General features: G+C 54.0%; 1 protein-coding gene across 1 annotated transcript; it reads left to right on the top strand.

Annotated features, from left to right (window-relative positions):
* The first annotated feature begins 5984 nt into the window (after positions 1-5984).
* Positions 5985-63581, top strand: FAM207A (family with sequence similarity 207 member A). The gene is made up of 6 exons (XM_036767686.1): positions 5985-6241; positions 9906-10014; positions 47243-47311; positions 55252-55405; positions 62101-62169; positions 63261-63581. The coding sequence occupies exons 1-6, from the start codon at positions 6071-6073 to the stop codon at positions 63385-63387; spliced, it is 699 nt and encodes a 232-aa protein (XP_036623581.1). The 5' UTR covers positions 5985-6070; the 3' UTR covers positions 63388-63581.
* Positions 63582-65065: the final 1484 nt, after the last annotated feature.

Below are 65065 nucleotides of genomic sequence, written 5' to 3'. Positions count from 1 at the left end.
GTACAGTACTTAGGGCCCACCCATCAAACCCCCAAAAGATGACCTTTTAGAACTAGAAATGGGACAAAACTGGGTATCTGGTGGAATAAAAGGGCAGAAGAATGTACAGTCATGAAAAACACAGTGGGGAGGAAGGGGGTCAAAACAAGGTGGGCCTGGGGAAGGAACCAAGCAAAGGAACATGGGGACCAGCGTTTGATAAACCAGCTCTCAGAGAAGAGCTCACGACTGAACAGAAACTTTGAAACTACAGAGCAGCCTGGCAGAAACCAGGCAAAGACCAACATCTCACACCACACAAAGCCAAGGCTGAAGTGGTTCAGACATAAATAGGTATATCACAGACAAATCAGAGGCTCATGGAAGAAAATATCTGATGCCTCCGTGGATGGGGAAGAGTTCATGACCAAATCAGAGACAGAAAGGGTCGCAGGAGGTAAAATGGACAGTTTTGATCACCTAGAATTAAAAATGTTTTGCACAAACAAACCCAACGCAGCACAGACATCTTAAACTCAATAGGTCCCAAACATTCTCTTCCCCCTAAATCCTTACCCCACCTTCCCTATTACTATAGAGGGCACCCCAATCCTCCCAGTCCCTCAGGCCCCCAGCCTTGGAGTCATCCAGGACTCCTCACTCTCTCTCACCCCCCAGAATCAACATGGTGCCAAGGCCATCCATTTCACCTCTTCAACGGCTCCCTTCTCTACTCTGACGCTGCCCTCTCCCTGGTCCAGACCCTCATCACCTCGCACCAGGAGCTGCTGGGAGGGGGGGGTCTGCCTGCCTCAAGGTTCTCCCCCTTCCAGTCCAAACTCCACTCAGCCCCCAGAGACTTTCTTTGAGTGCAGCTAGGCCCATGTCACCCCCTACTCAACAAATTTCAGGGCTCCCTATGGTCTCCAGGATTTTTATCCTGAGACTCTTAGTGCTCCGTGATCCGCCGACGGGTCCTTTTTGCTGGTCCTCACATCTAACACTTGTCTCCCTATTCCAGGCATTTTCTCCAGCTGCCTGCCACCCATAGCTGGGATGCTCTGCCTCCTGAGGCAGCTTGGTGGCACAGTGCGTAGAGCCCTGGGTCCAGGAAGACCTGAGTTCAAATTCAGCTTTAGATCCTTATTAGCTGTGTGACCCTGGGCACGTCACTTAGCCTTTGACTTTGTATCTCCATTGGGGGCCATCTCCAGTCATCCTGATCTATGTCTGGCCACTGGACCCAGATGGTGACTTTGCTCAACCCTGCCTCACCTCAAGCCAATTCACTTGCAAGTCCAGACATCAGCTTGCTGACATCTTCAAGTGTTCTGAGAATGAGGAGCAAACACAAGGACAATTGTATTTCCAGCCCTAGGACAAAAGCCAGGCTGCACAGGGAGTGCCTAATCAAGGTTCCTTGAATGACTGGGAGATTGGGACCCTGAGGGCAGGGAAGAGACAACTCTCTGGGAGGCTGGAGGGAGTGAAGAGATTGCCCAGCTAGGAAGGCCCAGCTGATGGGAGGACAGGGTCTGGGTCAGTGCCCCGGGGAGGTGGGGGGCTGCTCCTCAGGATTGCTGGCTGCTTTGGAGGCCTCTGAACCAGCTAGATGAGTCAGATAATTTACATGTAAAAGGAGTCTGGGGGGAGGGGAAACTCTGAGGCTTTAGTCAGGTTTCCTTCCCCCTCCTCAGCCTCCAGTGGTTTTGAGTGAAAACCCCACATTTCCTCCCCTAATGCCTAAGAGGCCTCTTCCTCTGCCCACCCTCTGTGCCTGAAGTCTCTCCCAGAACCCTTGGGGGCCACCCACGGGGGCCCTGCCCCCTTCTGACCCACAGTCAGCTCTCCTCCATCAAGGCTTCCTCTTAGCCGGGGAGTCTGTAATTCTGAGCCAGAAGGCACCTCAGGAGTCCCCCTTGGGGTCCAAGGTGATCTCTGTGGCCTGGCCCACCCCTACTCACATGGTTCTCTGGACCCGGCACCCTGGCTACTTGCCCCACTCTGGATCCTCTGCCCACCTGTTTTATGGAGGAGTTACCACCTCTGGGCTCTGGGCATTTTCTCTGGCCATTCCCCATGCCTGGAAGCTTGTCCCTTCTCTGCTCCTCCAGACCTCTCAGGCTTCCTGTAAATCTATCTTGGAAGCCTTCTCTAAGCCCTCTTAATTCTGAGCCTCCCCTACCCTAGGTTAATTATTTCCTATTCATCCTGTTCAGAGCTGGCCTTGTATAGATTTGCCTGTCTTTTGTTGTTTTGTTTAAGAGGCTGTTCTCTGCCCTGTTTCTTACCTAGCCTCAATCACTGAATGGGTGTTGCCTCGGTCAAACTGAGACCTGGGATGGATCTTAGCTTGAAAAGGCTCCCACTGCATCCTGGTCCATACCGGGCCACTGGACCCACGTGGCTCCGGAGAAAGTAAGGCTGGTGACTGCACAGCCCTGCCTCACTTCAATCCATTTTGCTGGATACCTGGGTCCTCTTCTAGAAGGATCAAGGCTCCCATAGATTGTAAACTCCTGGAGGGCAGGGGCTGTCTTTGGCCTTAAGGAATGTTTACGGATTAATTGATTGAATTCCCAGGCTCGATCCCTAAGTGGGAGGGTGTGGGAGTCAGTGAGGCCTCAAGCTCTAATTAAGCTGCATTTACTACCTGGGTGCCACCAATCAACCATCAAGCACTGAAGACGTCCCAGCCTTGGCTCAGCCCCCAATGGAGGGGGACACTCCCTTCCCGAGAGCTCTGGAAGAGGGGCGCTGACTCCCACCCAGTAAACGCTCCCCAAAGTTTATCAATAGAATGACTGGCCCCCAAATGTCTAGAAAGGCCCGAGGGGGTGGAGCGTTTGGGTCCTGCATCCCACCCCTCCCTTTAACAGCAGGGGGGTCCCTGGGCAAGGCCTGGATCTCAGCATCCTGCCTATAACAGCCTCCCCTCCCCCCCCCATGCAGGGGGAGGTCCCTGACCCCTGGCCTCAGCCTGCCTGACACTCTCTGAAGAAACTTCAGCCCAAGCTCCTTTTGCCCTCTGAGGCTCCCCTGACCCCTCACTCCACATCCGAGAACCACAGACTTCTTCAGAGGGAAGACACCTTCTCGACCACCAGAATCCAATGGGGAAACCGAGGTCCACGGAGCTTAATTGACTTCTCCAAGGCAGGGCGGCCAGTTGGTTAAAGGCAGGTGCCTTGATGGCCGGCCCACGGCCTCCTACCTGGGGTCACTCCATTGATCCTAACCTCAGTTTCATCATCTGTGGAGTGGGGATGGCAAGACGAGAGGCCCCGCTCCTTTGTGTCACCCACAGAAGCAGTTCCAGGCTCCCAGGAAACTGATGCCGTTAGATGGGATGGCTTATGCGCCAACCCAACCTGGAGGGGCTGGCTGGGCACCCGGGCTGGGGAAAAGGGGGGCAGCCGGGTGCGGGGGCAGAAGAGGGGGGATGGGCAGAAGAGGGGGGAGGCTGCCAGGTGGGGGGCAGAGAGGGGGGAGGCAGCCAGGTGGGGAGGCAGAGAAGGGGGGACACTTCCAGGTAGCAGAACCTCGTTTCCCCGTTTTTAAATCCCCCCCAGGGGATGCACGGGTCTGCGGTCCTGCACCGGCTGGGCAAAAGTTACTAGCGGAGAGACCAACCTGGAGGGAAGCCGAGGCCCAGAGAGGGGGGAGGGACCCGTCCAGAGTCACACAGGCAGGCGGGATCAGAGGCAGAACTCGCACCCAAGACCTCTTTCCCAGGGCAAGATAAAGACGATAGATACCACTGACCGGAAACCGAGACGAGTGCTTTCGGCAGCGCAGCCCGAGTGGATGGAAGCCCGGGGAGGGGCAGGGTCACTTTCTCCAGCCCCTGGAAGGGGAGGAAGGGGGCGGTGACCTGCCTGGGGGCGGGGGTGGGGGCCTAGGTCTCCTTCACTCCTGGTCAGTCACTGGCACCCCCCCCACTATGATGCTTCCTCGGGAGCCCCCTCCTCACTCCCGGGGTCAGACCCTCCCCTCTGCCTCAGCCCGTGTCAAACCCACCTCGGCCCAGGCCCTGTCTGACCCTATGACTCCATTAAGGGGAATACAAACGGCTGAAGGGCCGGGCCCAGAGTCAGGGAGATGCGAGTTCAAATACAGCCTCAGATCCCCCTGGCTGTGGTCTGAGCCCGGCGCTTGCCTCCTCGGGATGCGGGGAGGGCCCAACGAGCTCCTATTTGTGAATCACTGAGCCCAGGGCCTGGCACATCTCTGCAGGCGAGGACGCCCCGCCCTGCCCCGGGCTCCCGCACCTAGGGATGTAGTGGGAGGGGGGAAAGGGGAAGGGCCCTGGAGGGAGGAAGTGAGCCGCCGGTCCTTCCAAGGGGCTTTCCGCCCTGAACAGCGTGGGGCTGGGGCCGTGCGGGGAAGCGAGGGTGGGGGGCTGGGCTGGCGGCGTCCCCCTCGGTCTGTTTCCTGGCCCGGGAGCCAGCACCTGGGGGCAGCTGGGGGAGGTGCGCCCCCTGGTGGCCGTGGCTCTGAACGGCCCGGGGTTGCTCCTGGAGGCCTCAGGCTGAGCCTGGGGCACCCTGCTGGGAGCGCCCCACCCCCACCCCCGGCCTCCCCTCTTCTTGGGCTGCTGGGCCTGGGGGGCGGGGCGGGGGGGCTCTGAGCCGGAGGAGAGCGCCGGAGAGCCTGCCCCCATTTGACAGGAGAGGAGACTGAGGCCCAAGGTCACCCAGGAAGTCAGTCAGGAGGCTGGGATTCGAATCCTGGCGCCGAGATTCTAGACCCACACAGCAAGCACTGGTGCTGGAGTCCAAGGCCCGACTGGCTGTGTGACCCTGGGCAGGTCATTTGCTGGGTCAGACTCAGTTTCACTCTGCGTATGTCACGGGCCCTCGCCACTCTTACCCAGAGGTCTGTAAAAACCTTCCTTCGGTTCCTGCGGTTTATCCTCAGAACCTGGGGGGGCAGGTGCCACCCTCGCCCCCCACTTTACAGCTGGGGAAACTGAGGCCCAGGGAGGGGGAGCCACTCTATCACGGTGACACCTAGGAAGTGGCTGAGGACTATTTGAACTCAGGTCTTCCAGCCCACGGTGGCGCCCCCCACCTCCTCCCGAGAGGCAGTCAGTGCTTCCTTTTCCCAGTGGGGATCAATGTGTTCTCCCAGGCCAGGAGGGGACTGGCGAAGATCCCTGGAGAGGCCCCCAGGCTGGGGCTGGGTCCAGGGACTTCAGGAACAGCCCCAACCTAACGAAATGCCTTCCCTTCTCTCTTCGGTGCTCCCCTTTTAACAGATGGGTAAACTGAGGCTCGCATGCAGCATTTATTAAGCACCTACTGTGTGCCAGGGACATAGCTAGGTGGCACTGCAGTGACTGGAGGGCCTGGTCCCGGAGGTACCAGCAGCACCCGAATGCAAATCCAGCCTCCGACATTTCCTAGCTGGGCGACCCTGGGCAAGTCGCTTCACCCTGCTTGCCTCAGTCTCCTCGTCTGTAAAATGAACCAGAGAAGGAGAAAGTGTCTCTACTGAGAAAACCCCACGCGGGGTCGGGAAGCCTCGGACAGGACCGGGAACCTGGTGCTGGGCCAGCCCTCAGGGAGCCTGCAGTCTGCTGGACGTGGGGCCCCAGACACGCCAGACGGACTGGTGGGCGGGGCCCCGCCTAGAACCGCCTCCCGCAGGAAGCTGGCCCCGCCCCTCCCCGAAGCACGTGGCCCAGTGGGCGGAGTGGGGCACGCCCTTCCTTCCCTCTCCCGGCCCCCCGGGGTGGTCCTCGCGCCTTCCCCAGATCCTTGCTCCTTTAGGGAAGAGGGCGACGGGTTGTAATACTGTTCAGAGTGACCTGGGGCCTCAGTTTCCTCAGCTGTAAAAACAAGGCCTTCAGCCCGCCCCCCGCCCTTCGTTGGGCAGGCTCCGTCCCCGGACAAAGCCCACAGCCCAGAAGCTAAAAGCTAGGCGGAGAGCAGCCTCGGAGGGAATGCGCATGCGCTTCCTTCTCGGCCCCGCCCCTTCCTACTTCCCCAAAAGGAGCCTGGCGGCGCTGCGGAACCCACGTGCACAGGGCCTTGTTTCCGGCGGTGGGTGTGAGCTTGTGACCGGCCGGGCTGTTAGGAGGCTCAGCATGGTGGGCAAAGTGAGGCGGCCCCGAGCCCGGCTGCACGCGGCCGCGGTGAAGGCGGCGCGACCGGCTCCGAGCGCCAAAGAGACGGAGGCGTCGGTGGCGGCAGCGGCCACGACCACGACCACTTCGCGCCCCACAGAGGTGACAGCGTGGAGCGGAGCTGGGGGTCAGGTATGGCCGGCGCACCGCGGGCGAGACCACGGGGGGGGGGGAGTGCGAGCAGGGGGGAGAGGCACTTGGTACAATCCAACGCTGGGCCCTGGTTGGGTATGCTCTCGCGAGAGCGGCAGGGGGCGCGCCGCAGCCCGAAGAGGGGAGAAAGCCAGGGAACAGGCCACGCCAAGTCACAGACTGGCCGGGGTGAGGCAAGGTAGACGGGGAGATAGGGTCTTTCTCCAGCGGCTGGCGTGCTCCGGAGAGAGCGGCAGAGGGCGCGCGAGAGTCGGGGCCGAAGTGGTGAGGCGCGCGGGGGAGGGGGGGGAGCTGGGGGGGAAGGAAGGAGGGGGGAAGTGGGCTGTACCAACTCCTGAGTTCTAGGGGAGAGTTGGGGAGCGTGGAGGCAGCTTCCTCAGGCTGCCCTTCAGATCGCTCGGTGCCTGTCAGGGCGGGCCACATTTCTGCCTCGATGCCTAAGTTGTGCTGCTTGGTTGGCCTGGTGCCAGCCCTGGGCCATTGCCCTCTGCCCAAAGTCAGAGGTACCCCTGCCTCAGGAAGGTGCCGGCAGCTTTCTCCTGAAAACCCGTTCTGTGAACCTAATCCCTCTTCCCCTCGGCTATCATTGTAGAGGGTACCGCCATCCTCCTAATCCTTGGGGCTGGGAGTCATCCCTCAGCCTGCGGGATGCCAAGGTCTGTCCGTTTAACCTCCCCAGCATTTCGTGTCCTTTGAGCCTCCAGTCTCTCGTCTATTTCACCTCCCGGTCTGTTGTCGGTTTCACTTCCCCGGTGTCTCTTGTCCATTTCACCTCAGCATTTTCGTGTCCATTTCACTCTCCCAGTTTCTTGTCGCTTTCACACCTCCCTTGTCCAGTTCACCTCCGCAAGTTTCTTGTGCGTTTTGCTTCCCAGTCAGTCTCGCCTCTCCTCAGTTTTGCTTCACTCTTCACCGTCTCCCAAACTTGCTCTCTTCTCTCAGTCTAGCCCTGCCCCATCCCTGGTGCAAGTTTTAGCCATATCACCTCTGGACTACCCACAGCTGCTGAGGGTCTGCCTGCCTCCAGTCTCTCCCCACTCCAGTCTGTCTTCCATTCAGCCACCAAAGTGATCTCCCTGAAACACTCTGGCCCTCATTAAGCTCCAAGGGCTCCCTGTGGCCTCCAGGATCGACTACAAAGTCCTCTGTTTGGCCTTCAAGGCCCTTTATAACCCAGGCTTCCTATATCTCTCTCCCCTCCATGTACTCTTGGATTCTGTGCCCTGGATGTTCCAAGAACAAGACCTTCTGTCTCTGGCTGTCCCCCACTCCTGGAATACTCTCCCTCTTCTGACTGCTGAGCTCTCTGGATTCCTTTACATCCCAACTGAAATCCCATCTTCTCCAGGAAGCCTTCCCCAAGCCCTCTGAATTCCAGGGTCTTCCCTGTTCCGTTTCCCCCTTATACTGTCTCTAGGCTTGCTTTGTCTAGATTTGTTCGTGTAAGCTCTCCTCCAAGGCACATTTTTATTTTTGCATCTGGCACATAGTAGGCACTTAATCAGTGTTGGTGGACTGATTGAGTTCCTGCAGATTGGCAGCCTTAGCAGGCATGCCAGGACTTCTCCAGAGGTGAGCCCTAGGAGGAGTCAGGATGTCTGCATGGTTTCTAGCTCATCTCATTTCAAGTCTTATTTTAGCCATCCTCTTGCCAACCCCCCAGTGGCTGATGGGACTGTTTAGTGGCTTAATTAAAATAAGTCTAATTAAAACCCAGAGATCCTGGCTACAGGAAGCCTCCCAGGAGATACACCTGAGCTGGGATGGAAATGTGCCCAGCTTGCCCATGGGAGTCTGAGCTACCCCCTCCCCAGATGCCAGGGGTTAGCAGCTTCCCTGTTTCCAGGGTGTTTGGGGTCTTGAGGCTTTAGAGAGGAGAGAGATGAGCGTTGAAGGCAGAGATCTGGGAATCTGCTGAACTGGAGGAGAGGGTGGTCAGCCCTGTTGTACCCAGCTGAGGTGAGAAGGTTGGGGGCCAAGAACTGCAGAGAACCTTCAGATGTGGTCAGTGAGAAAGGGGCCGCAGGGCCATGGCGATGGTGTTTGGAGCCTATTCTCAGCAGATGAGAAGAGCAAGTCAGGGAGGGAGGGACCACCTAAGATGAGGTGACCCAGGGTGGACCCTGGGACTGGGCCAGCTGGGGTAGAAAAATGAGGTCAGGGGAGGGATCAGATGGTCTGGGAAGCGGGGGTGGGGGCCAGCCAGGAGGAGATGGATGGGCTAGAAGTCTTGGGTCACTAGTGGTGGCTGAGGTGGGACAGGGTTGGATGGGCATCAGGCTGAGGTCCTGGTCAGTGAGGCCAGAGGGCTTGCATGGATGCCTGCATTCAGTCAGTCTGTGGAGATACTGTAGGCCTGTTCTTGTGATGGACCCTGCCCCCACTGAGGGTCCGTTCTAGTGAGGAGATAGCATGTGTCCCAAGAAATGAACATAGATATATGTACAGATGCACACACTCACCCACACATGTACCCTCATATAAGCGACATAAATAGAAGGCAATTTCAGATTGGGGTTTTTAACCTGGGGCCCGCAGACCCCCCCAGGGGTCCAAGGAGATTTTAGGGGGCCCTTAAGCTTAGGTGGGAAAAAGTCACAGTAAAATTAGTTTCCTTTGATCTCCTGTGCATTTAATTGCCTGCAGGGGCCCCTGGGCTTTGCCAGGTGGCCTAAGGGGTCCCTGACTTGAGCATGGTTATAGCTCCCTATCTTGGAGGGAAGGGACTGGGCAGAAGGTGGGACTTAGGTGGACATGAGCAGGGAGAGGCCAGAGAAAGTGCCCAGAGCCTAGAGTGGAGGGGGTCACCCAGGAGGCCAGGGTGGTCAGGAGTGAAGCTGAGTAGGGCCTGTGTTTTAGGGAAACCTCATCCTTTCCAGGAGGTGCCCCCAAGTGCTGCTACTTTGCCCCAGCTCATAGCCCAAGGACACCTGCTACCAAGGTCAGGTCTTCTAGTTTGGGTGGAGGTATGGGCTGCCTTGGCAGGTTGTAAGCTCCCCATCCCTGGAGGATCCAAGCAGAGGATGTGTGACCTTGTCTGGTCTGTTTCAGAGGGGATCCTTGTTCTGGGGTTGGTTGGACTAGAGGCTGCCCTGATAGTCTCGAATTCTGCGAAATCACACATTTGCAGCCCTCTGGGCAGCCAGAGGGAAATGGCATATATGTTGTGGAGGAAGGCATTAGAACACCAGTGCCTTCCCACCTGGGAGAAGGGACAGGCCTTGTGGAAGCTTGAGGAGCTTGGGGTGGGCAGAGTCCAAGGGGAGGGACAAGGGCAGAGGCACCTAGAGCTCCTCCACCCCCATGCCTGGCTTTTCACTGGCATGGGGCCTTCACGCTGTGGTCAGGTGGGTGAGGACCCTTTGGGAGAGACAGGAGAGCTGGGCAGGCATGGAGGAACTGGATCATGGCACTTCTGGGCAGGCCTGGAGGATGCCAGGTGTGGAGGGGGGAGCTGGGCGGGGCCTGGAGAATACTAGGTATGGAGGGGAGTACAGCGCCCAGGCTGCGGGCAGAGCTTTGGGGGGCCCATTTCTGTTCCTCCAACCATCCCCTGGGGAGCTGGCCTCTTGTCCCTTGGTTAGTGTGAGTTCTGCTGCCAGGGGGCTTTGAAAGGCATCTCATCCTCCCTTTCTGTCATCAGGACTGGGGATTGGTGACCTCGGATATCTTTGCTGGGACCACCATCGACCCGAAGGCTTTGGTTCAGAAATTGGACTCGGACACAAGAAGCGTCATCTCAGCCGGTGCAGGTGAGAGCGCTGGAGGGAAGGCCTTGGCGGCCGGGCTCATCTGGAGGCCCCTACAGGCTATGCCTACCTCGTAGACTCACAGCTGACTTCCCCCAGGGGATCTCCACCGTCGGAGCTCTTGGCGGGGGCTCTCTCCCATTTAATGGGGAGGGGTAGTAAGTGTTGACGTTGCCCTGCTCTGGGGTCTACACCGTGTCAGCTCTCAGCGCCCTGGACGAGGTCTTGGCTAAGGTTTTTAATCAACCCAACAATAAACACAATCAGAATTCCCTTCCATGGGCCCTCACTCCTGCGTCTGCTGTGCCTCACGGTGGCTTGGTTGTTTCTGTCTCACTGCCTTTGGTGGGTTCCTGGTGCCCGTTGATGGTCGGGTGGTGTGAGGCCAGTGGCCAGGCGGTCAGGGACCTCTTGAGTCCTGAGGGGTAGATGTTTGCCCTTTGGCACCCTTTGTTTGTGCGGGGAGCAGGCAGACATGGGAATGGTGGGAGGGGGAAGGTGGGAGTGCCGAGTTCTCACAGAAGACCCCAGAGGCAGAGAGATGTGGCCAGCTGCTGGGTCCTGTGCTCCCTGAAGTCCTGGCCGGGCTCTCCCAGTGTGAGGGAGGGGCTTGCAAGGGGAGCTGGTGGATGCCAGCCCTTCTCTGGGGCATAGGCACCTCCCCCCACCACCCATTTTTTTTTTGTTTTTTGGAGTGGGGAAGGCAGCGCAGTTGGGGTTAAGTGACTTGCCTAAGGTCACACAGCTGGTGAGTGTGTTAAGTGTCTGAGGCTGGATTTGAACTCAGGTCCTCCTGACTCCAGGGCCGGTGCGCCTGCGGACTCACTGCGCCACCTAGCTGCCCTAGATCAGCATCTTTTGGGAGGCCCGTGGGGGGCTGTTAGAGGTGAGAGGTCACATGCCTGGTGGGTATCAGAGCTGGGATTTGGATCCAGAGTTTCCAGACCACAATACCTGCTCTGTGCCTCTTCCATCACTCAGATCACAGGCGCTCTGGATGTCTTGCTGGTGTCGCCAGGCCGGGGCCCCTCTTCAGCCTGGCACATGGCTGCCATGGCCAGAGCTTTCATCCCACCGCGGCCACTGTGGCAATGGGCCTTCTGAGGAGACAGACCCCCTTGCCCTGGCCTGCTCTTGGCCGGCCCTGCCTCCCAGGGAGCACAGCTTTATAGGGGACTTCAGTGCAGCCCTGTCCTCAGGGCAAGGTCCCTCCCTAGTGCAGGTTGCAGCCCCTCCCTGTGACTACTGCCTCTCATCTGGTGGCTCTGTCCTGGTCACATACTTTGGCCTGCCTGCATGGGTTGGGGATGCCAGGAAAGGTGGTGTGGGGCTGTCAGTTTTCTTCTTTCTGAGACTAACAGACATCTAAAACACAGAATGTTTTTCTGTACTGAGAGCAGGGAACCTTCAGATTCGAGAAGGAAATGCTGAGGTTGGCTGCTGGCCGGCCCTTCTGTCCCTGTTGCTGCTCTGCTGGCTCCGGGGGCTTGAGGCACTCTGAGCCCCTCCCTCCCTCAGGAAAGCTGTCCTGGGCAGGGCCTCCACCATGGGTGTCTGCCCTCTTCACTTTGCCTCTGATCATCCATCATTGGAGTCTTCAGGCTCCTCCGATAACCTTCCCCTTCATCATCCTCACCCTCAGTCTCTAGGTCTTGGATCCTGCCCACCTCCCAACCCCCTTTGTGGCTTGGGGGATGGCCCGTGAATGGATGCATGGGTGACCTGATTTTTCACAGCATAGATCATAGTATGGAGGGAGATGTTGGGGGTGTTTGTGGTCCCGTCTGCTTTCCCAAGAGTAACCGACCCCCGCCTCCCCATTCTGGGGTTCCTGGCCCAGCTTGTTGCCCAGTACTGAGGTGACTGGGGATTGGGGTCGGTGGGGACGAGACTGGGGGAGGCCTGGGGCTGTGTGGGTGAGCTGGCTCCCTTACTGCTCTCCCCCCAAATTGTGATCTTTTGCTTGGAGCCAATTCCTGTCAGTGGAAAGAAGGGTCTGATGTCCATAAAAAGACCTTGGGGCTTCCTGGGCCTGGACGTTTGATTGGTTGTCTGATCTTCGGTTGTCTCCAAACATTCTCTGGCCTTGGTGATGCTGCATGTTTGAAGTGATCTGCCCTGCTTGCGTTCATGTAAACCGGGATTTTCACACAGGGACATTTCTGGGAAAGGTCAGTGGGGCCACAGCAAGGTCAGAATCTGGCAAATGTTAAAAATCCTTCTCCAGAGAACCGGAGCCAAGATGAGATCTTACCCTTTGGCTTGTCCCTGAGCCCCCTTCCTCTAGAAGCTCCTATGACCTGGACGGTGACTCCCTCCACCCTGCCCCTGCTTTCACCCATTGGAGGCTGCTCATGGGGACAGTGCTTGGAAGTTGGAGGTGATGGGGAGGTGGTCTGAGCTGCCCCATGTTTCCAGAGGTTCCCCCAGAAGCCCTGAGTGGGCTTTGAGGTGGGAGTTGGAGCAGGATCTGGGCCAAGCCTCATGTCAGAGGGTGTCTACAGAACTCCTGCTTTTGGGGTCATTGTCAGTATTTTAAGTCTTCACGGTACCAGGTTCTTCCTCCACCAGCTGCCTTTGGAGGGGGCCCCATGATGGGTGTGGGAAGGCTGGCTTCCTGCGCTCACCAGCTTCTAGACACCAGGGGACCAGGGATGGAGAGGGAGGGGAAGAAGGTGCCTGGGCAGCTGTCTGCAGTGGGCCCCAGCCACCCAAGCCAGGGCATGCCCCAGACTCCAGGGCCTTGGGTGTGCTTGGGAGACTGGGCAGATACCACAACTGACACGTCCTCCATGTTCAGGCTGCTGGATGCATCTTACGTTCTTCCTCTGAGAGCCCCGTGGGGCATGGACAGGTGTTTTTCCCACAGGATGGGGCATGTCATGGAGGGCGTAGGACCCAAGTTCTTGTGCTGGGAAGGACCTTCGAGGCCATTTGGGCCAGTCCCTAGTGTTAAAGAGAAGGAATGGTGGTTCCTAGAGATGGCATTAACAAAGTTTTCTGCCCCACGTCCAAAGCTTTTCATCTGCACCATCTCCTTCCTGCTCCACCTGTTCCCAGAATGATGGGGTGGCGTGGGGAGGCAGATGTCCAGAAGAGGCTTTGGCCCATTCAGCTCCTACATGGGAGTCTCCCTGTGGGGTAGCTCTGTGTGTGTGTCTGTGTGCGCGCGCGCTGTCCCCACGAAGTGCAGGGGTACATTCTGCCCCCAGGCACCTTCTCAGTCATTGCTGCTGACCCACAGACGCCTTTCATCAGGTTCTTGTGACTGGTCAGCCTGTTTAATGGGGTGATGCTTGACCTTAACTCATTCAGGGACTTCACAAACAAGCCTTTGGCTGGGGGGTGGGGGCTTCTGAAAGAGGTGGGGGAATGTAGAGAGAGCTGGGCCTGCCTGGCTGCTTGTCATCGCTCAGGGGAAGGGAGCTTGCTTCCTGGGAATCAGCCAGATAAAGGAAGGCTCCAGGGATTGATTACTGCTGGTTATCAGCATGCTCCTCCATTGCTCGAGGCTCCATCAAGACTGTTTATCCTGGGGCCTGCCTGCCCCTTCTCAGGAAAAGCAGTGACATTTCTGAGCATTGTCTGGGAGCCCTCGTTTGGAACCCAGCTTGGCACAAGCAGAGAGTGGATCCTTCAGCAGCACTGCTTCTCAGCTTGTGACATGCGGGACTCCAGGCTAATCACGGACGTCATAGGTCGGAGATTCAGGCGAAGAGCTTAGGGAAAGCCCAGAGAGTTTCCCAGCAGTGGCAGCCATGCTCTTTGGTCTCTCCAAAAGTGGCGCTGGAAGTGACTCTCAATGCTTAGGTCCTTTTCAAAGGTAATTCGGTGATAAGGATAGAAACTCTGCGTTCCTCGTGTTGCCGTTATCTTGCCTTAATGTCGTTTGTTCCGGCTACAGTTCAGCCTCTCCACAATGCCTTTAGTAGTTTTCTTCTTGTAGAAAATATTCCATATGGGGGAGGGAAAGGAGGAAGCAAAGGAAAAGCTGTGAGAGGAGGGGGAAGGTGGAGAGTGGGGGAGGGGGAAGAAGAAGAAGAAGAGATGATTCAGTAGAGGTGATGCCGACTTAGGAGTCAGGAGGACCTTTCTGATCCGGCCTGAAGCCTTATCGACCCTGGACAGGTCACTTAACCTCTGCCTCGGTTTTCTTAAATGGAGAATGGGGGCAATAAATGAACCTACTTTCCAGGGTGGTCGTGAGGATAAAATGTCATGATGTTTATAAAGAACTTCACAAATTGTAAAACGACATACACACGTGCGCTGTTACATCAGCTACATCGGATGGTGTGGAGTTCCCCACATCTCCAACAAAAGAAAGGGGCCATATTTTTTCATCTCTTTTTCAAGGTCCAAGATTAGTCATTCAGTTTACACAATTCACCTTCTTTTTTGATTTTTCTTTAATTACATCGTCATCCTCACGGATTTCGTTTTCCTAATTCTGTTGACTTCATTCAGCAGATAGCATTACAGTGCGATGCATTCTCATTAAGTTCTTCTGTCATAAAATGTTTCACCGTTTCCCTAATCGATTTTCATAAAGGTTTTTTAGAGAGAAGGGGAAAAAAAAGAAATATTCCAAAAGAAGAAATTTCTGTTATTGGTCAGCATTTCTAAGCATCCAGTTAGTTGTCTGCTATGGCTGATGGAGAGGGGGCGTCACTGGAGAGTGATCAGAAGCGCCCTGGGGGGCAGGCGCTGCTTTTATTTGTCTGTCTTTGTATCCCCAGGTGGGGGATGGGTTCTAGGCCCATAAGAGTCACTTAATAAAAGCTTGTCAGATGAAATCGAATTACCCAGTGGATTTATGTGAACTTGAATGCTCTGCCTTGTCATCTGCCCAGAAACTCCTAGGGAACAGGTTTGAAGTGCCTGCCGTCCTGAAACCAAGAAAAAAACTGTGTGGGTTTGTAAGCTCTTCCCTTGGTGACCAGCATCACCCATGGGAGAAGGGGATGTGGTGTAAACCTCTGCCTTCTCCACTCCAGCTGCAGGTGGCTGGATTAGCTCCTGAGGTCAGGCAGGGCAGAGGAGAGAGGGAGGGAGGAGGGCAGCATTTCTCTTTGCTTGTACCCCTCACTCCCTCATCCCCTGTGTGGAGTGGTTGCTTGGATTTCAAAACAAGGACAAACCTTGGCCCGTGATCGCCTTTCCACTTTCCTTCCAGCGTCTTTAGTGGCCCAGGCTCCTCCAGGAATTGGACTCGGGAGGGGCTTGTGGCGTTGTGGCTGCCAGAAATCTGGTGGAAAATCTTTGTAGGCCTCAGCTCTGCTGACAACTTTTCTCTTAACAATTCCCAGCAGCTGGATTCATCAGGGCCCTCAATGAGCTGCTTTGTGTTTGCTTTTTGTGCACTCCCAAATCCTCTCCAGACAAGTGGATTCCAGATAGGGCTGGTGTTGGAATCTCCCCATGGGATCCCATCCCTGATGCTTAGATCTCCCTCCAGAGAAGAAAAAAGGAATCAAAGCAGGATGAGCTTCCAGCCCCCATCCACTGGGGTCTTGTGACTTTTTTTTTTTTAAATCAGGAGTCAACAGTGGTTTCCTTGGGTGAGGATGCTGCCTCTCATCCTTTTCTGGACTGGTGGGTCCCCAGAGGGTCTGTCCTGGTTTTCTAGCCACTTCCCTGCTGGGATGCTTGGGGTAATAAATAGGAGATGGGAAATCTTTGCTGAACATGTGTGTGGTTCATTCCAGATCTAGCCCCTATGACTGCCTTCCTGGGAAGTTCTCAGGATGCCTTTGGTTTGTTTATGAAGGCCTGGCGGATGATGCCCTGACACATTTGACCACTGATAACTAGTGTTGGCCAGGAATGTTTTTGAGTCCATGGGGAGCTACAGAGGTTCATATGGAAGACTGGAGCATGAATGGGGGAGGAAGCTCCAGTGCCTGGCTGTGGAGCTCTTGGGGGGTGGGAGAACAGGGTTCTGTTACATTGTAGCCACTGAGAAGGTGTGGATTGTCTTGTTAAAATGTACTCAGAGAAGGACTACTTGGGCATGTAAGCAGGAGGTTTTTCTTTTTTTTTTACAACCTGTGGAATAGGAGAATTAATAAAATCTTGAGGTGCTTGGTATGAGAATTAACAGGGTGAAAGCAGAGAGTGCTTTGATTGTCCCAGGTGGGCTTCTCACTAATGAATTGTTGCTTGGGCATCTCCTCCTGGGGTTTGAGCCCGGAGCTTGTGAAGAGGACAGTTAGTCGGGCTCTGAAGTGACCTTGCTGGCCCAGAGTCACCAGTGCACATTGGAAACAAGCCTGTGGATGGGTAATGAAGTAGTAACAAAGTTACGCTTTTAGTTTGTGTCCCTTTCTGGATTTTTTTCTTCTCTGTATTTAAAAAACAAGTTTGTGTTTGTTAATGATGACTCAGTAGAAAAAGGAGGGTGGGGAATCACGGATGTGAGGAGAGCCAAAGTTTTGGCCTGCCCCCGGCTCTTCCTCCCAGCTGGATTGTTGGTGCTGCACACACTTGAACTGTAGTTTCCCCAGTGTAAGCTGTGTGCTTCATCTGTATACAGTGAGTATGGCTGGGCTGATGGCACCCTGATTGACGTGGTCCAGGGGCCTAGCTGCGGAGGGCATCATATCCATGTGTGTGAGGTAGTGAGAGAATAAAGTGTGAAGGCTTCACAGGGTATATGTATATTTTTGTATTATATCTAAAATGTTTGAGAATCAATATTTAGAGAAAAGGGAAATGGGATAAATTTGAGTCTGTGGGAATCTGATTATTTAGCCTTTAGGAATGTCTTTCTCCCCTTCCTTCTTTGGATTTATAGATGTCACCTCAGCTGCCAGTGGAATACAAGATTGTGAAAGCTTCCCTATGAATAACTCAGGCAAGGCAATATTCAAATAGAGATAGCACAAATTTAGTCAGGATGTGAACCTCACCAGGCCTAAGTTTCGTTTTCCTGTAAATCGTATGATTTCAGGGAAACCAGATGATAATCCCCTCTCCCCCTCCCCTAGCCTACTTACAAACAGCCATCTTAGCATTAAAGTTTCCCTATAAGGTAATTCTGTAGTTTCTATATTGGGTAAAACTTATTCCTGGTTAGATTGTGAGGCCACTTGTCTCGGCAAATGGGGACGGGGGTCCAGCCTCTGGGGTGGGATTTCTTAGAATTGTTTGTACAAGGGTATATATCTTCCTGCTTGCCTTCACCTCTTTGCCTCTCTTCACTGCTATCTCCGCCCTGGTAATGAGTGATGTCCAATTCTCGAGACTTGATCAAATAAAACTTCTGTTTCTTTTCTGCCTTGAGAAACTGAGATACCTCTGTTTTTTTTTTTTTTACTTGAGTCAGTGGTCTTTTGACCCACACACATGCCTTGTGTTTGTATGTCAGTCATTTCTGGGGGATCCCTCTTCCTTCCATTAGGACAAAGAGAAATGGTTCAGTACAGATATGTGATGTGGATAACTGGCGATGTATGTCTCCTTTTGTCCTGGTGACCTCTCACCTCCCTCCCCGAGGAATAAAGGGATATAGCTTTATCTGCTTTCTGGGACCTTTGGTAACATTCGGCTCCTCTTGTGTTCTCTTCATTTATGGTGTTGTCATCTTTAGGAATACTCTGCTTTCTGTGAGGACCCCATTTTAGGCTTTTCCCAGAGTGCTGGCGTAGTGGGCTGGGGTGTTGGCTCAGTGGAGATTGGATGGCTTATGGGGATTCCTTTCCTGTGGGTTGGACCAGATGCTGCAGAGGTACCTTCTAGCTCTAAGATTCTGCATCGGTTCAAGTAAATTTTCCTGGGTTTCTCTGATGTCTTCACATTCAGCATTCTTATTATAATTTTCTCTTGTTTTGCCACACTGGCTCTTGAGGCCCATCTGCCCAGTACATGCTTGGGAACTCGGAAATCATGAGAAGAACCTTTGGGCCAATCTGACAGTTGCCCAGTGGGAACGGCTGCGCCGCCCTCAACTTCATGGCTCTTGCCTGGTTACATAGTGATGTCATTGCCCCCAGGTCAGTGTTCTAAGAATGTCCTGAGCCAGGGCACTGAGGAGAGGGCAGGGAACTAGCTGCAGGGCCCCTCCCTGCCTTTTACACTTCCACCTTATGCCTGTGGCACCTTCTTAATTTTATAGGTGGCATTGGTTGTGTAGGTGAAGCAATGTCCCATTTCTTCTCTGGCCCTCCATTTCCTTATAGTTGAGCTGTGAGAGTTGGACTGAGTGATCTGTCAGACCCAGATGGGAGGCACCAGCCATTTTTCCTACTGGGCTTCGATCTGTGGAAAACAAGGGAGGCCGTGCTTGGAGTTGGTTGTGCTCCTCTAAGGTGAGAACTGGGGCATACCCAACTTGGCGGCTTTCCCAGGCAAGCCCAGGACAGGCTTGGGACTGAATTTGGAGGCACGGAAGCACTCAAAGTACTTCTGTTCTATGACAGCGCATTCTCCCCCTTCTCCTTCCCCTCTTCCTTCTCTTCCCCCTTCTCCCCTTTTCCCCCTTTTCTGCCCTCCATCCCCCACCCACCGTCTGTCTCCCTGAGTTGTAACCCACTTTCTTAACTTGCTGGTGGCTCTCTGTCCTTGAAGACAGCATTCCCCGCCCAGGCTGGAGCTCTTGCACAGGCTTTGTCCCAGACCCCCAAGTCACTCCCTCTCTAACCCACTACATGTTGATGTCCCAGGGTTTGAGCTGGGCTCTCTGGCCTCCATTATTCCTCTAGGCCTCTCTTGTTCTGACCTAGCCTTTCTTCTAGGCCCTGGGATGAGAACTCCTCAGTGACCATGGAGGACCTGTCAGAGGGCGAGGACGGCAGTTGGGAAAGAACCTAGACAGAAGAGAGTTTCGAGGTGGAGAGAGTGCTGCCCAGTGTCCAAGGCTGCACAGGGGTCAGGGAGAATGAGGACTGAGTAAAGGCCACTGCATTTGACCACTAAGATTATTGGTCACTATGGAGAGGGCAGCGTGGGTGGAATGATGAGGGAGTGAATTGATTAGGGAGGTGTAGCAGGATTGCCTGGCAGCAGTGAGAGCCCAGTTGAGGTTGTGTAACAAATTTGTGGTGGACTCAGTGTGGCATGATTTTCTCTACCTTTGTTCAGGAACACTTGTAGGAGTGAAGGCAACAGAGTGGGCATGAGCTGAGGCTTGGCAGGGCGAGAGATCAGTGATAGAATAAACTTAGGGCAAAGGCTTAAGGCAGGAGGCAGTGAAGAGCTAAACTGGTTCACTTAGGCCAGGGCACGTGAGATAGTCTGAGAAAGGACGGAGGCCCTGCTGGTCCTCACAGTCTCTCCCCTCCCTGGACCTCTGTGATAGCTTTCTACGGGCATCACCGCCTTGCTTTTCTCCCCATGCTAGGCTACCTTCTTGCAGCTGCCAAAGGGATATTCCTGCAGCTCAGGTCTGCCTTTGCCTAGAAGCTTGAATGGATCCCTATCGCCTGTCCTTTAACGTCAAACTCACCTGTCTGGCCTAAAGCCCTTCACCATCTGGCTCCAGCCTCTCTGCTCAGATTGATGGCTTGTTCCTCAGACATGGCATTTGATCTCCCATCTCCGTGCTTTTCTCTAGTCTGTCCTTGTGGTTGGAAGGCGTTCCTTTTTCACCTCAGCCTCAGAGAAGACTCAGAACGAGTCCTCTTAACCCTAATCCCACCTCCCAATTTCTAGTGTCCCCTTTACTTTGTATTTGGGGCAGCTAGGTGGCTCAGTGGCTAGAGTACCAGGCCTAGAGTCAGGAAGAGCCGAGTTCAAATCTGCCCTTAGATACTTAATAGCTGTGTGACCCTGGGCAAGTCACTTGTGTAAAATGAGGATCATAACAATGTCTATGTCTCAGGTTATTTGAGGATAAAAGAAGATAACCCATAGGGCCTTTTGCACCAGTGCACACACTCTGAATGCTGGTGCTCCAGCTGCTGCTAGATAGGCACTTCCTCAGACCTGCTCAGGGCCAAGCACCCATGGTGTTTCGGGGGCTGCAGAGCTGTTCCTCCACAGTCCTGGGAGAAAGGACACAACCAGGGCCTGCTGCTTGTCCCCATCACTCCCATTTCTGGGGTCCTTGTAACAGTCACAAGGGGAGGCTTTCTCCCCTCCCAGGGAGATCTGCCAAGCTGGGAGCTGCAGGCAAGGCTGGACTCTGTCTCTTCACCTACAAGAAGGGTTGTGTCTGAGTCTTTGTTTTTGAGAGGGGCTGTGGAAGTGGGTTTGCTAACTCGGCATCCTTCAGTGAGAAAAGGAAAAGAAACCGTTATGAATGATGCCATGTCCTGGGGTGGGGAGGTGGTGTGTGTGCGCTGGCTGGCTTTGCTAAGGTTTGGCTGTCCTCTAACGATGGAGCCCAGATCAAGCTGGAGAAATGGACGCTCCTTGTCCTGCCCACAAGCTCGGTGCCCAGCTTGGATGCCTCCTGTCTTGTTCTGTTCTGCTTCCTTTGAGAGCAAGACCAAGGAGGATTCCTCCCACTGAGAGGATCAGCCCTCAGCCTGTGTGTATGCAAGGCTGGGCCCTGGGGCCTGGGCAGCTTCTTCACTGCCCCTATGCTCCAAGCACTCACACCCTCTCCCCTTATGGACTGAACAAGAGCTCAGGGCCAGCATCTAGCAGTGGTGTCTGCCCCAGCAGGTGACCAGGTGTCCATGGCTACCCAGAGCAGCCTTGGGCCTTCTTTTCAGTGGCAGTATGGAGAAATAACAGTCCTGGGGGATGTCCACTGTTGGTGAGGAGGTGAGCAGAGGACAAGAGGTGGGAGGGCCCGCGTCAGCCTCTCAGGTGGAGCACTGTCCAGGAGTGTTGCTAGCACTTGTGGAAGAGTTACAAGTTCTTCAAATTAGAACTCCAGCAGGCCTTTGTCGGTGGGGTCACACCAGCTTGTCCCTTGAGGTGTGACTAATCGCTTCTCCAAAGGACTAATAGTTGGGAGAAACTTTGTGTAAGAAAAGCAAAGTTGGGGCAGGGTTCCCTATGGAGCTTGGAGCCCTTGTGGAGCCAGTGGATTTCAGGGGGCATGGGGTCCCCTTCAACCTCCTCATGTTGAGAGAGTCCAAGGAGAGGATACCCAGGACCACCGAGGTGTGGCAGGTGCATTCCCTCGAGGTGTGGCTCTTAGCTGTCCCCCTGCTCCCTTCCCAGGGGAGGTAGTGTCAGCTGGCTGCCATCTTGGTAGATGACCCCTGCACCATCAGATATTATCATTTGGAGGGTGGAGATGCTAAGTAGATGAGAGTAAACCTATAGACTTCTCCAGGCAGTCCCATGCCCAGTATCATGCCCAACAGAAGGGGAGCTGCTGACCTGTACTGTGGGCCCCAGCCGGCATCCCAGAAACCTGCCAGCACACACATGGGCAGCAGCCCCTGCCAGGCGACCCCACCTTCAGTAACATCCGTGTGTTTAAAATAAGTGAATGAATGAGTGGGAGGAGGCGAGAACCATGCACCGTGCCCCTGGCTTACTCTGTCGTTTGAAATCAAATTATCCGTGACTGGTTACTGCTTTTTCCTTGCTTAATTGACTTATATGCCATTTAGAAAGCATCACTGTTACAGGCGGGGATGTCATTCCCAGTGGCTCCAGTGTGGTTTTTCAGGGTCCTAACAGTGAGACGCTGGACAGCAGCTCCTGGGTGGCCAGGCACCTGCCTAGCCATGCCTCTGGGGAAGGCTACCCCGGTTGCCCTCCTTTGCCAGGAGGGTGTGAGGTCAGTTACCATGCACAGGGTTCACACCTAGCCTAGTAGCTGTTGAGGCTCCCAGACCACAGCCCCTTTGTGTGTGGGGAGCTGACGCTATACCTTTGTATTCTTTTTTTCTTTTTGAGGGGGGAAGGCAGGGCAGTTGGGGTTAAGTGACTTGCCCAAAGTCACACAGCTAGTAAATGTGTTGAAGTGTCTGAGGCCAGATTTGAACTCAGATCCTCCTGACTCCAGGGCTGGTGCTGTACTCACTGCGCCACCTAGCTGCCCCAACTACACCTTTCTTTGTCCTCTTGAGACCCAGTGGTTCTTGTTCCCTGACCCTAAAGTTATGCAAAAATGAAACTAGGACACATGGACTAGAGTCTTAGGGCCTGAGTTTGAGTCCTGTTTGACTCTCCATATAGCTGGGTGACCTTGGGTAAGTCATTAAAACTCTCTAACCCTGTTTCCTCATTTATGAAACTGGGTCTCCGAGAATTTTGCTCCCTATTTAACTCAAAGGGAAAGTAATCCAGGCTTTCCGATTTTCATCAGTCAGTGGAATGTCCATTCTCGTGTTCTCAGCCAGCACTGCCAGACTCTGCGGTGGTCTGGCCCTAGGCCAACAGAGCATGGCATCAGTAAGTCACAGATCAGGCGAGGGTACAATCAGGGAGGTCAGATCAAAGAGTGAAGTGGCCACAACTCATGGGAACTGGAGCGAATGTCACACTCTTTTTGGGGTCTGCATTGCTGCCCACAAACTACCTTTGTGTGGCTGCTCCCAGACTGAGGAGGGAGGAGAGAGCAGGCTTGGGTTTATTTGTTTTAAGTTGGAAGATTCTCTTTTTTAAACAGTGACCTTCAGTGGCTGTCAAACTATGCATGCCCTTTGATCCAGCAATACACTGCTAGGTCTGTATCCCAAAGAGATCAAAGAAAAAGGAAAAAGACCTCTGTACAAAAATATTTATAATGGCTCTTTTTTTGTGATGGCCAAGAATTGGAGATTGTAGGGATGGCCTTCAACTGGGGAGTGGCTGAACAAGTCATAGTATGTGAAGGTGCTGAAATGCTACCGTGCTATAAAAAATGATGAGCAGGCCGACTTCAGAAAAACCTGGAAAGACTTCTATGAACTGATGCTGCGTGAAATGAGCAGAACCAGGAGAACATTGTACACAGAAAACAGCAACATTGTAACAGTGATCAACTGTGAATGACTTAACTCTTCTCAGGAATACAGTGATCCAAGACAATCCCAAAGACCCACTATGCAAAATGCTCTGCCTCCAGAGAAAGAACTGATGGAGTCTGAATGCAGGTCAAAGCAGATTATTTTCACTTTATTTCTTTGTTTTGTTCGAGTTTTTCCCCCCACAAAATGGCAAAATGGAAATTTTTCACACGGTTGCTCATGTATAACTTATATCAAATTGCTTACTGTCTCAGGGAGGGAGGGTTGGAATTGGGGACTCAAAACTTAACAACAGATGTTTAAAATGTTCTTACGTGTAATTGAGGGAAAAACAAAATATTTTTAAAAAATAAGGACCTTTAGTAATAAAAGGCTTTTGTGGCTCCATTTGGTTTTCCCCAGACTGGCTGTTAAGAAATGTGGATCCCACTCTCCCTCTCTGACAGGTTGACATGGGGCCTGTGCTCCAGTCTCTGAGGTATCAGAGAGCGTACTAGCCATCAGGCAGCCCAGCCCCGTGCTGGGCAGCTGAGCTCTCTTAGAGCTGGAGTCCATCCTGCCTGTCTGGTGCATCAGTCACTCACACAGCAGCCTTTCCACCTTCTGACCCCGGGAGGTCTCCCCTTCAGGCTAGCTGTGCCCCAGCTCTTGATGTGGCCGAGTGCTCAGCCTCCCACATCCCCAGGATGGCTCCCAGTGGGTCAGTGCATCAGACCCTTAGTTTCTCCTCTGTCTGGAGGCTTGTACCACTTATCCCTCCTGCTCCTGAGGGGGTGGGGCTTTGGAGGCCCCTGCCGATGGTCATTCTTGGAGTTACTGACCCGGGTCTGTGGTGTGTCCCTCACTAGAACGGAAGCTCACTGAGAGTAGAACCTGCACACACAGGGACGCAGCAGAAATGGTGCTAGATCAAGCTGAATTGAAGTGAGCCAATGAACCAGCCAGGGTTCAGCCTTCAGCAGCCCTAGCACAAGGTGCTTAAGAAACTACTCTGGCCTCTAGGATGAGATTGTGCCTCCTCTTTGGGGCATTCTGAGTCCTCCAGGGCCCAGCCCCCACCAGCCTTTTCCAGCTTATACAGACCACCCGAACTGGCTGCCGTGCTATTCTCGCACATGACAGCCCATCTCCCACCTCCGTGCCTTTGCCGTGGATGTTCCTCGCCCTCCCTCCTCGCCTCAGCCTCTTAGAATGCTCAGATGCCACCTCCTACCAAAGTCTTTGCTGATCCCTCCCACCGTGCTGCTGCCTTTTATTGTCTGTATTCTATATGCACCAAGCTATTTCCCAAGAGATTGGAAACTTCTTCCTCCTGTGTTTGCATCCACAGCTATCTAGTGCTGTGCTTGGCATGCAGTGGGCATTTAATAAATGCTCATTAACAGAGGGGCAGGGTATAAGGATGATGATGACTGCCCGTCGATAAGGCAGGTCTGCGTCATCTGTGTCAGCCACCGAGGCCACGCATTTTCCTGCTTGGGCACAGAGGCTGTCCTCGCCCTATCTCATCAGCTGGTCTAGACAGGGTGTTGGTGGGGGAGGTGCTTCTTCCCAGGGCAGGAAGCCTTCCTCAGCAAACACTGCTAGGGCCAGGCCATAGTGTCCTCTCGTCCCCCTGACTATCTGATGATGTCCGTGTTCCTTACACGGTGACGACTTAAACCCGGGTCTGTAACAATTCACCTTGCAATAATTGGTTTTGTGTTGGCACATAAAGTCTGCAAACTCTAAATGACCCACTTTCTCTTCCTGGATCACTTTGGTGGGACATGAGGAAGCCCGCAGTCTCTGGGCCTTCTGGGCTCCCCCAAGCCTTCACTTTTTGAGGGGACAGATGCTCCCATTCTCTCTCCAGGCTTCTGGAGCGCGGCTTCTGCGTGCTTGCCTGCAGGATGGAGGGGAGGGCAGACTCGCCGAGCTCAGAGATAGTGCCATTTCTCATCTGGGTGCCCTCCTCCCCCTTGTGGTACCCAGCCCATCCTGGGCATGTCATAAATCGAGACTGTGTATGTATATGTGCTCCCTCATGCTCACCCTTTCTCTCCCCCCTCCTCCTCCTCCTCTCTCTGACTTTGTTTCTCTCCCTTCTTTTTCTCCCTCTCTCCGTCTCTGTCTCTCTAACTTTGTCTCTCTCCTTCCTTCTCTTTGTCCTTTTCTCTGTCTGTGTCTCTATGTCTCTGTCTCTCTCTGACTTTGTCTCTCCCTCTTTCTGTCTCTCACTCAGAGACCTTCGAGTCAGCCCCTTCCTCCCTTTTACAGAGAATAGAACTGAAGCATAGAAAGGACTTGACCAGGGTCACTCAGGCAGTGTCTGAGGTGGGATTCACACTCAGGTCTGCCTGTGTGCCTGGGGCCTCCTCGCCACTAACAACAATGATGGCCCCTTTGCGGGCATTCAGGTGACATTGTCAGGGGCCCACCACTCTTTTTCCCTGTCTTTGTGTTTTCAGGCCTGGCCATGTTCCTGGCACACAGTGCCTAATAAATGCTGCTACCCTGCTGCCTGTCCTGCCTTCAAGAGCTCTAGGGCCTCATTCCTTCCTCAGGAAGGGTAAGGGGCTGGACTTGACCCCCAGGCAGCTTCCCAGCCCTGGGTCTGGGGTCCTCAGAGGTTTCCCTGTGGGCATCCTGGCTCTAGCTCAGAGCAGCTGCGGTGGTAGTGGTCTAGGGCGTGTGTGCGTGGGGTGGGGGGAAGGATGGCCAGAGGGGGAAGGGCCCTGGCTCTGGCCTCCATCAGCTTCCTCTGGCCATAAAGATGGGGAAATGGGCTGTGGAAACCTCAGTGGGGGGCCTTTTTGGCTCCCCTGGAGTGGCCCCATCCCCGACGCGTTTCCTGTGCTCTTGGGTCTCCTGAAAGCTTGGACTTGGAGAGTGGGAGACTCACCCCAAAGTCTCATGGGGCAGGGGTGCCAGGCCCCCCATCCTGCATGTGTGGGTGTCTGGAGAGCTGTTGGCCTATATGAAACATCCCAGCAGGCTGAACTGGGTGGCCAGCCACATTGGCAGCTTACATCCTGCTCCCAGTCAGTGCCAGGGCTGAGCCGGACCAGTCATGGCCCTACCCGAGTCATTTGCAAGATTTCAGGGTTCAGGCTGCTCTATACCAGGCCCTGAATTCCCAGGCACAGTTGAGAGGTCACTGGACCGCTCACCTCTCCTGGAGCAATTGTTGGCTGGGGTCTGGGTGGGGCCAGGAACCTGCTGTGACTCAGCTGATGGTCCTTGGGGGCTGTCAACCGTCACCTGGTGGCCATGCTGATCCTGAGCCCCACCCCATGGCTTAGGGAACATGGGCCTCCTGAAGCAGGCTTCTCAAGTTCCGTTTCTAACTCCATTAACAACATTAAATGTATTGACTACGTGCAGGACATTGTGGAGGGACAGGGGGTGGTGGACCCTCTCAGACTTTGTTCTCCCTTGGTCAGTGACTTGCTCTCATGAGGCCTCAGGAAGGCCAAGGTGGAAGAGGAAGAAGTTTAGAAGGCCCCATTTGTGGAGGAAGGAAATGTGGCGTCCCATAAATTAGGGAGGGACCGGTGGCCATGATGGTCTTCCTTCTCGGGCTGTGTCTCTCCCAGGCAACCTTGTCGGGGTTTCCGGAGTGCCGATGCCCGGAAAGGGCCAGGGCAGATGTGTGGCGAGAGGCTGGCTGGCTGGGCAGGGCAGACAAGGCTCCTGACGTCTTCCCTGATGTCTCTCAGCTGGTTGTTCTCCTGCTGATGCATCCTTTCTGTAATTAACCTGGCCACAAGTTCATGGATTTGGCTGTCAAGGGGTGCATGCCCTGAGAGCCCTTCTTTGTAGCTCTGCTGCATGGCCCTACGGAGGGCCTGACAACTGAGCCCCCAGCTTGTGCGTTGCCGGGAAGTTGGTGGTGCCTGGGCTGTGCCCAGGAAGGGCTGGGAGCCCCTTCTGAAATGTCCACGGATGCCTTGGGCTCTCTGCTGGGCTCTGAGGCCAGACTCTGCCTCTGTGGTAGCCCCAAGACCAGAGGGCTGCCGGTCCCTTTCCCAGGCAGCTAGCCTGGCTGACCACCACCCTTTCCTCTCCCGTCTTTCCTCTGATGCCCGCAGTCTTGAGTAGGTAGCCATCGCTGGCCCCTGCCTAGGAAAACCCATGAGTCGTCCAGGGAGAAGGCTTTGATTCATGTCTGTGAGCGTGGAGAGAGATCTCTGCAGTCCTTCCCATCCGGGAGAGAGCTGCTAATGGCTTGGCTGCCCTCCCCCTTTCTCTGCTTCTGAATTTAAACATTTGTCTTGGCTCCTTGGCTGAGGCCCATTCCAACTTGGATGCTGACAGCCCCCTCTTCTTCAAAGACATGATGAGTTGCAGAATGTTCTGGGTACTTGGTATGTCCCAGCTGGACAGGCGGACGTCCAGACTGCGCACTCTGTCCATGATGGGGGCAGAGAGAGACTGTGCTCCTGATGAGAGCTGGTCCTGCCTCCTGTTTCTCAGCTCTTTGTTCCAGGGCCGGGAGGTCCTTCACCCTGGCATCTTTGCCTCCTTGAGTGAGCAGAGGACTGACATTCTCCATAGAGAATGGATGAGGGCAGCCCTGCTACACCCAGGGACTCCTTGGAGGAAAGGGAGGCCCTGATAAGGTGGTGTCCCCCTGCCCAGGGGCACATGCTCCTAATTCCTTCCGGGCTTTGGAACCGGGTCTGGGCTTATACCACCGTACCCAGCACTTTCCAGGACCTCCTGCCTGATCAGACTGGGAATTCCCAAACTCTCCTTACCCACACCACTTCTTTTACCCTCGGAATCAGGGGGAAGCAACTTCTGGGGGGGGGGGGAGGACTGGCATAGCCCCTCCTTGACGGGGCTGATAAGGGCACAGGAGGTGACTGGTTGAGTGGCTTCAACCTCCTGGGGGGCGCTCCTTCCCTATGGCGATGGACCTGAGGAAGCAGAAAAGGGGAGCAGCAGCCCCGGGCCCTGCCTGTCCTCCCACCCCAGCTGGTGACCATGCCTGGGCTCAGTGATGGCAGTGATCTCTAGGGGGTCCTGGGAAGGGGGTGCTTCATTGTAACAAAATCCCTGTGTTTTCACTCATTTACCTTGGCAGGAGCACCTGGCACATCAGTGCCGAGGGTCTTGGCCTCCTAAACTCTTACCAGGTCCTTCCCGCCTTCCTTCCATCTTTGCTTCTCTCCCTTCTCTTCCTTTTTTCTCCCCTCTTTCCTTCCCTCCCTCCCGCTTTCTTTTCTTCTCTTCCTTCCCTCTCTCTTTTTTTCTTCTCTTCTTCCTTCTCTCCTTCCCTCCCTCCTTCTTTTCTTTCTTTTTCCTCCCCTCCTTCCTTCCCTCTCTCCCTCCCTCTTTTCTCCTCGCCTCCTTCCTTCTCTCTCTCCCTCCCTCTTTTCTCCTCCCCTCCTTCCTTCTCTCTCTCCCTCTTTTCTCCTTGCCTCCTTCCTTCTCTCTCTCCCTCCCTCTTTTCTCCTCCCCTCCTTCCTTCCCTCTCTCCCTCCCTCTTTTCTCCTCCCCTCCTTCCTTCCTTCTCTCCCTCCCTCTTTTCTCCTCCCCTCCTTCCTTCTCTCTCTCCCTCCCTCTTTTCTCCTCCCCTCCTTCCTTCCCTCTCTCCCTCCCTCTTTTCTCCTCCCCTCCTTCCTGTTCTCTCTCCCTCCCTCTTTTCTCCTCCCCTCCTTCCTTCCCTCTCTCCCTCCCTCTATAGCAAGCACATCTGTGATCAAACAGTTAAATCACTGGGAGCTCTTATTTACAGTCTTCACATAGTGAATCCTTTAGAAAATGCCAGTAAATCGTCCCCAGCTTGTCTCTTTGCAAGTTCAGATAATGGGGTTTTCTTGATGAGGAGCACACACACTTTCTGGCAGGCTCCTGCTTCTCTGGGAGCCTATAAATAGAAGGCCCACAGTGTGAAAGACGTTCCCTGTCTGGAGTGTGGCCCTGACATGGATGTCGTCTGGAGGGCCTGACTAGGCCCGAGATTCTGACTTCTCTGTCCCCTGTTTAGGGATGACCCATGGCCTCTGTGCTGGAAAGGGGGAGCCAGATGGGAAAACACTCCCCTTGATACCCAGCCTGTGGGGGGAGGGGCTGGCAGCCTGTCTGATGTGGGAACATCTTCCTGGAGCCAGAGGAGATCTTGGAGCTCTTCTAGTCTAAGCCCTTTTCTTTGTGAGGAGGAAACAGGTCCCCGGAGGGGAAGCATCTAGCCAAGGTCACATAGGTGGGATGGGGTCGGAAGCAGGATTTGAACCCAGATCCCTGGACTCCAGAGTCAGTGCTATCCTCTGCAGTACTTCCCTCACTCCATTAGTGCTTGTTGAGTGAATGAGTGTTGGCCCTTCCTTCCTTGCTGGGACACAGGGCTGGGGTCCTCCCGAGGTGGCGCTAAGCGCCAGAGGCCGCGGAGTCCAGGGCAGGGATGTGGGCTGAGGAGGTGGAGATCGACCATCCGCCCTCCCTCCTCCACAGATGGGAAGGTTTTATCTAGTTTGGATGGGTCTGTGTCCTGCCTCCAGTCCTGGGGAGGAAGCATCCTCATCCCGCCTGGAATGCGTGCCCTAGTCCGGTGCCAAGAAGGAATCCTGTAAAAGAAAAGCAGCAGCTGTGATCTGCCAAGCCCTTGAGAGGCTGCAGGTGGGTGGCCCTGCGTCACCCGGACCCTCTGTGTGGCATTTGAGGCCATGAGGCATGAGCAGGTCTGGGGGTGTGTCTGTGCTGGGGAGGCAGGAGGGTCACTTTGCAAGGCAAGCAGCCTTTCCACCGTTGCCCATGGGCATTTCTTCCATCGGAGGTGATCCGGATATGACTTTGGTGTCCTCACCTCTGGTTGCCTGGGTCGGGATCTGATCATCCCACTCAGAGCAGGGCCTTCCAAGATGGCGCTGACCAGTCCTGGCGCTTGTCGGGGCCTTTTCTCGGCCACCAATAGCTGGCTTCCACCCCTCTGCCCTGCAGGACCAGCCTCTGGTTTGCTATGGTTTCTAGAGCGAGGGAGGGCGTCAGGAGGGAAGGCACCTTTCCTTGGGGTAGGAGGGGGTGGGGAATCTGTCCCCTAGATGACCAGGAGATATGGTGAAGGGGCTGGAACCACATGGCTCCTTCTCGTGCAGTCTCACAGGGTCATCTTGAGCTCAGGCTCACCTGGCAGGCCCCAGAAACAAACCTTGACTGGTGTCCACCTGGGCCCAGATGGGGACGTGTCTGATTATCATCTGCTGGGTCATTGTGTTTGGGGCTGAGCCCCACCATCAGGGCAGCTAGGATGGGGAAGCACCTTGGGCATTAATTGGAGGAGCTAGGGATGAATGGTCTGGGAAGGGGCGGCTTTGGGGGCCAGGGGCTAGTGTTTCTTTATGTCTTAAAGCCATCCAGTGGGGCAGGAATCAAACGTGGTCTGTCGGGGGGGGGGGCAGGGCCAGGGGAGCTGTCCCAGCATGGAGCAGGCAGCTTTGGGGGGTGGTGAGCTCCCCGGCACTGGCGGCTAGGATCTCCCTTCTCATGTGGGTTGGACTCAGTGTCCTCAGATGTTCCTGAGCTTAGTCTTTGTGCTTAGCCTGGGGTGCAAAGACACCATCAAACAGCACCGCCCCTCACCCCTACCCTGCCCTCAAGGAGCTTGCAGGGTCAGTGGAATCAGGGTGGACTTTCTGGAGGGGGTGGAGGGAAGAAGGGAGGGAGACTCTCTAGGCATGGAGGCAGAAGGAGGGTCCTGTGAGGGACAGCAGAGAGGTCAGTTTGGCCGGAGCAGAGAGAGAGAGAGAGGAGAGGGGGAAGAGGAGAGAAAGAGAAAAAAATGTGTGTGTGTAAGTAATAGTGACTTCTCTTTGAGCCTGGAGGTGAGTGGGAGCCATGGAGGCTTCTTGGGCTAGATAGCCACTGACCAGAGCTGAGCCTTGGACCCTGTGGTTTGACCCAATCTCTTCTTTTAGTATGTTTTCTGTTGATAGTGGTTATTTTTTTATCTTCTCTATTTCCCAGCATAGCCCTCTCCCCCGCCTCTTCTTGGGTCATGCTTGGTGGCACTGGCACTGGCATGGTCCCTGGGCAGGCTGTCTTCCTGTCTTTGTGGACTTTGCCACCTCTCCATTCATCCTCTGTGGCCTCACATCCACAAGAATGACGTTCCCGACCGCAGTCTGTTCAGCCTCTTCCCCTGATGTTGAAGGGAACCGTTAGGGTCTTGACCAGCAAGTTGCCCTATCTCAGTACGCACGATGAGGCGGGAGCAAAGATGGTTATAACTCCGATTTATTGGCAGACATTATCCAGTTTTATAGGGTTTTGCACTACATAAGCAGGTGTTCAAGGGGTAAGGGGATGAGAGCATGGGAAGATCGATATCTGGTGGGAAGAATCTGGATTATTGTAAACTATGTTGCCTGCAAGCGTATGGGAAAACTAGGGCTGTGGTAAGGTGGTTTCCATAGGAGTATGGGAACAGAAGGGGAGTGCTGTTCTACAGTAACAGGGAAGGCTGGGTACAGGAGGGGAGTGCTGTTTCTACAGTATCTAAAGAGGCATGGGAAGGCTCGGGCAGGATACAAACTGGTATCAATACTGTATGAGCTATGTGAGGCATGGGGCAGGATGCCCTTGTAAAGTATCAAAGAAGTTCCCATTAATTAAAGCATGTTTGTGTTAGGCACTGGTTCAAGAGCATTCGGTAATGGCCAGCTGGGTTCCTCCTACTGGGCTTGTGAGTCCTTGGTGGATGGACTCTGCCTGCATGAGAAAGGGTGGCTATCAGAGCAGGAGGGCTGTTAAGGGGGGCTGCTAGAGGCGGAAGTCTTTCCTCTGGGCGCCTACCGTTCCAACTCCTACTAAGCCTGTCTGGTATTACCCAGGAAACAGGCCAAGTGCTAGGGTCCGAGCAGCCCTGGGGTCGGCACTAACTCCCTACAGGGAACCTTCTTGTTTTCTGCTGCTTTTCTGTCACGTGAATGTCAGAATGGTGTTTCTGGGACCTTTCCTTGACCTCCTTGGGATAAAGGCTCCCCCTGGGATCCCTAGCTCAGAGGGCCCAGCCATTTCCTGATTCTCTGGGAATCTTTGTTGGGAGTACCCCGACACTCCCCTTTCCCCTTAGAGCTTAGTGTGGTGTGAGAGTCTTGTCTGAGCCTGGCTGCTGCCGAGCTCCTTTTGGGTGTGCCTGGTGGGTCTGTGGGATCTTGGGTTGTGCCTCTCCAGCCGAGCCAATAAGCCGAGCTCTAGCCAGTAAGAGAATGTTGGGAGCCTTCCTGCTTTGTCCTGTACTTTAAGGTGGTCCTGTTGCAGCTTGCCCCTCCATGCTGATAAAAATAGTAATTTCCCTGGAGACACCAGATCTTTTTTCCTCCAGATGAATGTTACTCTTTCTTGCTTTGGAAAGTCTTCTTTGGTTGAGGGGTCCTTTGCTCTCATCCTAAGTCAGTGTTGCAGTCTGGTCATTTTTTATTGTGTGAGCTTGAGCTTATGGTCCACCCACCCGTGAACCCTGAATGTCCCCCCCCTCCCCCGTATGTGAATGACTCTGCTCTCTTAAAGGAGCACTCCCATCGAATCTACATCAATCATATGCTTTTGAATGCGCCTTGACACATTGATTCAGATTTCTTTCTTTTCCTTTAGTGACTTCCTCCTTGGTTTTACTGAAGTTTTGTAGAAATACTGTTGACATCGTCGGTTTGTTTTTGTATTCTGCTTCTCTGCCAAAGCTACTAATTGTCTCAACTTCATTGCTGATCTCTAGGACAGTCATTCTCCAAGAGTGATTTGAAGAACCCTGAGGCCCCCTGAGATCATAAGGTCCAACTTCAGGTCTGTGTGAGACTGGACTTTCTTCATCTACTGCAACCAAACTAATAGATTGCTGGGCCTGGAGTCAGGAGGACCTGAGTTCAAATCCAGCCTCAGACACTTACTAGCTGTATGACTCTAGGCAAATCACTTAACTCTGTTCGCCTCAGTTTCCTCAACTGTAAAACAAGTTGGAGAAGGAAATGGCAAACCACTCCTGTATCTTTGCCAAGAAGACCCCAAATGGGGTCCTGAAGAGTCGGACCTGACTAAAATAACAACAACAAATCGATATATATGACCTAGCGGTGGTAGCTAGGTGGTTCAATCAATCAAACATTTATTAAGCATCTTCTATGGACCAGACACTGTACTAAGTGCTGGGGATACAAAAAAAGGCAAAATACAGAATACAAAAAATGCCTTCAAGGAGCTTACAGTCAGGACAGAGCACTGAACCCGAGCCAGAAAGACTTTCTTAGCTTCTTAGGAGCCGTGGGATCCTGGGCAGGCTCGTTAACCTCCATCTGCCCCACTTCTCCCATCTGTAATAATAGCAATAGTCATGATAACATTTATATAGTGCTTTAAAGTTGGCCAAGTACTTTACAAATGTTATCTCATTTGATCCCCATGAAAACCTTGGGGATGGAAGTAATCGTGTTATCCTTCTTTCATAGATGAGGAAACCGAGGCAGACCGAGATTAAATGACTTGCCAGGGTCGCATGGCTAGAGTCCAGATGAATGCTTGGGTCTTCTGGATTCAGGGTCTAGGACTCTATCCGCTGCTGCTACTTTGGGTCCTCAGTCATCTTTAAGAGTGTAAAGAGACCAAGAGGTTTGAGAACTCCCAATCTAGAATGTTCTAAGTAAATTATGATGTCTCATCTGCCTATCTGTCTTAGGCCTTTCATTTTTTTTTCTTTTGTCTTATTGCTATTCCTTAGCATTTCTGTAACTGTGTCAAATACCAGAGGGGGAAGGGAAACCCTTGCTTTGCTCCTGTATTTATTGGTAAAGTTTCTAGATTTTCCCCCATTACATACAGTGCTAGCTTTTGGTTTTAAAAAGATACAACTACGTGGTACAGTAGAGGGGACTTGGGCTTGTATTTAGGAAGACCTGAGTTCAAATCCTACCTTAGATACTTACTAGCAGTATCACTCTGTCTAAGTCACTTAACCTCACTCAGTGGCCATTTCCTCATCTGCAAAATGGGGATAAGAAGACCACCTACTTCACAGGGTTGTTGTAAGAATCAGAGAAGATACTAACATTGAAGCACGGTGTAAATGTTAGCTATTTATTGTTATATAAGATAGATACTTCTCATCACATCCAAACAGATCATTCTATGCCTGTCCTTGGTAGTTTTTTTTAAAGCGTAAAGCCAATGTTTTCATTATGTTGAACCATCTTTACATGTCCAGTTTAAATCCGTCTTGATTGGGCATAATGTTGGCATACGTGTGCATGCATGTGCACATACAAACACACATGTGCAGACACGTGCGTGCATCCTTTTTTGGCCAGGATTCCATTAAACATTTTTGAATAGCTGTCCTTTAATGATGTTGTGTAGTTTCTTCTTCGCTTTATCCTTGTCCGAGGTTTGGTTATTAGAAGTACATTTGCCTCATGTAGGGTATTTGGTAGATTGTTTTCTTTCTCAGTTCTTATGAAGAATTTGTGTGATGGAGGGATTGATTTTTTTTTGACCAGTTTGATACTGTCTGGAATCCTGCTTCCCTGACTCTCCACCTTTGGTATTTTTCTGAAATTCTGAAATTGGGTTATTGAAGCTTCCTGTATTTCATGTCCTGCTTGCTGGGTCCTTTATACTTCTGTAGAAGAGACTCTAAGTTTTCAGTTGAGTTGATAGAGTTATGTATGCTCCATTCTCATGATTCCTTTTAGTTTTCTGTTACAATTTTAGCCTTCAAACCCCATCTTTACCCATTTGGTGACTCTGAGACTGTTTTACAACCCTGAGTGGTCTTTGCTGCTTTTATGCTCTCTTCTCTGATTAGTAAGGGGGAGTGCATGGAATCAGGAAGCCCTGGGTTCAGATCCTGCCTCTAACCCCTGCCCTAGCTTGTGTGATGAGGGCATAATAAAGCTTTTAAACTCTCAGCCTCAGTTTACCCTTCTATAACATGGGGGCTGCTGTAGCACCTACCTTACAAGGTGGTTGTGAGGTCCAGAAGAGAGTATCACGTCTGAGACTTTCAGGGGTTTTGTCCCTGTTAGTGATTACTCTTATGTTTAGACTTTGATTATCTGTGGTCATCAGAAAACTCCCTCTACCAACGGAATCTGTCACTCACAGTCCTAGGAGAGTTGAGTTGCCTGGAAGGTTTGAGTGACTTGCCCAGGGTCTCACAGCTAGTATGTGTCAGAAGTAGAGCTGGAAGCCACTGTGCCTCTTAACTGAATTTTTTTCTTTTTAAAAAAAAAATTATTTTGAGTTTTTAGCATTGACTTTCAGAAGATTCTGAGTTTTAAATTTTCTCCCCCACCCTCTCCTCCCTCTTCCCCAAGATCGTGTGCAGTCTGACATAGGTTCTCCTTGTACATTCATATTAAACACATTTTCACATTGGTAATGTTATAAAGAAGAATTAGAACCAATGGGAGTAACCACGAGAAAGAAGAAACAAAACAAAAAAAGAGCAAATCATCTGCTTCAATCTCATTTCTTATTAAGTAAGCCTTACTCACTGAAGGGGCTCTGCCTCAGTCCAACTGAGACCTGTTAAAGACCTTAGCTCGAAAAGGCCCGGGTCTGCCACTGCATCTGGAGCCATCTGCAGTCGTCCTGATCTGTATCTGGCCACTGGACGCAGGTGACTCCAGAGGAGACAGTGAGGCTGGTGACTGCACAGCCCTGCTTCACTTCAGTCCGATTTACCTCTCTTATGTTGGGGTCCTCTTCAAGGATGACGGACAAACCACAGCCACTGGACACCACTGATGACTTTGCACAGCTGGGCTTTGCTTCGGTCTGGTTCAGTCACAAGTCAGAAGCTATCCCCTCACCCTCTTGATGCCATTTGGGGCCTCTTCGAGCCTGAAGGACACTAGCCGTCCGACCTCCCCTTGGCTGGTGTAGCAGAAGGGCCGCGCATCAGGGAGCTTTTTGTTTACTTCATCTTGATCTCCACTCTCATTTCTGAGTCACGTAATTTGATTTTCTTCTTGCTAATGGTTTATCAATTTCATGAGTCTTTTAAGAATTGCTCCTTGTCAAGTTAATTGTTTTTTTATTTTATTGATTTCTCCTTTTATTTTAAACATTTTTTTCATGCTTGATTTTGTTCCTTTTCTAATTGCTTTAAATGGAAATTCAGCTCATTAATTTCCCTCTTTTTGTTCATATAGGCATTCAGGAACAGAAATTTGCCTCTGAGCACTGCCTTGGCTGGGTCCCAGAAATGTTGACATGTTCTATTTATATTGTTGTTATCTTTAATATAATCTGCTGTTGAGTAATGCCTGGGTTAAAAACCATTTTTAGAAGCAAGAAGTCAATTCTTGGTCTCTGTGTCAGCATGCACTTTCCTTGTTAGTTGGTCTTTTTATTGCATTATAGGCTCGATGTAGAAGTGTGGTGCTTTCAGTCTGTGTCTTTCTGCATTGATCGTCTGTGGGCTCTGCTTTCTCTGGGCAAGGAGCTGGTCCTTGCCCTTCCCAGCCCTGTAGGGCATCATGCTCTCCCCGTCCTTCCCTTAGCATGACCGGCGGTTCCACAGTCAATCAGCCATGAAGCTCAGACAGGCCACATGACCTGGGTTCCTCTAGGGAAGTGCCTTATTGATCTTCATCATCAACTCCCCATTAGCTGGTTTTGTTCTGTCCTTTCCCATCTGATAGCAGAGAACACAGATGTTTTCTGGCTGTTGGCCATCCCTGTCCCTCCACCCCCAGGATGGCCCAGGAGATAAGAGCCAGACCCTTGGAACCGTTCTGAGTTCCCCTGTGTGGTAGCCCTGACTGGCCTGGACCCTGCCACACTGTTGTGTCTACTAACCTTCTGTCATCAGTCTGGGCTTTCATCTCTGAATGTCTCTTCCTAATCTGGACAGATCTTTTTTTTTTTTTTTTAAACGTAACCCAGGTTTGTTCCAAAGAAAAGATTATTCCTTTTGTCTTCCTAGTTTTTGGGGCGCATTTCTGTTGACTTTGTGACTCACAGGTTGCCTTGAAGTGGGGTTCCATAAATTAGTCAAAATCCTCTGTGGGACAGAGTGGAAGCTTGGCCTTGAAGCAGCGGTGCTTGAAGGCTGCCTGTTCCAATGAGAAGAACCGTCCCTGGCTCCTCGGTTTCCATCCTACATGTGATGGTCACTCCCTGAGTCATCTGGGAAAGTAACTTTATCTCTCTGGCCTCTGTTGCCCCATCTCTGCAGCCAGGGACTGGACCAGACAGCCTCTGAAGCCCCCCGCAGCTTGAGATGCAGAGCCCTGTCTCTGACTCTCTGCATCTTGTAGAGTGGAGGGGATGCCTGGGCATCTCCCACTGACCCCATCCCTCGTTCGACCCTAGGTGTTTGCATGCAGCCTCCCCTCCCCCCCACTAGACTGAGGGCAGGGGCTGCCAGTGCCTGGCGCATAGTAGGTGCTTAATGAATGTTTACTGAGGACAATGAAACAAAGTCTGTGTAAGTGCTGTGCAAGCCTCATTATCTTGTGTGCTTCTTCCATCTGGGGCTTTCGATCTTGAAGAGGAGGCTGATTCTTGCTGGAAAGTCGATTGGGACTGAGGGCTCTGAATGCACAGCCTTCTGGCTAATGTGGGCTTAAAGATGATCTTGTGTGATGAGAAATGGTGGCGTTCTGGACCTGCCAGGTTTGTCTCAGCCTCAGGAAAGGCCATCTCTTTGGTAAATGCATCAGCATTGGGGGTTGTTTCTTCCTCAGTATAATCACTCCACTTTCTTTCCTGCTGGGGTTCCAGAGCCTTCATGTTGCCTGTGTTTCCACCAAGTGATCTTCCAATGGAGAAGCTGCCCGGGCTCACTTTTCTTTGTTACTTCTCAAATTTAGCCTCCCAGTTAAACATTTCTGCTTCACATTGAAGCTGCTGCTTGTATTCTCCGGAGGTATTACTAGATGGTTGACTACCATCCATCCTTCATTTGACGCAGGTTATTAAACACTTGCTGCTGGGTCCTGGGGTTACCTAAGAAACAGGGCGGGGCATGGGGGAGTACAGGCAAGATAGGAGGCCCACGAGGAAAGGGGGACAGTCCAGTTAGGGCTCTGGGTCCTTGAGCTGGCCATGGAAGGCAGTCAGGATTCTCAGAGGCAGACCAAGGAGGGCTCCATCCCAGGCCTCACGACTGCCCTGCATGGACGTGGCAGATGGGCTGTCTTGTGGAGAACAGCAGCGGGGCCATTTTGGCTGAGAGTGTGAAGCCTCCCAGAAAGGTTGCCTGGAACCACGTGAAGGTCTTTAAAAGCCAGAGCAGTTCATGGTTATCCTAGAGGCCAGGAAGGCTGCAAGGGAGTGACCCGTGGAGACCTGGGCTTTGAGAGTGTGGGAAAGGAGAGGCTGGAAGCCCAAGATGGCAGCCTTGTAAGAGATGCTGGGGAAACCAAGTCGATGGGACTCGGGATGTGAGCAGGGAGGAAGAGGGAGGAGTCAGGAAGGCTCTCAGGTTTGCACAGCAGGGTCATCAGAAAGTTAGGAGAAGGGACAGGCTGGGGAAAGGTGACGAGTTCTGCTTTGGGTGCATTACATTGGAGATGCCGCAGGGCCCACAGTTCAGGAAAGAGCAGGGACTTGGATAGAGAGCCCGGGTTAGAGCTGGATCTCATCTCTTTCATTCATTTCACTTGTTTTAATGGGGCGTGGGCTTTGGACCCCTTCCCCATGTGAACTTTCCCTTGAATTCCAGGAACCCAGCCCCTGAACTCAGATCCTTGGAGTTACCTGGTCACTTAGATTCTTAAAATCTGGATAATAGTGTGGATTCTTAACATCTCGCCACCCCAACTGGTGTTTTAATAAACTTTGTCTCTGACTGAAAGAGGGCTTCAGTCGAATCCTTTTGAGGCAGGACCCACCTCTGTTGCCCTTAGATTTTGGGGTTCCCAGCACCTCTAGACTGCAATAGTTTCAGTTTATGAAATATCTTTTTTCTCTCTTTTTTGTCTCTCGAGAAGATTCTCAGACCCCATGGTTGACCCTTGGATCAGTGCGTTTGTGCCTTTTATCTTTATCCAGAACATGAAGCGTATTGCTTGGGAGCTTTCCGTGGGTTTCTTCCCAACTGCAAGTGACCGACCATGACATATGTTGCCTCCTACTGGCGGGGGCACTGCTGGCTTCCAGTGGGACGTTAAAGAAACAGCCCCTTTGCCAAGCTCTCCTACCACCATCTTTGGAATGTCCAGCGCTGGGGTAACGTCCTTCCCCCAGTGGCTTCGTTGGATGTTAGGACTGCTTAGGTGAGACCCAGGAGGCTCAGTTGGGAAGGAGAGAACTGGCAGGTCCTGCCTGGTTCTGAACCGTACCCCAGGTACTCATTTTTACTGAACATGTGGGCATGGGCATGCCTGTGCCCTGAGCTGTCTCTTTCCTGGCAGAGAGGAGCGCCCTAGGGACTGTTTTCATTCCCTGCGAAGAGTGAAGAGTCTCATCTTTTGGGTGTTTATCTGTGAGGTCGGGCTGTCTGGTTGGGGCTCAGAGAAGCCCCTGGAGAAGGCACGGGGGGCGGGGGGGAGGCAGTGTGGTGACCTTGTGGACAGGCGTGCCCTGGTTTGGGGCTGCAAGCTGTTGTGCCTGGCATCCTTGAGGGAGGTGCTAATGAGATAGCCAGCAGGGGGAGGGACATCCAGGGGGATATTCAGGGCCAGGAATGGCCGGCACTGGCGAGTCAGCGTTCGGGGGAGTCGGGGGGAGACCTCATGGGGAGGAGCTGTGAGGAGGAGAGCAGATGGCCAGAGTCCTGGGACCCTCTGCTGCTTGAGCTGGGAGGGGTCTCAGGGGTCACCGAATCTTGACCCTTATCTTACAGAGAAGGAAACTGAGTCAGGTGAAAGGGCCTTACCCAGAGCTTCAGCCTAAACTTTAGCTCCAGGAATTATTTTTCTGTGATCTGGAGCTTCAGGACCCTGTATTAGAGGACACGCTTCCTGGTCCCCCTGACTGTAGCATTGTGATGTCACTGCCATTGGGTGAAGCAGCCATTGGGTGAAGCCGCCGGTGGAGAAGGCTGGCAGAGATGGAAGGGACGTGAGAGGTCCTGAGTGTGAATCCCCCAGGCTTGCACTAGGTGCCTGCCACTTTAGGACAGCTTCAGTTCCTAGGATGAAAATTTTCCTCTGGTTGGATTCTCCGCTACCCCCTAGGTCTCATTCCCTCCCCTTGTTCCTCATTCTGCCTTCAGGGACCGAGGCAGGATGGCTCACCGGCCTCTCCCCTCCGATGCCTGGGAGACCCTGCTGTATTGCTCCAGGTCTTCTCTGCTCCTGGGCACTGGGCTGGTTGGGCTCTGGCCCACCTCACTTGGCTTTGCTGTGCCTGGTGTTCTTGTAGAATTGATGACCCTTCTTTGGTTGGAGGCCATTCAGCCAACAAACCTTTCTAGGCACCTGCTGTGTGTCGGGCTCCAGAGCAGGCCCTGCTCTCAGAGCTTGGTGGATGGCCAGCATCCCCAGGCTGGTCTATGGCCCAGCTTCCATGCTCTTTCTTTGCAATTGGGGCACAGTTGTTGGAGGCGGGAGCTTCTGCTCTGGTCATCCGGAGTCACTGAACAGCATAGTGGATGACCTGGCACAGCTTGCCAGAAACGACCTCAGCTTCTTCTGCTGTAGGATGAAGGGGGCTGAGCCAGATGGCCTTTGAGGGCCCTTCCTGCTCTTGGATAAGCGCCCTGTGACCTCACTGAGACTCAGGAAACTTGTAAATAAAATAAAATAAATAATAAATAAATAAAATAAATAAAAATAAAATAAATAAAATAAAAAATAATAAAATAAAGTGGAGATAACTGTTGTGGGGTGGGGGGCAGTGTTGGAAGGAAACCGCTGGGTTTGGCACCCCTGAGTAGCTGGGGGGCCAGAGGGCCCTGAGGCTGGGACCGTGAGTATCTGGGGGAGCCCTATCCCTGGGGCACCCTGAGGCTGGGCCCCCCTGCCTTCCTGCTCTGTGAGAAGAGGGAGGCAGCTGCTGAGGTTCTCTGGCTGAGCCCAGCCATTCTGATGTGAGCCTCCAGGTTGTCCCTGTGTCTCTGCCACTGTCCTCTTTACCCATGAGTGGAGGATACCTGAATGAAGGCTGGCAAAGTGAGGGATGCTTCTTGGGAGTCTCGCAACAGCCTGTCAATACAAAAGCTCATGCGTCCAGCTCTGTCATGTGCTCTCTTGTGTGGGTGTCCCCAGTATAACAGCCCAGAGGAGAGTCTGTCTGCCTCTGGGAAGCGCTTCCCTTAGGTCTGTCTGTCTGAGGAGGCAGATGATCAGAGTGGGGCATGTCCCCCTTCCCCAGAGGCAGCACTGAAGATGGGCTGGCCCAGAGGCCACAAGGAGAAGAGGCCATTGCAAGGCATCCTTGAACATGGAGCAGGGATTCATCTTTTGTCTCAGCATCTTCCACATTGCCTCCCTTTGGTGGCAATGACTAGAAGCCTTGGCATCTGGACAGACCTCTTTGCTCCTTCCCCTTCCTTCTGTCTCTTGGGGGTGAAGAGATTCTTAGAGACATTTGCATCTGGACAGTGTGTCCTCTCCTCCACCCCCACCTCATTTTCTGAATCTCCCACTCCCTGCCATCCAGGGCCAGGACCATTTCCTTTTTGATTTCATGTTCCCAGTGCTTCACACATAGTAGGACATCTCCTCCAAGCACCCCAGCCCCCCACCCCCAGTACTTTGATAGCAGGATGAGATGGCTTGAAGCTAGATGAGCCGCCATATTGAATATGGTTCCCATCAAGTGGCCCCAGATCTTGGGGGGGCAAAAGCTCAGAAGTTTGTTTGCTCCCCAGGTTTTGCCTGGATCTCTCTAGCTACCACAGCTGGCATCATCTTGGATGTGTGTTAGGAGGAATGAGGTGCTGACAGCTGATGTGGCCCTCAGTCCATGGGAGATTTTTGTTCTGCATTTTCTTAGTGTAAAAGGCCCTTGGGACTGTAACTTAATTTTGTTTTGAGTTTGAATTTGGATATAGTTGTCTGCATTAAATCAGTATCTGCGAGAAATAACCATAAGCTACTCAAAGGGAATGTGATCATGTACTGTTAACAGGTGGAGGTCTGCATCTGGGAAAAAGCCGTGAGGACAGTCTTAGCCTCAATCTAGGATGGGATCCTCCTGACTCAGTTTCCCCTTTGAAAAGGAATATATTCCGCACCTGACCATTCCTGAGTCTGGCTATGAGGTGGAAGGGATACTGGAATGGAGAACTGTTGCTCTTAACTGAATTCAAACAGAGCCAGGGATGTTTTACCCTGTCATATTTGGTATGTCACATGTCCCTGTTCTTTTCCTTCTGTAGCAAATTCCTATGACCAGAGCAAGTGGTTAGTAAAAGATATGAGCACAAGCACCCAAGCACCCCATCAGGCTAACCAGATTAAAATGCATTTGGGAAGTGGAACAGAGTAAGTCAGGGTGGAATGTCTCTCCCAGTGCAAACCAGTGATGGTTCTGGGACCCCAAGGCTGGGCCTGACTGGTCCAGGGGCCCATAGCCAGTATGGGTCAGATACAAGATTTGAACCCAGGGCTTCCTGAGCCTCCCGCTCTCCCATACTGCCTCTGGGGCATAGCTCTCCCGCCACCCACTCCTCTCTTAGTCTGATAGCCTGAGGTGGATGACTCACACTCCTTCCCACCTCTGGTGAGTCACTGGTTCTGGCTGAGAGCCTTGGGAGCCTTGGCTGGGAGAGGGAGTGACCTGGTCTCCTGGGGTGTGCCAGGCAGTGGATGCTGAGCCAGAAAAGCACATCCAGACGTAGCCCCCCAATTCAAGCAGCCCTCCTTAGAGGGGAAGCTGTCACACATATACTGTGCTTGCATCTCCAAACACCCTGGCTGAGTCTCCTGAGATGGAGTGTGTGTGTCTATGTGACTGACAGTGAGCGAGATCAGGATCACAGAAGATTAGGCCTTAGGCAGGCCTGGAAAGTCAATGAGTCTCACACCACACCCCCACACCCCCATTTTACAGAGGAGGAAACTGAGGCCCAGGGAAGGGGAGAAATTCACCCTAATGCCTCCCTGGGAGTAAAGGCAGAGGGGGGACTCCAATCTCTGACTCCAAACCCACCCCCCACCCCTCCCACTGCCTGCCTGGGTGTGGCTCTGTGTGTGGGAGGAGAAGGCCTGGGTTACCTTCCTGCCAGGCTCCTGTGACTGACAGGGCCCCTGGAATGCCCTTAGAAGGCTGCCTGGGCTCACAGGGTTCCAATTGGCTGCCAGTGAGGTCATGGCTGTGGTGACTGTCCATTAACTGGAGTCTGTTTACCTTATCTTTATGTATGAATTCCATTAGGCAGCATCCCTAGGCAGGACCATCAGCACATTTCTGATGGATTATGTCACCACTGAGGCCATGATTGCCCAGCCTTCTTCCCACACCGGGAGGTAGCATCATCTGAGAAACCCAGGCAGGAGCCTTGCTCCCCCTCAGAGCCCAGGCCTGGGCTTGTTCCCTGTGGTCTCCTTCCTAGGGATACTTGGGCTTGAGGCCTCTTTCAGGAACATGCTGCTTCTGGCTGGGAAGGATGGGATTGTGTTTCTGTGGCTTTGCCGCTGCCACTGTAATGGGAAAAGTTTCCTCTGCCCCCTGGACATCCTTCCTTTGAAAGCCAAGCTGTCTGTGTCCTGGCATCTCCGCAGGTGCCGGGAGAGGAAACGCACACCCGGGCCCCCAGCTGCCCCAGACTTGGTGCATCGGATGCCCTGTCTCTCAGCAGTGGGAGGAGGAGGCAGGAGCCAAGGCTCCACCTGAGCTGAAGGCTCAGGAATTGGAGCTGGGCTCAGCCTCCCCAGAAGGTGCAGGTTAAAGCACTGGAAAGAAACGTGGCCTTGTCCCATGAGAAAGGGCGAATTGGAGACATGGGGGAAGCCTTGCATGGACTGGTGCAGAGCAAAGAAAATGGAATGTGAGGAGCCATGTGGCAGGGTGCAGTGCCTCCCTAAAAGTCAGCGACCCTGCGGGGCTGGATCACTCCTGCCTCCCTAGAAGTCAGCAACCCTGGGGAGTGGGTGGACCACTCCTGCCTCCCTAAAAGTCAGTGACCCTGGGGAGTGGGTGGACCACTCCGCACTCCTGCCTCCCTAAAAGTCAGCGACCCTGGGGAGTGGGTGGACCACTCCGCACTCCTGCCTCCCTAAAAGTCAGCGACCCTGGGGGGCTGGATCACTCCTGCCTCCCTAAAAGTCAGCGACCCTGGGGAGTGGGTGGACCACTCCGCACTCCTGCCTCCCTAAAAGTAAGTGACCCTGGGGGGCTGGACCACTCCTGCCTCCCTAAAAGTCAGCGACCCTGGGGAGTGGGTGGACCACTCCTGCCTCCCTAAAAGTCAGCGACCCTGGGGAGCGGGTGGACCACTCCGCACTCCTGCCTCCCTAAAAGTCAGCGACCCTGGGGGGCTAGACCACTCCTGCCTCCCTAAAAGTCAGCGACCCTGGGGGCTAGACCACTCCTGCCTCCCTAAAAGTCAGCGACCCTGGGGGGCTGGACCACTCCTGCCTCCCTATAAGTCAGCGACCCTGGGGGGCTAGACCACTCCTGCCTCCCTAAAAGTCAGCGACCCTGGGGGGCTAGACCACTCCTGCCTCCCTAAAAGTCAGCGACCCTGGGGGGCTGGACCACTCCTGCCTCCCTATAAGTCAGCAACCCTGGGGGGCTGGACCACTCCTGCCTCCCTAAAAGTCAGCGACCCTGGGGAGTGGGTGGACCACTCCGCACTCCTGCCTCCCTAAAAGTCAGCGACCCTGGGGAGTGGGTGGACCACTCCGCACTCCTGCCTCCCTAAAAGTCAGCGACCCTGGGGGGCTGGATCACTCCTGCCTCCCTAAAAGTCAGCGACCCTGGGGAGTGGGTGGACCACTCCGCACTCCTGCCTCCCTAAAAGTAAGTGACCCTGGGGGGCTGGACCACTCCTGCCTCCCTAAAAGTCAGCGACCCTGGGGGGCTGGACCACTCCTGCCTCCCTAAAAGTCAGCGACCCTGGGGAGTGGGTGGACCACTCCTGCCTCCCTAAAAGTCAGCGACCCTGGGGAGCGGGTGGACCACTCCGCACTCCTGCCTCCCTAAAAGTCAGCGACCCTGGGGGGCTAGACCACTCCTGCCTCCCTAAAAGTCAGCGACCCTGGGGGGCTAGACCACTCCTGCCTCCCTAAAAGTCAGCGACCCTGGGGGGCTGGACCACTCCTGCCTCCCTATAAGTCAGCAACCCTGGGGGGCTGGACCACTCCTGCCTCCCTAAAAGTCAGCGACCCTGGGGGGCTGGACCACTCCTGCCTCCCTAAAAGTCAGCGACCCTGGGGAGTGGGTGGACCACTCCGCACTCTTTAGAAGTCAGTGACCCTTGGAGGCAGGACCACTTGCCGCCGCTCAGGGCCCTGGCTGGCCTGCTGGGCCTCTCTCCTGGGTTTGTACTCTGCCCGTGATACATCAGGTAGTCACATAGCAGTGGCTGCTTTGATTCAGTTGTTTATTTGTTACTGGAAAGGAGAGGTGGATCCATGATGAACCATGATGTGAAAAGAGACTCCCCAGCACTTTTGAAATGCTAATGAGACCTTGACTTGTCTCCTTGAGATAGTGGGAATCTGTCTGGTGGAAGGATTAGGCTTTTCTGCCCTGTTCCTAAAGGCAGATGTCAGCTCGCCCCAATGAGGGACTTTCTTTAAAATTGTAATGCATGTTCATGTGGCCAGATGGTGTAAACAGACATTGGATAAAGCTGAATGTAAAGGTCTGGGCGTGGCTTTAGAAAATGCTGTCGATTGAGCCCAGCTGGGGCTGCTGGGACCAGTCAGAAGAACCCCTGGGGGTCTGAGTCAGCAGTGTGGACTGCATGAGCTGGATCTCTGGGGTCAAACCCTGTCTTTAGGGTTGAGTTCAGTTCTAGGTGAAGCCTCTGCTCATGCTCTTTGGATTCCCCATCCACATCGGGATGTGGCTGCTTTGGTGCATCATCTATTTGTGGTCTCACTGCTGGCTCTGCGGTCAATGTGCCGCTGTGTCCCAGCATTCGTTTTTATGCCCTAGGCAAGAGTTGCCATGAACAGGATGTGGGTTTAGAGTGGACTCAAGCTCAGGGTAGCCCGGCCTGGTCAGCCCCTGCACACTGGAGGCTGGTGTCCATTCTGAGCATCCCATTTGAGGGGTGATTTCAGGAGTAATGAGTCTGTGTACAAGGAGACGAGGAGGGTGAAGGCCTCTAGCTCATGCGCTACAAGTGTCTGTGGAAGGAGCCAGGGATGTTTTGTCTGGAGAGAAGACTCAGGGGTCATGGTGGCTCTTCTCAGGTACTTGGAGGGATTAGACTTGGGTGCTCAGGCCTCCTGCAAGAAGATCTAGGAGCAGCGTGTGAAAGCTCCAGGCAACAGGGATGTGGCCCTGTGGAGGAGACACTTCCAAAACTTAGGGCTACTCAAGTGGGGACAGCCTGGTGCAGGGAGCGCAACATCTGGAGGCCGAGGCCCGAGGCTCCCAGCTCCTGCCCCGGGCACTGGCTCCTCTGAGCTCCCAGGTCCTCGTTTGATAGAAGGAGGGGATTAGACTTGGCACAGCCAAAGCCCCTTCTGACTAGAGCTCGGGTCTGTGCCTTGCAGGTCTGCGCATCAAAGCTCTCTGCTGTTATCAGGATGTAAATGCCAGCTGGTGGAATTATCTCTAAAAATGACAATCCTCCACCGCAATCAAGGACGCAGTGGAAGGGATTTGGACCTGGACGTGGCTGCCGTGGTCCCTTCCAGCTCTGAGGCTGTCTGCTTCTGCCGGGCCTCGGTGGCTTCTAGGGTTGTCTGAGCAAAGACCAAAGGGCCATCCCTCAGCAATACTGTGAGGGGCACAAAGCGAGGTCTGTGCACTGGATCATCCCTCCCACTCTCAGGAGCCTAGAATGTGGGATTCTTTTGGTTTGTTCTCATTCCCGTCGCCAGTGTTTCCATATCCTGGAGAACAGATGTTGTCTCGTTGTGGTCCGCAGAGGACCACGAAGGGGCAGGTGGAATAGCTGCTGGCAGGATGGGTGTCCTTCAGGAATGCCAGCGTTTCTTTGCAGACTGTGCCCAGGGCCTGGCCCCGGGTGTTGGCTTGGCCAAGGGGGTGGCCAGGGGTTCTCTGGCTCCATGTTTTCATAGATGAAAGACTAGAGTTTACAGCAAGCTTTTCAGGAGGGTAGCCTGGGGGGCAGGGGATGCGTGCCAGGGGATGGGACTCTTCTGCCAGCGACTGATGGCCCCCGGCCCTTGGCCTAAGGTAGTGCCGTCTAGTGAGTGTCCTGGTCTCCTTGAACAAACACGTGTTCATGTGGCGTACACGTGTGTGTTCTGGGGCTGGGGGCTGATTCAACCCTGCCATAGTGAGGCTTCCATGTGCTGAGGAATGCAAGGACCACATACCTCCTTCATGCTCATGGGTCTTTCATTTTCTTTCAGGTACTGAAGCAAAACCTGTTTTGTCCAAGAAAGAGAAGATGAAGCTGCGACGGGCCAGGTGGCTCCAGAGTAAGTCATTCTCTTGGTCTGCCTAAAACGTTTGGAATGTCGGCTGCAGGGTCTCTGCTCCGTGCCTGGCTGCAGGAGCTGCTTCATAGCCGCTGCCTGTGGTGTCCCCTGGCGAGGCACACTGCCGTTCTAGACTCAGTGCTCAGGACAACTCCTTGAGTCCCAGAGGGCCCTTTCTAGAGACGGAAGCTGTACGCATGCGTGCGCGCACGTGCGTGCGTGTGTGTGTATGTATGTATGTACATATATGTGTGTGTGATGGGGTGGGCTCTAGACCAGCTTCCCTCTGGCTGCTGTTATACCACTGAATCATCCTTGGCCCCCAGGCCCTGGATTGTTAAGGGCTGGGGGCAGAGGGACACTCAGAGGCCTGAGATGGGCAGAGGGCCTGGGTGACCTCTCTAGGCCTCTAGAGTCTTGAATTAAGGTAAGGAACATGAGAGCGGGGACTTGGTTCACAGAAGAAAGCCTCGCACCTCGCCTGCTCAGCTTCTCCTGTTCCCTCTGAGCGATCCCTCCTTCCTCCTCCACACCGACCACTCTGTGAGCTGTGTATTGCACCTGTGGTGGCCTGAGTCGCTAGAATCAATAATGAATGTGTGAGTTCCCCCAGACTCCTGTGATGGTTCAGGCCACCCAGGGGCCTGGGTCTCGTTTGGGCCTCCCATATCCTCTCATGTCTACAGGATGTGGCTTCCTGGGCCCAGTGGCTTCTGGTCTGGGATTCCTAGTGTGTTTGAGCTGGGAGGGGTCTTAGAAAGCCTCCTATCCAGATGAGGGCCGTGAAGCCTACTGGTCAAGAGCTAGGATCAAGATGGGTACCCAGCCTGCGCTGGGCTCCTCCAATGTCATTAGCACCACAGACAGCACCATTAAGAGAGAGAGACTGGAAGTTCTCCCTTCAGTGCAGACTTGCCAGCTCCTGTCACCCAGTCAGAGGAGAGGCTGGTCCTGGGGGTTCTCATGAGTCTGGTGCTGCTGCTGTTTGGGGTGGGGGAGGGCGGCCTGGTCTGTTCTAAGTCACCCAGGATGGGGCTGGAGGGAGGGAGGCCCCAAGATGCTACTGGTCCTTGGATCTCTCCTGTGTGGCTTGGGTTCAGCCAGATTCGTGCTTCCTATGGCACGTGTCCTGTCCTCTCAAAACGCAGGCCCTGCAAGGCATGCAGCTGCAACGGTGCATTAACTCTGCCCATGAACATGCTCCCCCTGACCTGATGGTCTCCACCCCTCATCCCCAACCCACCCCAGCCCGGGTTTGGGGGCTGAGTCTGGAGGAAAGAAAAGGTGGAGAAGGAAGCCTTTGTTTTCTGCTGCCCCAAGACTTGGGAGAATGCCAAAAGGTAGGCCCAAAAGAATGGGCAGGTAGCTGCTCTTGGCGGAGCCCCCACTTCCAGCCTGCCCCTTGTTTGGCATGTTGGGTCTGATGTGCCCCTGTCCGGACCAACCCTTTTCCCAGAGAGTGAGAAGGAAGCGCCCTGTCCTCTGTCCCCGTCCTATGCTCTTTCATACATGACTGCACACCCAGCAAGAATTGGGACAGGGATTGAACCCACGCCTTGTGGTTGGAATGTCCACAAGGCATTGGGGAATAAAAGAGAAGAGACAGGGTGAGGCCCTTATCGGGCAGCGCTTTGGGTTGGACTCCTGGGAGTTGCTGAGATGCCCCCTGGGGGATGTAGCAAAAGCATTTCCATTCATAGAAGAGAGAGAATCTGGCCTTGGCTGGGCCCTGCCTGAGGATGGCCAGTCAGTGCAGGCCTCCTGAGCAGGTACGTGGAGGGGACTCTGCACAAAGGGGCCTCGTTCAGCGAAAGTCTTCCTTTAGGAGACCTTTAGCAGGCTGGAAATATTCCACTATGGAACCATTGGTTTCCAAAAATCTTTTCCAAGACCCTGCTCACTGTACAAAGCAGGGGCACCTGGAGTTTGATGAGCCAGAAGACTTGCCCTGCCCCCACCCCATTTGTCCTCCTCCTCCTACTCACTTCTAATGAATTCTTCAGCTTCAGCCCAAGGGGCAGGGGCAGGGTGGCTCTCCTGCTTGGGGAGGTCTTTGGGGCCTCTTCCTGCCCTACCTCCCTCTCCTGTCCTTCCTCCACAGTGGCTGATAGGCACCCTACATGGTCAGCACAGCTTCTGTGCTTCTGAGGGCGGCTCTTGGGGCTGAGCCGTGCACGGCTCGAGCGAGAAGCACAGATCCGTGCGAGGTAGAGCCACAGACAGACTGCGGGAATGAGGAAACTGAGTCCTTGATAGCTTGTGTTGTGTTGCCCAGCATCCCAAATTGTGAGAGGGTACACCTGAGATTCAAAGCCAGGTCTTGAGTCCAGATCCACCCCGTCTGCTTCACCACACGCGCCTCTCCAATGAGGAGAACGTTCAGAGATGGTTCCCATCATGTCCCATCGAGAATGCCGAGGACGGGCCTTCCCCTGGCGCTGAGCTGGTCCCAAGGCTGTGGCCGGCGTGTTTGCCTTCTCGTCATCATGATGCCTGTTTATGCCTCTGCAGCCTTCGGACTGATTGGTACGTGGTGCTGATGGTGCCAAAGAGGACGGTGACGACGATGGTGACAACAGCGATGACAGTGATGACGATGATGATGGTGATGATGGCAGTGACGGTGGTGGCGATGACGATGACTATGAGAGTGACGATGCTGATGATGATGAAGGCGGTGGTGATACGACAGTGATGACAGTGACGACGACGAGGGCGATGATGACGATGGTGACGATGAGGACGATGACAGCAGCACATTGACACACGGCGCTTTACAAGTGTGCGCTCATTGGGTCCTTAATGACCTTGGGGGACGGGGGCTGTTGCTATCTCTGTTTTACAGATGAGGAAGCTGAGGCAGACAGTGGTGAAGCGATTTGCCCAGGGGGAGGCGCCGCTTGGCAGACAGGAGGGCTTCATCAGCTCCAGGGAGGGGTCCTCTTCCCCATGTTTGAGCATGTTGGGCGCTGTTGGCCTGTGAGGCTGCCATCCCCTCCAGAGGGGGTGCCGGTGGGCATCTCGAGTGCTGTCTGTGGGCAGAGGAGGGCAGGAGGCCTGGGGTTTCTCGGGCCATTCTTGTTTCGTCGTTCGTGGTCTCTGTTCTGAGCATGACGGTTCACAGTCACTTGCTGAGGTAGAACTAGTCCGTAAGCACTGGCTCCTTCTTCGGGATGCGGCTCCTTCCCGGGGCGCTCCCCGTGCTTCCTGCGGTCCTCACCGAGGGCTCTGCATGTGGTGGCCAGGGCTTGGGAGCGTGCGCTGATACCTCCCTCCTTGGGCTGTTCCTTCAGCTCCGAGGGACCCGCCTTCCTGGGCAGGTTGGTACAGTCACATTTTCCTTTTGTTTTAGACCTGACAACTGATAAAATGAGACTTTCCGTATACAAAGTAAAAAAGGAAAAGAGGACTGCCTCTGAGCCTGGTGTTTCTGGCAGGCCATGGCTTGCTTTTAATGGTGGGGAGCTGCTGTCCTGCCTGCCGAGGGTTTGTCGTTTGGCTGGCTGACTGACCTGCCTCGTTCTCTTATGCTTTCTTTAAAGATGCTCCAGGGACCCTTTCTTTTTATTTCCCGTTTTCTTTCTGGTGACCCTCACAAGCCTATCCCCTGCTGCTGTCTCCCTCCACCAAGAAGGAAAAACACCCAACCCCCCCACTCCCCCAGTGGCAAATGTGCCTCCACCAAACAAGACCTCTCCTCGTTGAAAGGCTGGTTTGTCTTGGGACCATTTCCATTTAAGGTTATGTGAATGAGAGAGTTGTTCCCTCCTAGCCCATAGAGCCCAGTGTGTGTTGAGTTTCTCCCTGCCATGAATTAGAAGATGCCACATCAAGGACCAGAGTCCTGGGATGCAAGTGGGGTTGAGTGGCAGCCCAGGGCCAGGGCCAGCAGGCTGGGCGGTCTCTAAACTAGGAGCTGATTCATGAGCCTGGACAGAGGTCAGTGCCGAGGCTGGTAGGGAGGGCGGGCCAGAGCTCAGGGGCTACTGTGCAGGAACTGACAGCTGGAGCAGAGCCACCATGCAAGGGGGACAGAGACAGACCCCATGGAATGGAGAATTAATGCATTACTAACCTGGGAGGTACCTCAGTGTCCCCACCCAGGCTTTTGTTGGGCCCCACTTGGTGCCTCCTAGAGGAGATTGGAAGGTGCGTTTGAGGTACTTGGTTCCTAAGGCTGCCAACCTTTGCGTGCCTGGGTCCTGGCATCTACCATAGCAGCTTTGTTGGCATCAAGCTCTCAGATGGCTTCATGTCTTCTTGGGGCATGGGTTCAAACACCCCCATTTTCCCTGGGAGCCTTCCCCCTCCTCCCCTCTGTTTTTGGCCCAGTGCGCTAGCACTCTGAGTACTTTAAGCAACCCAAATGTCCCAGGGCCAGGGCTCTACATTCCATTCCAAGTCAAAACATGTCTCGGGATTATCCCCACGATCCTAACTGTGCAAGATTTATGGGCATCCCCCTAAGTACTGGTGGCCCCTCTGCCCGCATGCTGCAGGATTCCTTGGTGGTGCTGTTTCTTCCCACCATCATGGTATTAAAAATAACAGTGGGCAGAGATGGGGATGGTGGGAAGCCAGGACCTTTGGGAGGGAGAACAGGCCTCTGTTGGGCTGGCAGACCTGGGAGAAATCTGTTCTCAAACATTAGGCATTTGAATTAGGGCCCAGGCAAATACACACAAGTTCCTTTGCAGGCTTCACAGAGCTGTGGGAAGATTAGCAGCCCCATGGTCTCTGGACGATGTACCTGCCCTTGGGCTACCTGAGCAGAGGTCAGAGGGAGGCTTGGGAGGGCCTTGGACAGGACGCCCAGTCAGTGACCATCTACCTAAGGTCATAATATCACTTGCTTTTAAATTCATTTCAATATTCAGTCATTTGGGTGCTCCCTGAGGGCATGGGACAGGGCTGTGCCTTATGGAGGTCTTATAAAGGTTTTACAGTCTGCTAGCAGACATTAAATTTGTATGTCATAAGGGTAAGCTTGGGTCAGGCCTTGCTGTACTGGGACTGGGGAGTGGAGTCTAGATTACCTTCTTGGTGGAGGCGTTAGTGGGGGACAGATCTAGGAATTCAGCAGGTGCAGGGGGAGGGTTAGGGTCAGGAGCATGAGCAGCTGAGGGCGAGGCTTTACCTAGACTTGATTTGAAACAAAGTCTATCATGCTCTTGTGGAGAAAATGAAGGGAGCCGGATGGGACGGTGACACGGTCTGCTTGGGAGTTGGTGCCAGTGGGGTGAGAGGTCTCTAGGACAGTGCCTTGGGGCTCTGCTCACCAGTGACCAGGAGAAAGTCTCAGAGAGTGGGTCAGCCGGGAGGGACAGCTGCCTGAGGGATGGCACAGGCAGGACTCAAGGGAGCATTGGGCAGAAAAGCACCAGGTGAAATGCACCAGGATTTGTTAACATTGAACACAGAAAGACAGCTGCAGAACAGGGTGGGGCTGAGCGCCCAGCAGTTTATAGGAAGGAGCCCCGGGGTGTGGCAGGATCTTGGCTGTCCCCGTGGATGAGGGTGCCCAGTCTTGGGTACCAGAGTTGCAGCAGGACACTGGGCAGCTGAAGAGCAGCCAGAGGTGGGCATCGGTCTGTGAGCATTTATTAAGTGCTGACTGGGGGCCAATGTCTGTGCTAGCCCTGGGATGCAAAGAAGACAGCCCCTGCCTTCAGGAAGCTCCTAGTTTATTGGGGAGGGTTCCAGGGGAGGCAGTGGACAGGCAGATAGCTGTACAGATGAGCCATGGACAGGACAGATGGAGGCACTGGAGTTCAGTGCTGGGAAAGACTTATAGCAAAAGGTGGAATTTTAGCAGACACTTGCAAAAAGAGCCAGGAGGTAGAGATGAGGGAGGGAGAACATTCCAGGCCCTGGGAACTGCCGAGAAAATGCTGGGAGGCTGGAAGCACAGACCATGGGGGAGGAGCAACCAGGAGGGTCCCTGGATCCTCGGAGGCATAGAAAGGAATTAAATATTAGAAGACTGGGAATGGAGCGGGGGAGGTGCCTCAGGAGCCAAACGGAGCATTTTGTGTTTGCTCCTGAGCCCCCAGTAGGTCCCTGGAGTTTAAGCGGGAGTGGGGGGGGGGGTGCGGCTTTGGGAAGATCCTTCAGCAGCTGAGAGGAGGAGAGGCTAGAGCCAGGTGACCCCCCCCCCCACACCCACTGGTCCAGGCATGAGGTGAGGAGGGTCTGCATGGGGGAGGGGAGGGGCTGATGCCCGGGAAGCAGCAGTCCGGCCGTGGCCAGATCGTGAGCCTGGATAACTCAGTGATTAGGGTTAGATTATATCATTTACATAGAGCCTGCTGTGTGCCATGATCTCATTAGGCCCTTACAAACCCCAACGTTGGTGCTGTTCTCACCATTCGGAAGATCAGGATGTTGAGCTGAAGCTGCTGGCCCAGAGTCACCCAGCTAGTATCTGAGTCTGGATTTGAACTTGGGCCTCCCCGCCTCCAGCTGCCTCGGCGATGGCCCCCATGGCCTTGGGCAGGCAGGCCTCTCCCGTTCTCTCCTTGGTAAAAGAAAACCTGGATCCGATGGGGGCTGGGGCCCCTTCCAGGTCTCGATGGCTTTGGTGCTTGGTGGCATCAGGTGAGTGTAGGGGGAGGGGACATGAAGAAGGCATCCCAGGCAGAGTGGAGGCAGGAAATTAGTAGGTGCGTAGGAGAACGGCTGAGCTTGGCAGGAGCCCAGGGGTGTGTGATATAGCAGCAAGTGCTGGAAAGGTCTCTGAGAAAGTTCTTAGAGTCTAGCACACTGGGCCACCTCCAGGGTGCCCAGGTTCAGTGCCCAAGGTGGCAGAGCTGAGCCTGGGGCAGCCTGTGGGCAGGCCCAGCTTCTGCCTTCCACATAGCAGTCATCTGGCCTGTTGTTTCTTAGTAGAATGAACATCTATTAAGTGCCACCTGTGTGGAAGGTTCCCTTTAGGTGATTGAGCTGGCAGGTGACAGGCCTCTGCCCTCAGTCAGGCCTGCTGTTTACCTTCACCTCTCTCCCGATGTCTCCTCCCTGCCCCAAGGAAGGATGACTAGCTGCACGCTGGCTCTGCAGGGTCCCAGAGCCCCTCACTCTTTCTGGCTGTGGGAACTTAGCCTTTCTCCTCCTCGATAAACCGGGGCTGGTGACCCCTCTCGTGGGCACCTCCGGTCACTCTCCAAGCTCAGTGGGAGCTGGGGTCCGCAGGGGGACGCATGAGGCTGTGTAGTGACCGTGTCCTTCGAGGGGGTCAAGCCTCTGGCTCAGAGGCTGTGGGGGGCCTGCTCTTAATCCCCTTGGGCTGCTTTGGGGGCCCTTGTCCAGAAAGGCTGCGGTCTGGTGCTTCAAGTCCTCGGGGGTCACGTGTCAGCTGGTGGCATCAGGGCCTGCCCTTCTCCCCTTTGGCTCCCAGGTGCCGTGCCCATCTGCCCCTGGGGCCATGTTTGATGTGCCTCAGAATGGGGCCTTCTCCCACAGGAAAAGGAGGTGCCTTATTTAGCCTTCTTCCTTCTCATGACTCACCTGTTCGAATCCCAAGCCCGGCTTTAGAATCCTTGGGCACTGGGGCCCGTTCAGGAGGAAGATGGGAAAAACAGTCTCTCCAGTCTTATGATGAAGCCTATAATTAAAAAGTGCACATCTGTGATTAAGGGGAGAAAATAACTTACCGAGAGCGTGCGTGACTCCCTTCCTCCTCCCTCCCTCCCTCCTCCCCCCTCTGCTTCCCCTCCTCCCTCCCCTCCCCCCTCCCTTCTCTCTCCTCGCAGGGTTCCAGGGCTCAGGGAGCAGAGGAAGGGGGGCCCTGGAGCTCTTCGTGGGTTCTCTGGGCTGCAGCAGGGCCAGTCAGGGGAGGGCTTGGTGTCGGGCCCAGCACTGCCTTGGTCTGTGTCTAGGGGAGGGGGTGGGCACCCTGCAGGGCCCTGGTTCATCCCCGCCCCTTCTGCTCTTCTCCGATTCAGAAATAGATGCGATCAAAGCGGCAGAAGAGACGCGCAAGGCGGAGGCAAGGCGGAAGGCCACAGCTGTTGTGGGAGACCTGCACCCCCTCGTGGAGGCCTTGCCTGAGCTTTCGGAGCTGGTGACGGCCAGCCGGCCCGGGAGGAAGCTCAAGAGGTGTGTGTGCGTGTATGTGTGCGTGTGCATGCGTGGGAAGGCGTGTGGCGCCTGAGGCCTGTGGCTGCACCCCTGGTCTTCTTGGCTCTGCCTCTGAGTGAGAAGGGCGCTGGACTGAGGCTTTTGTCCTGGTTGTGACATCACAGTTTACTTCCCTCTTTGAGTCTCTGTTTGCTCCTCCATGAAATGGGAGGGGTGGATTCAACCCGCCCCCCCCCTGCAGTTTCTGAGGGTCTTTGCCATACCACACCCATCATCCCCATTTGGTGAATGTTTAACATGCCCTTCACACACTCAGGGGCACCTGCCGGGCCCTTACCTGACCTGGGAGGGTGGGGGGGGATTGGGGGGGGTGGTAGGTGCTCACTGCCTCCTGGGCCACACGTTCCTCTTTGTCAGAGTAACTTGTTGTATCAGCTAGGGGGCACCACAGTGCACTGAGTGCTGGACTTAAGTCAGGAAAACCTGAGTTCCAGTGTAGCCTTAGACGTGTAGTAGCTGTGTGACCTTGGGCAAATCACTTGACTGCTGCCTGCGGTCTTCATTTGTAAAATGAAAGTAATAAAAAATTAAATAATGTTTGTAAATAGCTTTGCAAACATTAAAGTGATACGTTAAATGCAGATTGTTGTTGTTATCCCCCATTTACAGATGAAGAAGCAGAAGCCCAGTTGGTCACTAAGCTTTTATTAATTAAGCCTCCATGTGCCACTAATGGTGCTAAGTGCTGGGCATACAAAGAAAGACAAAAGAGTGGAAGAGGGAGAGCGTTCCAGGCCTGGAGGACTCCAGAGACAATCCTGGAGCTGAGAAGCAGACACCAAGAGGCTGGGGGTATGGGGTTGAGGAGGATGTGGTGGGGAGTGAGGTGAAAGGGAGGAGGGGGCAGGTCATGAAGGGCTCCAAGGGCCAAAGAGAGGGTTTTGTATGTGATCCTGAAGGCAGTAGGGAGCCTCCGAATCTTATTGGTAAGGAGGTGACGTGGTTGGACCTGCACTTTAGGAAGATCAGTTTGGCAGATGAATAGAGGTTGGACTGGAGTGGGGACAGACTGAGGCAGGCAGACCCCACCGCTTCACCCCCCAGCAGCTGTGGCAGTTGGTCAGGTGTGAAGTGATGAGAGTCTGGCTCAGGGTGGGGGCAGGGTCAGAGGAGAGAAGGGGGTGTATTGGAGCTGCCACAAAGGTGAGATTTAACAAGAGGTGCTACGGAGGTGACATTGACGAAGGATGTTGCAGAGGTGACACCAATGAGAGACGTTGTAGAGGTGAGATCAACAAGATGATGCAGAAGTGAAATAGAGATGCCACAGAGGTGACACGGATGAGAGATGCTCCGGAGGCGACACGGACGAGAGATGCTCCAGAGGCGACACGGACGAGAGATGCTCCAGAGGCGACACGGACGAGAGATGATCCAGAGGTGACACGGACGAGAGATGATCCAGAGGTGAAATAGAGATTCCACAGAGGTGACACGGACGAGAGAGGCTCCAGAGGCGACACGGACGAGAGAGGCTCCGGAGGCGACACGGACAAGAGATGCTCCAGAGGTGAAATAGAGATTCCACAGAGGTGACACGGACGAGAGATGCTCTGGAGGTGACACGGACGAGAGATGCTCCAGAGGCGACGTTGATGAGAGATGCTTTGCAGGCGACACGGACGAGAGATGCTCCAGAGGTGACACGGACGAGAGATGCTCCAGAGGTGACACGGACGAGAGATGCTCCAGAGGTGACGTTGATGAGAGATGCTCCGGAGGCCACACGGACGAGAGATGCTCTGGAGGTGACACGGACGAGAGATGCTCCAGAGGCGACATTGATGAGAGACGCTCCAGAGGCGACATTGATGAGAGATGCTCCAGAGGTGAAATAGAGGTGCCACAGAGGTGACATCCACACGATACTGCAGAGGTGACATTGACACGAGATACTGCAGAGGTGGCATCAATGAGAGATGCCGCAGAATTGAACTTGATGGGCCCTGTGCCCTGTTGGATCTGGGGGAAGAGAGTGAGGAGTCCAGGGTGACTCCTAGGCCAGGATCCTGGGGGCCTGGGAAGAGGGTGGTGCCCGCTACAATGATAGGGAAGGTGGGAGGGGAGAGAAAGAATGAGTTCCATTTTGGGCACTGCTTTGTGTGTAAAGTGCTGGTGCTGGCCCTGCCTCAGCCCTGCCCTTGAGGGAGGGGGAGAGGGGAATGGCTTCCTCCTCTGCATTCATCTGGCATGTTTTCTTCTTCACCAAATATTTATTGCCAGTCGGCCAAGTGGACAGCTTGGGGCTTAGAGCTGCTCCCTCCGCCACCCCCCCCCCCCCCCGGCCTGGCCAGCCTGCAAGAGAACCTGGAAAATGGCCCATGAGAAATCATACTGGCGGCTGGTGGACATTCAGAAGTTTTGTCTCCCATTAAGACTGAGGTTATTTGCATGCAGTTGGGAGTCATTCTGTCTTACTGTTACTTGTTTCCCTACCACCTGCAGTGATCACCCCCACCTCCACCCACATCACGCTGCAGCTTCTGGGGAGATGATGCCCTTCCCAGGGAGGAGCTGGCTCAGTTTTCTTTTGGCTGATACTGGAGGCGATGGCTCTGGTCCCTGAGGATCTGTCCGTGCTACCCCAACGACCATTCATCAGCATCTCCCATCTGCCTCTTGGGCACGTGTTCTGATGACAGCCTTCTTTAAGAGAAATCACCCTCAGGAGCTTTTTTGGAAACCTGGTACCCCACAGATAGTAGCCTGGACAAAATGTCATTGCTTTTGGGTGTCCCTTGGAAAGGTGGGAGGGATTGACAAAGCCCCAGGTGCGCACTCAACAGTGTGCTTGATGCCTGGGGAACAAAAGCGTGTTTACTGTGCAAGTGGGGAAGGAGGGAGACACATTAGGGACTGTGGCAAGACCAGCGGAGATGCCACCAAGTGTGGGATTGGCAGCTGTGAGTATTGTGAATAAGAAGAAAGATCACCTGCTGTTTGCTATCTTCGAAGCCCTGGTCTTCCAGTATGTGTAATGCCCTCTGCTGGAGCTGATCACCATCCATCCTCATCTCAGGCTGAGATTTTTGCTCTGCTTTTTTCTAATCCTCCCACAAAGAAGAAAGGCCCAGTGCCCCAGAGGCCTTCCTTGGTTCTCTGAATGTTTGTGAACAGTGGTGTAGTGGGGTTTGTATGTGTGTGGGGTATGCGTATATGTGTCTGTGTGTGTACGTGTGAGTGTTTATGGTATATGTATATATGTGCGTATTTCTGTGAGCGTGTGGTATATGAGTGGTAGCTGTGTGTGTGTGTATGCATTGTGTGAGTGCGTGTGGTGTGTGTGCTAGAATGTGGTATGTGTGTGTGTGTGTGTGGTGTGAGTGGTATGTATATATATATTTGTGTCTGTGTGGGGGGGGGTGTGTGTGTACCCCACAGGAGGCAGTGTCTGTATCCCCTTCATCCGGATCTCAGTTTCCTTCTCTGTCAAAGGAGGGGGCTGGGTTCGATGTCCCCCCCCCTCCCCTGCAGAGCAGTGTCCTTGCCCGTGGGGATGTTCCTGGTTATTCTCGGTGGCTCAGGCGCAGGCGTCTGAGAGTGACAAGATGAACAGTGACAGGTCTGCTTCTATTCCTGTGATCTCTGGAGGGGTTTCCAAGCCTGGAGTCGGTGCCTGGTGAGCTGCACGGGCCTGGGGGCGTCTCCAGGCGTTTTTGTGGGTGGTTATCACAGGCCCAGCGCCCCCGCCTCCTGAGGCCCACCCTCCGGGACTGTCACCCAGTGGGTCAGCCACCTGCCGCTCAGCCCTTGGGAGGTGGGGCCTTCTGTCACCTTCTGTCAGGGAGCTCATGAGATAGACTCTGGCTCCAGGGAGCAGTGGGGGATCATGGGAAGACCCCTCCCCCTCATGCTGGTGGTCCTCTCGGTCGCCTCTTCTGCCTGTTTCTTCACTCGTCCCGTCCGTGTTGAGGAGGTGGCCTGGGGGCACACAGCTCTACTGTCTCCCCTCCACAGAGGAAAGGACAGAGTCTTCTCTAGCCCGGGGTCTGTGGTCCCATAAAAGAATTAGCCAAAAGAAACAGGTATCCAGCCAGAGACAAGCACGGGGGCTGCCGAGCCAGGTGGGAGCCCTGGTGGGATGGGTGGCCATCTTTTGTTTTTAACTCCTGGACCCCATCTCCTCCCTTCTCTCCTTTTAACAAAGAATCATGAAAAGGAAAAGGTAAAAAGGAAGAGGAAAAAATTCAGCAAAACCAGTCATTCCATTGCATTGTGTACAGTGTTCCACCACCTCTGCTGAGTAGTGGGGGAGGGGCTTCTCTCATACTTCTTCCTGGGGCCAAGCTTGTCCATCCCACAGCATTAGCTTTTGTCCTGGTGCTGGTCAGTGCTTCCCCTGGCTTGGCTTGCTTCCATCTCCAAGTCTCTCCCTTCTTCTCTATGTTCATCATAGAACATCCAGGACAAGGAAGACCAAGGAGACCCTATGGGTGGCGCACTGTGCCCCTTTCTGGAAGGACGTTGACACGTAGGGGACTCAGATGGGCTTCCCTTGGGCCAAGAGGATGATCTGGGGAGAGCCAATTGGGATGCCCGTAGATGGGCTTGTGGGATTGAACTGAAGGTTGGCTTGCCACAGGCAAGGCCTTTCTTAGCTAGGGCCACTCATAAGTGGCCAAGGAGGAGTGGAGGGAGTTCCCCAAGACTGGATGGCCACTCCCTGGGGATTTTGTGGAGAGGACTCCTTTTCAAGGGGGGGTTCCAGGTGTGCTGCCACATGTGGCCAGAAATCCGCCTCTGTGTAGGGAGAGGGGGAGGACTCACCTTTGTCTCCAGAATGGGGAGGAGGGAGGAGTGGAGCCTCTTGGGGGGGGGTGTTTTGGAATGACTCGTCAGTGGTGTGCAGCCCCTCGGCCCTTTGGCTTGGGACTGTCCTAAGCTGGTTGTCTGTCCTCTCCTGGAGCAGGCTGGGGCTCTGTGGTTCGCTGCCCTGGGTGGAGTCTCCTGGGACATGCTTGGGTTGTTGCCCCGAGGGAGAAACTTGGTGCACCTGTGATTGGCCCGATACCCCCAGGTGGGGCACAGCCTCTAGCGCCATGTTTTAGATTCCCTCTCCAAGGTGGGAGCACTGACCCAGTGGAACCAGGCCTTCATTTCTTTGAGGCCTCAAGGCCATCCCTGAGTCCATTTAGTTGTAGGATTTTCATTGGGGTCAATGAGGCTGGCTGTCAGCTAGGGAGGGGAACTGGAAAATGATGGCTCGGGTTTTCCCCCTTGAACTAGAAAAGAATTAAGAATTAGATGGCCTTGGGGGAGTAAGCTCCCTGTTCCTGAGAGTGTGCAAATAGAGGCTAGACTCTTTGGCCTCTCAGCCTCTGGTTCTGAACTGATGTCCTGATTTCATATGAATGAAGGCAAGAGGGAGAGAGCGGAATGGTGATCTCTGGCCAGGCCTTCCATCATTGGAGTGACCTGTCCTGGGACCAGTTAGTGAGCAGATGTCTGGGGATGTCCACACAATCACAGGCCAGTTGGGGAGTAAAGCCAGCAGACTTTTATGAAGAGCCTACTATGTGCCAGGTGAACAGAAGGAAACATAGCCCTTGCCCTCCAGACCTTCCACTCTGATGGGGGATGGCAGCTGAATGTGGGGGCAGCCTGGAGGAGGCGGCTGTGCTGGGAGTTTGCCAGTTCAGCAGAAGCTCAGTGAAGGGTTGGCCTGTTTAGTCTGGAGCAGCAAACATTTCTCATGAAGTGCTGTAACAGCAGTGTTGCTAGCAGCTGTGGTGGCTGTGTAAGGCCAATAACCCCAGCACACAGGAGGACTGCCAGCACAGGTTCTTTGATCTGCTTTTCTAAGGAAAGCAACTTTAAGGGGTTAACAATCTCACTTTAATCAGAAAACGTATACTTGTCACTTAATTCAGGGGGGAAAGCCGAACTTTAGAGCAAATACAGAAATTACAAACATCCATAAACAGAGCAGATAACACAAACCAGTCTATCTGTAGCAATACATAGTTAGCAGAGAAGCTCCAACATCTGGGTTTTCAAGCCGGGGGTCTCTTAAACAATGGCTGCCCAGAATCTTGTCTAGTTAAATCACAGGATATTCTTCTAGTGAGTGAGAGCCCCAAACAAAAATTGCTAACCTCTGAGTTTATATATACACTTCTTAGGGACCGAAAGCTTCATGTCTAATCAGCAAAAGGGTGTGGGCCTGGGGCTTAGCACCTAGCAAGTCTTAATCAAAGGCACTTGATTACTTTAGCATTCTAAAAGAGAAAGCAGTAAAAAATTAATATTACAAGTGCCTACTATGTGCAGAGTTCTGGGCATAAGGAGACCCTCTTTAGGTACAGTGTGAGCCTAGCAGGGAGTGGCTTCCCTGAGGGCAGGGCTGGGGCTGCTCTTTGGGAGGGTCATCTATGCTCTGACCCCCGAGCAGGCCATTGCAGCCCAGGCCAGCAGGCTGTCTGTCAGTCTGGCATATAGGGATGGGGTCATTTTCTCGTGCCACTTTCTCTGTCTCTGTTGTCAGAGAGTGGCAGGACCCTGGACCTAGGCTGGGAATTGGAGGAGTCAGGCCCCTGCTGGGTGGGGGGCGGGTATCCCACAAACACAGCGCTTGACAGGCCCTGCCCAAGGGAGCATACTTTGGACACCACCAAGGTCAAAGGTCCTGCTAACCTGCACTCTCTTTCCCACAGCACCCCAAGGCAAAAGGCTGAGCCCACGGATTTTAGCCGTATGACCCCGGCCCAGAAGCGTAAACTCCTGTGAGTATGGTCAGGACCATACTGCCCCCAAGGGTGTTGCCCAGCTGAGGGTGGGGTCAATGGTCATCCTGGTGGCTCCGGGTGGGCGGCCCCAGAGACCTCTGTGTAATCCTGGCACTTCCTGGACTTTGGCCCTGGCTGAGCCAATCTCTGCTTGTGCCCTCCATTCTCCCTTCCCCCAGGTCCTGGGCCTCTGAATGGCCCAGACCAGGTTCCATCTTGTGTGACAGCCCTGGTCAGGGATGACCACGGTGACGATCCGTGGAGCCCGGAGCCAATGGCCAGCCTCAAGCTGCAGAGGCAGGCCTAGCCTTTGCAGAGCAGGGAGGGAAGGCTTTAGGTCCTGGGTAATGGGCTCTGTGGTCAAACTCTGAGGTTTTACAGTGGGGGAAACTGAGGCACAAGGAGAGGAAAGGACTTGGGATCCAAGATAGAAGTGGACGGGCCTCAGAGGCCACGTCTAGCGCCTTTGTCTGAAACGGAGAAACCGAGGTCTGAGTTTACCCAGGCGGTCACCATCCCTGGGGGGATTGGAACTCAGGCCCTCTGACAGAGGGCAGCACCTTCCCAGCATGCCCCGCTGCCACTGTCATGGCTCCATGGGCCACTCCTTCCTTGGGGATTCCCAGCGCTCTGGTGCAAGCACACAGGTGTGGGGTGCTGGCCATGACTGTGATGCACCGCGTGTGTGTATGTGTGAGCACGGGCATGTGTGTAGGCACCGCAGCTGTCTACAGCCTCACCCCAAGGGGACACAGAGGCCAAATGTGTGGGTGATGCCCGTCAGTTTCTTGGTGAGCCCCTGGACCTCGTGTCAGCTTCTGTTTCATCAAACCACCCACGTTTCGCCAATGGGCAGCAAGGTAGTGCCATGGCGCACAGAGTTGAGAAGACCTGAGTTCGCATCTGCCCTCAGACATGTCTTAACTATGTGACCCTGCTCAAACCCCTTCACCTCTGCCTCAGTTTCCTTGTCCAACCCCTGCCTGCTAGAGGGAGGCCCAGATGAGGTCACAATTGTGAATTTAGTCCTTAGCCCCAGGCCTGGCCCCTCGGCAGACACACTGACCCATCTGCTGGGCTTCTTTCAGAGATGATGAGATGGCCCGGTTCCAGGAGGTGGTCACCAGCCCGTCCTATCAAGCTGACCCTCTGAGAGCCATCGGCGAGCATCTCTCTAAGAGGCTGAGACAGGAAGAGGAGTGCAGGAGGCTCTAGGTCTGGATGGCGGCAGAGGCTGGAGATGGAGGCTGGGGACAGCAGTGGAGGCAGTGCCTGACTCTGGAATGCCTGGGGCTCCTCATGCCCCTGACCCTCCATTTGGGAGAGGCCAGCAGTGGTGGCCTGACCCCCTACCTCACAGGGATGTTGTGAGGGGCAGCTAATAAAGTGACCCCTGAGGGCTTTGGAAATGCCATGTGCTCAGCTCAGGGACATTAGCCACAGCAGAGGAGGAGGCCAGGAGCTGGCAACCAGCTGTGGGGCTCCCCTTCTGTTTGGGGACCATCTGAGTCCCAGCCTACCCCTTGCCCCTCCAGGCCAAGGTGCAGCTGCCCTCCAGAAGTCCCTCTGGCCAAGGAGGCCTGCATGGGGGAGGTGGTGCCATCCTGCACCTGAACTGGCATCAGGGTTCCCCAGGTTGGGGAATTGCGGCCTGTCCGCTGCTCTTGGGGATTTGGTATGTCCTGGGAGGGGGGCGGTCACGGGCTGGGAAAACTATCTGAGGTTATCTGTGCCATCTCCCCATACTCCTCCCTTGGTCCAGAGAGACCAAGTCACTGACCAGCCAAGGAGCAGGCACTTAGCACCTACTGTGTGTTAGACCCAGGACGTTATGCTGGGGATGCAGAAACCAGAGTCGTTGCCTGTGGTCACACGGGGAGTCGGTGTCCAGGTTGGGTGTCGTACCCAGGTCCTTTCAGTTGGTTTGCTTTGTGTCGGCCCATAGACAACAGCCGAGCCTCACTTTGTGGGTCTCTGAGAGGGGAGTGATAATTCGTGGGCTCCCCCCACATCGGGCTCTTATGAGGGCATGTGTATTAATATGATGATGATGATGATGACGATGACAGCCAGCATTTATTCGGTGCCTGCTATGTGTTAGGCCATGTCCTAAGCACTTTACGAGTTTTGTCTTATTTGGTCCTCACGATCTGGGGAGGTAGATGCTTCATTGACTCCATTTACAGGTGAGGAAACTGAGGCAGACAAGTAAGTGACTTGACCAGGGTCACACAGCTAGGCCACCAACTCCAGGCCCAGTGCTCTAGGCATGGTGATGCCCTCTAGTGGCCCCACAGGTATCAGGTAACAGAAGGTCAGTATGGGCCTGGGGAAAGGGTTTGAACCTCAGGGACTCCCAGCTCCTTAGAACCCCAGACTGGCGGAGCTTTGGTGGTTGTTAAAAAACGAAGGTCATGGATCTCGGGTTAAGAACCCCTGATCAAGGCCTATATGTAGTTCCTCTCTGTCTCCCTCTGTGTCTCTGACCTCTCTGTCCCTTTCTGTCTCTCTGTTCCTCTCCATCCCTTTCTGTCTCTTTCCCTCTCTGTGTCTCTGACCCCTCTGTCACTCTGTCTGTCCCTCTCTATCCCTTTCTGTCTCTCCCTCTCTGTCCCTTTCTGTCTCTCCCTCTGTCCCTGTGTCTGATCCCTCTGTCCCTCTCCATCTCTCTCTTCTGGGTCTGAAGTTGGTCCATCTGGGATCCTTCTTTCTCTCTGTTGCTGACCCACTTATTTTTGCATTCAAACATTTTGTAGCAAGGGAAATGTGTGCTGCTCACTCTTTGTCTTTCCCTCTCTGCATCACCTGCAACTCCACTCATGTGGAACGTGGTTGGAAGCGTCCTGGCTGCCTTTCTCTGGCCACCCTATGGCATTGGTCAGCCAACGTTGAT

This window comes from Trichosurus vulpecula, chromosome 7, assembly GCF_011100635.1.
Source record: "Trichosurus vulpecula isolate mTriVul1 chromosome 7, mTriVul1.pri, whole genome shotgun sequence".
In the NCBI taxonomy this organism is placed as follows: domain Eukaryota; kingdom Metazoa; phylum Chordata; class Mammalia; order Diprotodontia; family Phalangeridae; genus Trichosurus; species Trichosurus vulpecula.
This window is presented reverse-complemented; position numbering and strand designations above follow the sequence as displayed.

What these genes read in the sequence shown, in the direction of transcription:
- FAM207A (XM_036767686.1), top strand. Translation starts at nt 6,071, where the DNA reads ATGGTGGGCAAAGTGAGGCGGCCCCGAGCCCGGCTGCACGCGGCCGCG. An exon ending in CGTCATCTCAGCCGGTGCAG is followed by an intron (nt 10,015 to 47,242) that starts GTGAGAGCGCTG and finishes ATTTTCTTTCAG; the next exon opens with GTACTGAAGCAAAACCTGTT. An exon ending in GCCCAGAAGCGTAAACTCCT is followed by an intron (nt 62,170 to 63,260) that starts GTGAGTATGGTC and finishes GGCTTCTTTCAG; the next exon opens with AGATGATGAGATGGCCCGGT.